Below are 72,089 nucleotides of genomic sequence, written 5' to 3' on the forward strand. Positions count from 1 at the left end.
CAGTGCCTGGCTATACTGAGCATGTACTGGATTTTTTTTAAATCAATGTATCTTATTTTGTTCTTCCAGCCCCCGAGTACCGTTTACACATATCCATGGTCCAACGTCTTTCCTTTGAGGAAAAAACTAACGATTTGTCTATCACAATTTGTTTGGCAAAACGCGTTTCCACGGTCGGGTTGGCGCGCGGTTCAACGCGGAAATGCGCTTTAAATAAAATTTTTAAAAATTGACCTGGTCAAAACAACAACGATTTCGAAACGGACGTCGACTATAATAATTATAAATAGACAAAATAAATGGCAAGCGTGCAACGCGCTCGCCCAACTCTGCATGTACCAGATATGTACGATAACAATTATTGTCGGACGCAATACTATAGTTAATGTGCATACAGACAGGCGTAATCGATATCCGACTCCCATAAACAATTTACGATTTCGCATACCGATGCCAATTATACACACGCACAATCATAATGCGTGTACATAAGAATTGGTAACCGCCTATTAAACAGAACCGCGGTAGCTATGGCCCAGACTCGCTGTTGCAGCAACAGTGATAATCGTAACGACTGTTTGTTGAAATCATAAGCTTTTTGACGTTTTGGAAACAATCAGTGTTATTCATTGCTTATTCAAACGTGCCACTTCTCCAGGCTCTTCGAAAATATCAGAACCCAATTGGCATAGTCCCAAAAGATATTTGTTTTACCTAAAGAGTTTTGGAGTGTCTGAACTGCCTCTAGCCACTCTCTGAATCCACGCTCGATCCCAACATTGGCGTTACAATATGATATCAAAATGGTCGTCGTGGAAAAATAAAAGACTTAGAGCGAGAAAATGCTGTTCACGTACACATAAGTAGTGCCACCATTTACCAATTACCTTTTTAATAATGGGTTTTATATAAAGTGGCTGCGCAGCAAAAAGATGTCATTCTTTGTGTCAATATTTTGACGGAATGGCTCATCTATAGTACGCTACGATAAGAACGGCAAATTGATAAGAGATAAGATACAGATGTCGATGGTGATTGGTAGACACTTGCAGATAAAAATAATAGTGATAAGATGATGGTTATTAAAAATGCCATGATTTTCGAAACTTAAGGGTAGTCGCATATCAACTTTTACAACAATCGTTCAAAATGCCAAAATATGTATTCTGTATATTAAAATTTCATATATTAAGTGAGTATAATTGCTGAGACTTGATTTAATTTTCTGTGCAATGACTATTCTAAACTTAGGTTGAAGCTAATAATGGAGAAACCATCGATATATGAGAGGATTAACCGATAATGAAAGATTTATTAATAAGGAAGGTTTACCTATTAATGAAGCATGGATATATGACGGGAAATTAGCTGAAGTATGCTTAGAACATTAGTTTACAAAACTGTGAAAAATGAAGCTGAGTACTATTGCTTCGATTAATTATTATGAGCCAATCAAAATTAATATGATGTATGGTATCACATTATCACTTTACAATTATGTGCTATCATTGTCGTATAAGCGCTGTAGTCCTAAAACAACTTTTGACACTTTTATAACAAATTATGGTAAATAATAATAACACATCGACTATCCAGTTGAAGACTGCAACACAAAACAATTGAAAAATGAGTTATTTACAAATCATAATTTTCCTTTTTTCAAAACTATTTCAATTCAAAAACGCAATAAAAATGGGTTTTTTTTTTTTTAATTGTTGCAGTCTTGATCTTGGATGGTCGATATAACATCTTACGCTATTTTAATTTAACTTATAAGCCTAGGTGCAGCATGCAAGTAACTACAATACTGTATTTTGTCTCAGCTATACCTGCTGTGTTCATTAGTTCACTATATTGTTTGTACAAAGAAAAAACTGTACGGCCAAAAAGTCCCACTAATGAATGCAAAAAAAACAGGAGTAATCTCTCTTATTTTTCATAATACAAATAATACACTATTGATACAACCTAAAGTCTCGGTGTAGGTACACCACGCATCGTTTCTCTCACATTTGTATTAAGTAGTCGTGTTTATTAAAGCTTCCTTGTTTTTATTTTTGCCAATGCCTCTATTATTTTTATTTTTTTCGCTAGGCTTTTCATATCACGTTTTCAGCATGAAATCGTGAGTTCTACGCCGTGTGGGTGTAGCACTCTTAGTTTCCCGTTGAACTAGGTTTCTTTTTATTAACAACTATTATGCTATCCGCTAGACGGACGACCGGTGCTCGAGACGATTCAACGGTTGTAAGCATTCGATTTACATAAGCCGCAAGTATAAGCAGCCACATGAAACGGCTTTCGGTGGGCAAAAATGCCGCGTTGAGAAATAAGAATACGAAATTGGCCGACTTCTGTCACGTTATAATAATAATAATAACAAGTACTAGACTAGTCAAGTATATAATAAATACGAGTCATGGTCCATAATAATTCGCAACAGCCGTGCACAGCCAACCTACTCGCCCACGCTTGTATACACGTATACAACACAAATTATAATATTTATACTCAACGAATTCAACGATTTTATAGCCCTCCGATGCCGAGTGTTTCAGATTTGCAACATGTTTGTTTTTTATTATTGTATTATTACCGTCGTTGACCAGTTAAAAAAATTACGTTGCATATTTGCAACGTGTCTTGATACAGTCACGTTGTTCTTATAAAATTATAGGCACTGATAACTGTGTTAAATCGATAGAAATAAAAGATACCTTATTGATTAGGAAGACTCTCATCGGGAACTCCAGAGGAATACTTTTTTTTTTTTTTTTAATTTCATTTCAAATGTTACAACATATCAATGTTTCTTTTACAAGTATTTTATCTTAGAATTAAATTAAATTTAGTAGTTTCTTAACATTTTTTTATGAGTATGGTACAAGTTTTTACTGTCACAAGTGTTCTCGTTTGAGGAGGATGCTTAGGCGGCGAAGATGTAAAAGAGGCAAGGATTCAAGTGTCAATTTGACGTTTTATTTCCTTGGTGGAAGGAAGAGTATCCACTATCATTGTAGAGTTCGGAAATTGTAGAAGTTCAATATTGTCGTTTTGATAAATCTACTGTCCTCACATACTTGTTTCGCACAAAGCAGTTTGTGATGGGATAAATTTGTAATCTATCTTATAGAAATGACTGTGATAGTCTGGCAAAAAAAATTGGGTAAACAATAAAATGTCCTCATTACTGTATTGATAAGTACCTATACATTATAGTTTAAACGCTAAATTAAGATTTTTTGAAAAATCGCCTATATTTTACTCTTTATAAATGGCCCGAGTGGCGTCCTCTTAACTGCTCATTTACGCAGTGCCTCAGCCCCCCCCCTCCCCAAAAAAAATAAAATGTCTAAGTACGCCCCTGGTAGGAAGTACTTGCTTGCCGTCGGGGAGTTTGTTTTTTCGATACACTCGATGGACCGACGTCGAATATAGGTAACGGTAATTTCCGGCGTAAGCGTAGGAGTATTTTTGGAGTGTATATTTTTTTAATGTGTGCTATAGCCTTGTAAAAAAAAAAAAAAATCAGCTTGCATTAGACCGTGCAATACACAGACAAGGCGACGACCGGTGAGATATTTGGATTTTTATCGCGAAACCGACGGCCGAATGTAGCATTTATACAAACAGTAATACATAACACGAGTCGGTATAATATTATATTTTAATGTATAAATATTGTTTTTTTTTTTTTATATCGTATAAAATACTGTATAACGACCAAGGACGTTGGCCATCAAAACATATGTATATGTACATGGTTTTTTTTTACGGCGGCTCATCTCGAGAGGGAAATTGGAAAGCGAAAGACAAATAAAAAATGTATACCTATATTTATATACAGTGCACAGTAGTGTATGCGTATACATATTATTATTATACATATTTTCTTCCGTTCCGATTCTGACAATCGTCTTACGGTCATAATATCATATTATTACTACTCTCATTGTGCCACCTGTGTGCAAGTAGACAATAATGGATAGGCACTATACAGCGGCTGCAATTGTCATATGTCTATGCGACAGACCGCATACAGAGCGAACGTTTCGTCACGTTACGTTTATTCCGTGTTACAGAATCGAACGATCGATGGTTAGATGTGTACGAGGAATTTTAATTTCCACTATTGGCAGCCTCTAGGATTTAGATATATATGTATATATATCTAACAACAATAATAATACGCCACCCTAGATAATATAATATATTTTATTATTATATCTTTATATAACGACCGACAGGAGGACAGTTGTATGTACCCGCTTAGGAAATACTCTAACCGGATCAGAATAATATTTTATTATTATTTCAAACGTTTAGGTACAATCGAATGAAAGCGCTCAGGTATTTTTACCCATTCGAATTCGGTGTTTAACAGCCGAGATGGTATTGTTATTATTGTAATTTCGGATCAGACATATATCATAATGATAATATAGTTGCAGTCGATCAATAAAAACACAAATTTTTATGACAAAGAACCCGGCAGTCCGATGATAAAATCACATATAGAAAGTACATTATGATATACTTACAGCTTGGAGGTCTACCGGCAACGGCGGAGTGCCTTTTTCGGGTTTTAAAAATTAGTTAACCTTTTATTCAATTGACAGTGAACGTCAGGTTTTCCTTTGACCGTACAGCTTAATTTATGAGCATTTGCAATTATCTAAAAGATCATTTAAACAACTTTTTGTTGGTACAACAATTTGTTTTAAACACCTTAAACAATGTCAAAATAAATCAAGAGCATCTTGAAGCTAATTGATACTTAATTGAACTTAAATGAAAATTAGCTTAACTGGGATATTGCCGAATAGCCAGAATAAAAAATAATTTTCAAAATAAACTAGGTGCTTTATATATTTAAGTAATACTTTTTTTAATAGACTTAAGAACACAATTAAACAAAATTATTCTTATTAATATTTTTTAAATTCCTATTGCCTCCCTAACGTATTAAGTTCTCTGGAATTATTTTAATTTAAGAAACCTTTTTTCTGTGTCTATACTGTGTATCCTACTCGAAAACAAAGCTACCACGTTGAAGAATATCCGCATGTTGTTCGGATAGATCTTGAAATCAATTAGCTCGATGTTGTTCTAAACGGAAAAGCTTTCAAATTTATCTTAAAAGATAAACAAATTTCAACTAAAAGTTAAGATTAATTATAAGTTAAAGAATTCATGTTTTTTACAATAAGTCTCATACTGTTTTTTTGTTTCAAGAAATAAAATTATTATTTATTTTAAAAGTGCAATCATTTTTCAATAATCAAAAAGTCTGTCAAACATAATTTTAAAATTGTTCAAAAACTTAAAATTTGTCTTAGGCAAAAACCATAATAATAACATGATATATTTATAAAGGTATATTAGTATATAAATGAAATAGTGCTAAGCATATGAATATGATATTTTAGTAGTTTAGTATTAAGTATTTCTTTTAACAATTTATTAATACCTTAGATTTCCCAAGGTCTTACAATATCGACTACAGCAATACAACAACCATTTATTTTATTATGTTTGTTAGTAAAATATAACTTTAATTTATACTTTCCATAAAAAAATATTTTCGGAAAATTTCCTTTTTCATAATTCTTTGTATCATACAAAACATTGTAAATACCCTAGAAAATATATTAAAATTCAATCATTAATTTTTCTAAACATTAAAATATTGTTTAAAAAAATGTTTATCTCAGTAAATACTAAGAATGCAAATAAGTAAACTGACATGCATATATTTTGTTGATTATATAATATTATTTTACCGATCAGTGATGATAACGTACCTTTCCAACAGGACACTCTACATGTTCGAGACCTAAGAAAGTGCTAAATGTTACGCCGTAAAATCCCTTAATAGAAGTGCATCCCTTCTTTGAAGTATAAACGTAAGCATTATCTTTCCATCCTCCAATTTTGTCCATTACAGCCATATTAACGTTAATCTATAATATGTAACAAACCATCGAATAAATCGCACCCTATTAATCCTGTAGGCCATAATAATGTATAAATAGTAATTTAACTTTGTTGGATACTCACATCAAATTCGTCGGTGAGCGGTTCTAATAACGTTATATTTCCCACGTACGATGTATCGTGCTCCGAAGTCTTGGTAATATGTAAGTTAAGTTGAATTGTCTCATTAAGATTGGTAGTACTGCACTTATATACTGCTCTAAAGATAAGTTTGTACTGGCCCTAAATTAATACACAACGTGTTCATGTATAAAATACAGAAATTACTAATATAAATTTATATATTTTGATAACTAACATATTGTTTTAAATAGGTACAAAAATTGTATTATTATTGACTTCTGCTATAGAACAAATTTTGAAGCCAATAAGAACAAGAACATAATATGTTAGTTAACAAAATGGTACATACCGATGGAAGATTAGGTCGGAAGACTGGTTTAATATTCAGGTCTCCAAAAGTAAATGCTATTAACATACTGAATATAAAATAAAACATAATTTTATAATTAAAACTGTGTTTAGGTATATATTTGTTTGTAAAATTGATAGATTGTAAACTAGTAGTCAGCGTTAAAAAACAAATTGTACCTGGTCTAATTTAAAATATAAATAAAAATTACAATACTATTGATTTAAAAAGAAAATATTACACAAATAAAAGTTTTAACCTAATTCACATCGACTAACAGTGCGCTTCAATGTAAATATACTACAAAATGTAACCTTCTATTTATACAACTCTATAATAGATAAATCGTATTTTTATCAAATATTTTTTGTTTTAAAATCTAATATGGACATATAAATTAAGGTTCATTGTCCTTGTTGGAAAATAACATTATTATTACAATTACTAGCATGCTAAGGATAATTGCACGAAAAAAAACATTCTGGTTCATATTTGAAAATAAAATAACAATACCTAAAATGTAGATATATCTTTTATCTGCATGCAGTACTCAGCCGTATTTCACGCCCCTTTATTTTATTTAATAATTTGATTGTAATAAAAATTAATTTAATGAATAAAAATTGTTTTATATGGTTGTTGATGGTTGATAGTTGTTATTGGTAATATACTGATTTCACTGAATCACTTTTAACTCTCTATTCGATCGCATCCAAGTTTTTGCCAGTGATTTAATCTGTTGGAAATGTAATGATCACCTTGACCATAGTTTACTCAATTATTTTACTTCGTGCAATTAAAATGTGCAGGTTTATTGTTATTTGATTTTACACTTTAGTGTCTGTTTTATGGAAATTGTAAGCACACAATCGTCAAAGCAATTGCTTCGTCTGTTTTTAATTTTCAGCTAAATCGCACTATGGCACGTCGGCACCATTTAATATGATATAGGACAATTTCTACTCTTTCAAGTGCTGGCGGCCCGTACTCGATATCAGACACGAGCGGAGTGGAATTAAAACACATTGCTTGGTACATTTAAGATAAGACCATAAGTCGCTCTGTTATCAGTCGTGCCATCTAGAAAACGCAGTTCCGTATATTCGGTAGACCAAAACTCTGGTACATTCCGTCGACATATCAGGTAAGTATGTGTTACGAATACGAAAATAATTATTGTATTCTATATATATATATTATTATGCATCGTCATAGTTATTATCTGATCAGGTCGCCGAAATACTGGCCACGAGCGCGTTTCGTTTTGTTTTTGTGTTTTTTTAAGACGCTAAAATAGTACCATCACTATTTTGGACATATCGTTTTGAAAAACGAAAGTCGAAAAGTAGGACATGACAAATTTTGGTCGTGTTTTTACGGATACACCGACGGTTACATCTCACGCAGAAAACCAATGTACACCAATAATAATAATAATTATTAACAATGCCTATCCGCCAACGCTTTAATAATTATTGGTTACCATAGGTCGTGTGTCGTACCTTGGTACCTAATAACATAACACCTAATGGCTTATTGTTCGATTCGCATCGCACTGTAAATCGTCATCAAGATTGTGCGCATTTCGAATATGTATAGTGCGCTATTGTGCAATTTGAATATTATCACAATATACCGACAGTCTTAATTAACGGGTAAACCACTTGCCCGCAGTAAGAGCACAATGGTCGTTTAAGTACCCGGCAACGTGTTGTGCAACACAAGTTAGGTGTAGCTATAATTAAACTATATGTAGAGGTATTAAAATGAAGACACAACAACACATAATTAACAGTTTCTATATGGTGAGTATTAACATTGATATGAATTCACATAATTTTAATTTTTAGTTGTTTATAAATTACCGATAGAATAATAATCGGAAAAAATAAAAGACGATGAGTTAAGAGAAGATAGAACTCCAACTTATAACTATTAACGGATGATAATTTGTAATAGAAACGTTGATATTGATTGACGTTGCATTGATAAAGGATACAATTAGCTGATAAAGAATGGCCCAACAATATAGAAAAATCAACCGATAAGGAATACTTTATTGATAAAAGAGGACACGTTGATATGAGATTATATTTTGAATTGAACAGAGAAAATAATGTAAGAGAGAAAAAGAGAGCGAAGGAGAACCTATGTCTTAAACTGGACCAAAAATGCTGTGAAGATTCAATAAAACTAAATGCATAAGATTGTATTACAAAACACAGGTAAGTAATTAGTTATTTATAAACTTTTGTACTTTCATAATAGTAAAACACAAATTTAAATTTGTTTAATAAAGTCTAGAAAAAAAAATGTTAACAATAAAATTTGTCTTGACACGGTTTCGCCATTGAAAACGCTAATGCATATTATGTTTAAAAAAATTTAAAGGATGTTTTTTATCTCTTTTAGACAATTTTACTTATCCTAATTCGTTCAAAATCGTTATAAGATTATTTTACATATTTTTCTTTTGACAATGAAGAACTGCTATGACATCACAAGTAGTTTTTTTCTGAAGTGCCGACTCACTTAATGTAATTGGCCACAGATAATCTTTAAGTATTATTTATACTTATGATTGTAGAAATGTTATTGCAGGTATGTCCCGTGCCGTTTCATAATCCGTTTTGGAAGGTATACCGTGCATTGCATAAAACCATAATGATAACTGCCTACTAGGTACATAGTAGCTAAAATATATGCCATCAATTCAGTTGAACTATTATTCAATTTAATAATGAGGGCGTACTTTAAGTGTGCCACGCATTACACAATCTTGTTATTACATTTTTTTTATTCATTTCATTGTTAAAATGTCGTACTTTAAAAAAATCCATCAATTGGGCTGTTCGTTAAAACTAAATAATACATTTATTTTAATTTTATGATACAATTTGGTAAATGGGCTTAATATTAATAATACATATTATAAGTTACACAAGTTATAATGCGTAATCCGAACGTGTTTTAAATACAATGTGTCGATAATGTATGAAAATAAACCATTCCTCGAGTATAAATTTAGAATTTTAATCCAAAAACATCGCTAAAATAATACATTTACAATACACAATAAAAAAATGTACTCCTATTCTTAAGAAATTTTTTGGTTTTTTAATTTACAGTGTTATATCCAAAGAATTCCCCACAAAAATTTTTAAAGTTATAATAAACAATAAAAGTTAATAAAAAATATTAAATTTTTTGAAAAAGTATAAGACTTAAAAAATAAGTTTTGTAAAAATTTTTTTTAATTTCAAGGTATTTATTTATACAAGATGTTAAAGTTTTTCAAATTAAGAGTTTTGACCTAATATATTACCTTCGGTGTACGACTTTTGAGAATAGGCAGAACATATTATATCATACATTAATCACCCAATGGTTATAGATAAATAAGATACAAATAAACAAAACAATTACTATTTAATAGTTTAAAGTTTGGATACAAGATTGTTAATTTATACAGTAAAATTCAATAAAAAGCTGAGTTGTTGTTTATTCAAAAAAACGTTGAATTACTTGAGTTTTTATTGTATAACTTTTTGATTAATTAACTAAAAAAAATACTTGCTAAGTTATATTGCTTTCTTTAAAACAACATTTTAGGGAATTATTTTACAAAAAAAAAACTCGGTTTCCTAAAATTTTTAATAAAAAATTGTAAAAATTGATTGAGTTTTACGAGACACAAAAAAAATCGTTGCCTTCGTTGCAAATAAAATATCAATCATAGTGTTGGCTTAAAACTATGGACATGGATACATCTGAAACTCATCCGCATGATAATACAATCCATGAAAGCTTCAACACATTCATATTTTATAGTACTTATATTATATATCGAAAAATACTATTGAAACTTTTTGTTTACAGTTACAAGATACTGTATATAAGTATCAATGTCATAACAACTTTTATACATGAATCTTGATACATGTATCAAAACATTAACATTCGTTTGGAAATAAACGGTTCGACTGTATTCATTATTCATTGATACTTGAAACTTGTTAAACACTATTGTACTAAAGTATCATATTTAGTAGTCCTAAGTATTCGTAAATAACACAGTACAATATGATTTTGAAACAAAAGGACCAAAACGCATCCGTTTTAAATAATATAATATTTTCTTTGTGTCCGAATCTAACTGCAGATTGTTAGCTTTTAATTTGTAAAAATACAGTTTTTCAAACTATTTTCAACGTGATGTACCGTGTGTAGGCTTAAGAAAAAAAATGTTAAAATAATAATTTAGATTTGATGTCAGAGTGGTTTTTAACGTTCAGATTTTCATATTATGCTGAATAATATTAAGAGCCGGCCTGAGAGTTCCGTTTCCAGTCGTTGTCTGATTTCCTATATCTCTACAGGTTAGATAGATCCAAACGATAAGCGTTATTGGTATATGCAAAATGTATTCAATCGGCTGAATAAGATGTTAAAATATTACGTTCAATATTAGTATGTTGCAAATCGCTAATGCGTTTCATCGAGCCTCGTTAATAATCATTTCTCCATCTAATATAATATTTAAAACGTCATAAGGTTATGTTAGTCTTTTTTTTTTTTATTTTACTTTCTTTTACCGAGTCTGATTAAATTTTACGGGATTTAATGTATTCACGAAAATCGTTTCTGGGCAAAACAAAACGAGCAATACAAAAACGCGAGTACTTAGAGTACAAGCACCCCGAGGCGAGACCGGTCGCACGCCAAATTTGTAAAACATGACCCACGGCTCTCTACAACGCCAATCGATTTGTAGCCATATGCAAATGACCAACGTGACACTTTTAAAAATACCACCAATCGGCTTGATGAATTATCAACGTTTTTTTTTTTTTAATTCCCCAAAGAAACATTTTTTCCTATTATATTAACTAGAAAACACTGCTTGAACCGCAATAATCAATAATCGTATTTGTTAAATAAACTTTATAACAATACAAACGCGCCAATGTCTTATTTGCAACAATTTAAACAACTTAAAAAATTAGTAACTAGTAATAACAAAGTTGTAATTCTCAAGTTCCTTTTTCCCCATTAGCAGCTTATAACTTACCAAAATTACTATTTAATCGATACTAATTTAATTGCGAATATAATTAAAATGTTAATTAAAAATTGGCGAAAAATGTTACCCTAAGCAAATACAGCCTTATAAAACAAGTTTATATGAAAAGAATGGTATAGATCACCAATTGTGTAAGCCACAAACTGACAAGTTTTAATGGAAATGTTTGCTAGTTTAAACCGACTAAACTTTAGTGACTACTTTTATTCACAAAGTTACAAATGTAGTTTTTACGAAGTAGTTATTCAATAACTTCCACGATACTATTTTCCAATGAGTGACTTATCGAGTTACTTTTTCACCGATGCTTTAACTTACAAATATAATTAAAAAACTGATTGTCATATTTCAGAGCATAACTAATAACTGACCGTTTTCTAAGTTAGGTACATGTGTAGGTTTTTTTTAAAATTATTTTTATCATTTACCATAATAATAGACATTTAACAATTTATGTCATCGCAAAAGAGTAACTAAGCTAGTTTATATTTTCTGTTTTTCAGTTAACATTTAGGCAGTTATGATATGATGTATTTTTTTTTTTTGCCAGTTATTTTCATAGTATTTTTCTTCTATGGTCGACAAGTTTTTTATTTTTTTGTAATATAAAAACCCAATCGTTACGTCCTCGTCGGTCTTATTTAGACCGTACAACATCTATATATAACAACTGCAATGCAAAACTATGATAAAAATAATATAGTCGCACGTTGTTACATAAGTCATACCGTTGGCATTCGTATTTCCGGATTAACGAATAATTTACAACGATTCCGTTGACTTGTCGCCAAATGTACATATAATATTCTATCATTGTTGTTATTATAAACCCTAAACAGGCTGACCCATATTTTACACCTTTCTAAATAAAAATAATACTATTGTTAGTATACGATTATTAGCTAACGGTTTTCGAAGATACCGCGTGGACGGTTAGGTTAGGTTAGAGTTTTTATTTTGTATTTGTGTGTAACATGTAAGAACCGCACGACGTTCTTACATGGGCCTCAATAAACGATCATATTATATCTTCGGAGAAGAAGAACGACGACCATAAAGACAGTGGACGTCGACGAATTATTAAATTTCACCAAAATCAATGCGAGAAGTCTGCTCTCAGCACATGACACAATACGAGTACATATTATTATTATGATGACTGATCGGTCTAGACAGAAATAATTGTCTCGAGTAAAATCGTATTAGTGTGTCCGATGCTCTTAAATACAGATGAAAATGAGTGTATTACTACATTGTTAATAGCGGTCGATGCTAATACGTTTACACGACATTTGAAAAGCCAAACATCTTGTCAATATACATCCGAGCCGTGTCTTTCAAAAATTAATAATACTAATAATTGAGATGTGAATGAACCACCGAAAGATGTAAGTCGACTTACTACTTTGAATAAAGAAAAATATAAAATATATTTGTTTAATTAACGATAATTGTGTACAATACTAATGTATGGCAATTATGGCTAAATACAAATTTTAAACGGTACAGCAATTTTACAGAATAATGGGTTTCGCATACTGAAAAAGGTTGGCCCGCATAATAATGGAAGTTTTATCCTTTTTCACGACTTGGTATTTCTAAATTCCATTTTATACACTACCATTATACAATTATTGCAGCGCATAACATTTTTAATTACTCTGAAAATCGAGACCGGACAACAACTACACGTTTCCCTTACAATGAAGTACATCACTTTTCCATTGTTTTTATGTGCATTAACCGTTTCGCTGTTGGCACGTTGTGTTAAAATAAAAAAAGACCGTATCAAAACACTAACTGTTGTAAATTGTTATTATGCAGCTTTACATATTTAAATAATACATTATTGTCCCTGTTACTGGCCACCGAATACTATATGTACATATATAATTTTTTTTTTTTATTCCGAATGGAGTAATTTAAAACTACAATTTGTGTTAAATACAAAGAAAAAAAAACAGAAAATCATCATACTTTTTTTTCGTATTATACTTACGCAGCATTATATAATATAATAGTACACTTGTATGTATTATGGGCAGTCGGTGATAACCCATTTGCTTACTAGTGAAACCGTGGAGTTAAAAACTATATAATATTATGATAAGTACTAGCCATAAAGAAGAAGCTATATATACCTAATGACCGATGGGAAACGAAAAGCGAGAGCGAACAGGGTCGTTGTGATTCCATGAGAACATAATCTAACATAGTTTTCTCCAAGTTCACCGTTTTAAACGGACTGTTAGCCAATGCGGCGCTGTTATCGTTATAATAAATTACTATAAAATATAATAATATAATAACGGTTTCGCTTTTATTGCAGTAATAATAATTGTGATCGTTATTGCTATTAATATAATTACAATACAACTAACTACAAAAAAAAAAAAATTAGTTTAGCACAAACTATACAAGCGCATGCGGATAAAAATGTATTAATTTTGTTTTTGATTTATTGACTCGCTTTTTTTTATGAACTAAAACATTTAAAAATATGTGTTTAATGAGAATTTGTCGAGTTGAAGATATTTCCTACGAGCTAACACGTTGTCCAGTACACAAACTTTTGTATATTCAAGCGAAAATATTTTTATTGATTTTACTAATAGTTTTTATGCTTTGGAATTTATTCGAGTTCAATTGTTTATCCGACAACATTGATTTTTACAACTCAGGTAGGTCTTACTCAATACCAATCGAACGTATACGGTATTCCATCTGATGGTTGTTAATTAATTTGGCCAACCTATTATAAAACATACTTATTGTTATACGCAGCGGCTGGCGAAGACTTGACAAAAAAAAAAAAAAATTGTATTTTCTAATTGAACGTAATGAGACAACGACCAAAAAAAGTATTCAATTATTCTTCTCGATTATACAACACGATTCTTCGACGATTGAATGCGGTAGTGTTTATAGTATGCATTTTCTACTGTTGGTTTGTCACACCGACACAACAAATAACCTACAGATACCCAAAACCGAACCTCGGGCAGAGCGACGAGAAATGTGCAACAGTAGCTGCTAAATAACAGTATTATAATAGCTAGACGGTGGCGATCAATAACACTTTGGCTACAGCTGTTAACGACATAATGAGACCGCGTGGCTGATCAATACCCTTGATGACTTTGCCGGCACTCCGGGCCCTATAGTGTTTTTTTTTTTGTTATTTATTTATTCTTTTAATTTTGTTCGCGGGTAGGTACGTGGTATAATAATAATAATAATATTATTATTAATATACGGTATTGTATAAAACGCCGCCGCGGCACGTACAATGGACCAAGTTAAACCGCTGAGTAATCGACAAACTTGAGGAGGTCAATCGGCTATAATGTGTTCTTTACAATGTTAAAAGACGTTATAATTCTACTGCGGTTTGCTCTGGGGCACCATTACTGCCGCTGTTTTCGCTAAAAACATTGCGGTTTTTTTTCGCCAACTCCCGCGGTCGAAGTAGATACAAAAGTACATTAGTACATGTGATCCTATTATTGTAAAAATATGGATTTATATGTATGTGTTCCGACTGCCATCTTTTGCAAATGCATTTAAACAGGTCTGTTTTATGCGACACGGTTCAGAACAAAATGTTGATAAGTGTCAGTCCGTGTCTTCTAGCGGAGCTATTTCTAGAACTAATTTCCGGTATAGTATTCACAGAGTTGGCTTGACAAAAATGTCTCGGGTATAATTTATACGAGCATTAGGGTGGTTCTTATTTGCACGATTTCCGAATTTCAATTGTGCCGCTCCACCATTCGATTAGAAAAAAAAACCAAATAAGAAATTTGGAACTAATATTTTTTATTACAAGTTTTTATTGTTTTTGAAAAAGTTATAGGGCATCGTCATTTTAAGTTGAAAAATATTGCATTTTTTTTTGGGGGTATTTTTCTCGATTTTATTAATTTTTGGCCCAATTAAGTACCTTTCTGGTACGATGTCCGATGTACAGAGTTGCTACACGAAGAAATCGGCTTAGTGGCTTAGAAGACGATATCGGGAAGGGGGTTCAGAAACATAAAGAAGATATCCACTCGCTTCGAAGGTAATAATATGATTTGTATGTTTTTCATTTAGCCACAGCTGCAGCTGTTGTTCTCGTGCACTTTCTACAGGTTAATGTAGGCAGAGATGTGAATTTTCTCAGACGACGCGACAAAAACCATTGTATGGCGCCACGTTCGGAAACGTCCGCAGAGAGGAACCGATTTTGTTTCCGCCCGACATCATAGCCAAGACGTTGCGTCACGTCGACGGTCTGTATTTGTAATTGTTTTAATTTCGTTTTGTTCTGTTTTACTACATTATGCGCACGCGAAGGTTGTGCGGGTTTCAACGCGATCGTTATCGTAAGTAAAAAAAACCAAACCCAAATTTGCAATAAAAAAAGATACCTGAAAGAAATTGTTGCTCCTTTAGGTAGCGAGGCAGGGGAACTCGCTGAATTCTGAAATATAACGCAAAAACTGCCACTGCGACTATAGCCACCTACGATTTCTTGTATCCAGCCCAATAACATGTCCGTGTTAATTATTTTTTCAACTTTTTACTCGTCGTGTGCGATTTTGTGATCGACAAGATATGCCACTCGAGTCATTCGATTTCGCTTAAACATTTCCTTTGTTTTTGGCCGAGCGAGTTATTGGCACAGATATGTAAATACAACAAACTAAATTGCTAAGTGTACATGCCGTCAATAAAGATAATTGAAGTTGCCATTTTTCGCCATCTCTGTGAGAATTAAATCCTTGTCACGTGAAAATATGTTTATAACAATTATAAGTCGATAGCACAGAATAACATTAAATACATCATGTATTATTTTATACACACATAAATCGCACAAAAACGGCGGACGTCGACTTCGGTTTGTTATCACTAGTTAGCAATCTAGTTAATTATATGTATATATGTGTGGCTGGCTGTCTGTTTTCCATACAGTCTGTGATAGTGGTGGTATCCCGGTAATTGTTGCACAACAATAATAACAGAACCAGTATCGCGGCAATTACACATTTTATGATTATGAGGTATTATTATTGTTGTTGTTGTGTTGTAAACGAGCAATGAGCATGATGCGACTTTGTCGAAGCTAATGACCGGCTTCTTTTTTTTCTAAACGGTCAGGTGTTATAATATAATAATAATAATGATAGTTGTGACCGAAAAAAAAATATATATAAATTATAAACATTACGACCGCCGATAAAAACCGGTAACTAGTAGGTAGGTATATACAGAGTGTTACGCAACAGCGACTGGGTCATTTCAAGTCGGTAGTCGGTGCACGTGCGCGCAATGTCTGCACTAATAAGGTCGATTCCTGCAAGTCTTATGCCGCGCTTAGGTCATCGCTTGTACACTACCTGTACACGCAGCGTACAGGGTGATTCACTAACCACGAACCGAGTCAATACCTCAAAATTCTGAATTTCGCACTTTAATTTTCAAAATCGCCGAGTACCAACACTCAACCAGTTAGCAAATTCTCTATACTCAAATTTCCATTTAAATCCGAGTTCCCACTCTAATCCTCTAATAAAGAAACTCTCCTCGATCTCCCTTCCTGAAAACGCTCCCAGAAGACTTGAAATAAGATGGCCCAGAGACCTTCTAAAATAACTTCCTATTCAATTAATCAAATCAAATTAATAAATTCCTAGCTGGGTGATACTGCCGAGTGTCTTCCTTTAACGATAATTGTTTAATGACATGTATATAACGTTTACCGCATCTACTTATTGTACTCACTGTATAGATTGTAAATATATTTTCTGATAATAAAACAATATTTTTAACTATTTCGTACTAAATTTCAAGTATAAATTATTAAAAAATAGCAATTCGCAGGCCTGTAAAACATAGAAAATGTTTTGCGGCTAGTAACTATCAAATATCAATCACAATTTAAATCACTTGAATCACTCAACTTACACCTTTCATCACATTCATTTGGTTTTTGACTTAAAATAAATTGTGGGTTATTCTTTTGACCAATGTCAATCATAATTTTTATATTATGGGTGAAGTCAAATTATGCTTTTTTTTAGGCAATTTGAGTGCACACATATACATTTTTTTGGCAATGTTATATGTCCAAGTATTTAAACATCGAATGGATGTACAAGAGAAGCCCATACCGGGCAGAATTAAATTTTTGACGAACAATACCGTTTTGTATGATAATAATAATTATTTGTCGTCTCTTCGTATCGTTTGTCATTACGAAATCACAGGATATGTTTGAGTAAAACGCTTAAAAAAATTATGTAATAATATGTCGAGAAAAAAAAAGAAATTTAATTATTATATTACAGTCGCTGCCCGTTGGACGAACGAGACGGTATAGCTATCACCGTCGGATTTAGATAGTGTGATAAAATGTAATACGGATTTTCCATGTTATATTATTATTGCGCCATTGATTTTATACAGTCCAATATAATGTGAAAACGTTGTCATCAAATGTGTTTTCTCGACCAGTGGCAGAATACTAAGAATCAAGCAATTAGCTTAAGAATTTAGCAGTAACTAATACCACAAAGTCACAAAAAAAAAAGTCACTAAGGCTTAGTACGTTAGGTTGTACGTTACTTTGTACGTTTACCTTTTTGCCATTTCGCAATGTAATTTCTCATGTCGATAAAGTAATGAAAAAAGTCTCTAATGCATTTCGATAGATTTTTTGACCCTGGGTCTTTTACTTCAAATACTTTTTAAGTTGTTTTTATTTCAAATTAATAAAACTATTAGTTTATAAAATATTACCTCATAGATTTTGTCGATCACATGGTAAATCTTGTGATTTGTAACCTTAACAATGTTATTAATTTGTTAATTTTACACAGAGCTGAGCACAAGTTCAAAAGGCATAGTATCTACTGTTTACATGTTTAAAGGACTTACTTTATTTGAGGGACTTAAACGCTAGACTAAAAAAGTAACAAAATATGTTGTTAGCAAAAATGAAGAACTTACGTTTCACTCACTCGAGAAACATATTATTACTCTTTGATTAGTTCGTTGTACATTTCGATACATTATAATGTAATAGGAAAAAATAATAAAATGCAAGTCACACAGTGGTTGCACATAAAATACATATTATTATGGCATATTTCTAGTAATAATATTAAATAATAACTACCTAAAATAGTATATTTACTTAATACCTACAATTGGTTTTAATTCACGTCTTGTCTCGTGCACTTCCTCCGTGTACTACCACGTCCATTGGGACTATTTCAAATACAAAATATAAAACATACAAAATAATATAGGCATATAGTCAATTTTTTAATAACTACTCTACAGCATGTCGAACAACAATTAAATCGAAAGTCCTTTCCGATTCATTCGAGTAAATTACATACATCCTAGTTAAATTGTTAATACAACGGTCTTCGACGTTAAGCCATACATGTACAAATGAAACGACCAGAAAGATTTAATAAGATAATCATCGGTGTCTGAAGAACAAAATTAAACATCTATCCAATGTACACTTGGATGATCACAAAAACAACTTTTGAATTTGTTTATTTTTATGTGTGTAAGTACTTAAGTCGTAAAATATACCATAACATATTAATTTGGTGTGCGCAGTTAAAATATTTTAAATGTATATTTTGAAATTTAAAAATATATATGTATTTTCCGCTTGGATTTACATTACAATCAGACTATAACATCATTATTATTATAAGAAACCCCTTAATAATATTAAAATACACATATATTTATATTTTTTTTTTAGAATAAATTAATATAATTATTGTTGTAATAATAAAAATGCGATGACCCTCAACTTTCAAAAAACTTGACCCTGATCGACAACAAGCTACATTTTGTTGCATAATATTATTTTGAATAATATCCAAACACAGATCGGATCTCTTATTGTATTTTTTTATATTCAACACTAAACGTTTCTAGATCAGCTGTTTATCAGTCATCCTTTCACATGGCAGCAAATTATATCACTCTGTTAATTTACTATAAAAAGAACCCCTGTGGCGAACTAGGAAGTATTAAAGACAAATACAACAATATATAATAAACATAATACTATACTATAATGCATTTATTCGTTTAAAAATAGTATGTATTATCATAAAACTATAATTCAAGCTTATTATTGTTCATCGTTAGAATTTTAAATATTCATGTCACTCTATAATATTATCTTGCCATCATCAGAATTACAAAATTATACTAAAAAGCAACAGGTTCGACGAATTTTCATTGTATTTTCTAAAGATTTCTATTTTAACAAAATGTATGTTTTTTCTCAGTGCGGCGAAAACATAATAATTTCTAACGTTTTCATATGCACAAAATCCTGTGAAATACACAAAATTAAGACCATTGTTTTTCGTAAGTATAGTATAGGTAAGTTATAAACGTTCACTTTCCAATGACACAAAATAACACATTAAGATTTATTTTAAGGCCTCAACAGTTCAGTAATTTGCCAATGATAATTATATAAATATAACCGTCGTTTTGTTTGTAAAATCTACTTTTTAAGGTGGTTTGCTCAACAGTCAACGCCTTTCAACTATTTGTTGAAGTCTACGCTCTGAAAACACACTTTTCAACACTAATTACTTAGACGGGTAAAACTATTGTAGTGGGTAAATTTAAGACAACCATGGCCAAGCTTCAGTTACCCAAAACAAGCCGTAAAGAGTGCTTACATAACCGCTATTATATAGCACCAAATCGGTGTCCGAGTGTAGGTATACTGTTAAATTATAATGCTATTAAGTACTTATAGTAGTATTAATATTACCGGTATCCAAAGGACAAGTGTGTCACCGAACCTTTACACGTTATAGTCTGTATTGCGAAATCTCAAGACGTTGCCGGCACCTAACCTGTCCGTAAAATGATACCATCGGTTATTACACAAACAAGGATTATTGAGAATGACGTCATTGAAGGAATTTCAGGGTGCAGCATTGTCCCACAAGCGGTTCTGGCATATTATTATAAACAAAAAAAAAACGACCATGTTATAATATTTGTAAACGTTTACGTTCTTCCTATTACGTGTGCGGTAAACCTGACCGAAGACGGGACCGGTGGCGTTTGCCCGTAGCCCAGAGGCGCGCACAAACTTCCTGGCATACTTACTTACTTGCTTACCTGAGGTTTCGTGCACACGATCTGAGCGTGGGGTTGTATAATAATCCAGTCGGGAAGGCCGCGCGTGGTCGTAAACAAGACGGAAAGATCACAACAACAACAAACGGTCACGTAATACCTATACAAGGTGATCCATTTAACGTAAGACATTTCTCTTAAGGCGGCGCTTGAACTTTTGCAGTGTGTTTCTTTAAAAAAAAAAAAAAACAATTTCAATCGTGTTACTCTTTGCAATATACTACTACAGGTTAGATGAAAACCAGATGGTGCGCTCCCTTTTAAAGCAATATTACATTGCTGAAAATGTAAACAAACCGAAACCCTCCTCTACTCGGAGTAACGACTGGTAGAAAAAAAACACAACTGGAAACTTATTTTTTCAACTGAGCATCACTGTTTATATTAATTATCAAAAAAACAGTAATGAAACCGAAAAAAAATCTTGATAAACCAAATGTAATTATTATATTTGACCGAAATTATTATTTTAATACAGATTTATAACAACTGAACTAAATTTTAATTCCATCGACTTGATTGGTGCATACTTCATGTATTGGCTATGACCGAAGTTCAGTAATTTTAGTTTTTATAATGCACATTGGATGTACCTATGATGACTTTTACAACATATCAACTGTTTTGGCGTCACTAGTATGGCCATTGAACTTAAAGCTACAAAAAAAATGTACTTTTATTTATGAAAATTATGTCAGTAGAAATAACATAGTTTATTTAAAATTTAAAAAGAAACAGGATACTAAAATGTTTGAATAAAATCTCACATTAAACTGACTTTCCAATTAATTAATTAGATGAGTGTTATTTAATATGTTTTTAGAGTTATAGAATATAACCATTTGGCATATTAGATCATTATATCTGGAATTTGTATACTAATGTTTATTTAATTATTATTTTAATAACCTGGAGTTGGCTGAGACCAAAATCTAGTTACGTTGTGAATTTTTATGCTGCTTTTGGCCTATATTCGAATTTTACATCACACATAATAATTATCTAATTATTAATTTAAACAAAATCCCATGTTTTTATTATTATATACATTATATATATATATATATATATGTAATGTCAATTAATACAATTTTATTTTTATTTTATTTTGGTATAATATATTATATTTTGCCAGTACAACATGACATACTGTAGTACGAAATTTATATTTATTATAGTAATCATATTCGGTCTAAATCCTAATAGATTTTTTGTTGTTTTTACCTAGAAAGTAACCAAATTTGTGCTCATTCAGGCTGAGACTTGGGTAAAGTTTGCTCTTTTGGACTTTTTCCCTGGGCAAAATTACCTAGTCAAAGTGGGTTCGACCCAGAGTGCGCATCGTTCGAATAAAACGTTATCTAAACAATCATTTGGATAACGCATAATTCGAATAAAACCAAATTGGAGTATTTTTTTTTTTTAATTTCGGAAATAATTATTCTAAGAAATTGTGGAAAAAAAATCCTAGTCATTTTCTTCGCTCCACGAAAAAAACATTGGACATGTCATCTCTTGTCACTTATCGATTTTTTCTTATCTCTAATCTCTTAAATTTTTTTCAATATTTAAAACAACTAGAAAAACATAAAAATGCGCAGAAAATAGCTAGGTTTTCAAGACATTTGAAATCGTTTTGAATATTTCGCGTGTCCAGCCCGATAACATATCCATGTTGAAATTATTCGAATAACCTTTCGTTGGGCCGAATTGTAAAACGCTAATAATATTCGAATGAGAATTTGCACAACTCCACTTGTAAATAGCAGTTCAGCGGTACGGTCAACGTTATGTGGCGGTGCGTTACGGCCGACAGTATAGGTAAGACCTACTCCGGAGAAAGGGAAAGCGTTTTTTGTTTCTTGTGGTCGGTGGTCGTTTTAGTGATGCACTCAAGTTTCGGTCCGCGTTTTCAGGCACACGTCAACGTCGCGTCGTCGGTGCGCGTTTGCACAGTCACTGTTGTACTTGTCCGTCCGAACATTATCCTGGTCGTTTTAAATCAAAAAAAAAAAAATATATATATATTAATAATAATTACCGAAAAACTCGGTTCGTTAACGTCCGACGTGTTCACGTTTTTTTTTTGTAGTTTGTTAAAAAAATGCAACTACCACTCCGACGTTATTTGGAGTGAAAAGTTTTTTTTATTTTTTGGTTTCGTTTTTGTGTGTGTGTGCGTTTGTGCGCGTTTGTTTGTTTTTTTTTTTTTGGATTTGTTGCCTGATAAAAGAAAAAAAACCTGTAAGTATCCTAAGTTCCCGTCCGCGGTATCCCGCGTTAGATAAATAGATTTTGTAAAAATCGAAAAAAAAAATGAAATTTACATATTATTAGTGTTCTAAGACGACGCGCCGTGCAACAGGCCAAACGCGTTTGGCGCCATTCAGAACACGGTTAATAGGCACTATAAAAATAAACACTCAAGTCCACAGAATTGTACGGATTAAAATAACGTCTTACATATTATATGTTTTTATTTTATTTTTTAACACAATGTTCATCGCCGGTATTGTCGACATATATTGTATTTTTAAGTATACGGAGATTAAAATCGTTTCGTAAACAAACTTCGGCTGTACTTATTTCCTTTCATAAATAAATAGCCTGGAATGAGTTGTTTGACGATTGATGGACATTTCCCTATACACATTATACATCCACAACAATACAATGACATTGGGATTTCATGTTTAACAATTATTGATGTACGTCTTAATAATGGTACGGTTTATTTTGTCATTTATTTATCATCAGTTTTCTTTCGACATTCATCTTTGTATTATAATATTCTAGTAATCGGTAATGGCGTACTACATTTCAGTTTCGCACGAACACAATAGTACTTCATAAATTACAAATAAATTTAAATAGAAAACCAGCGGAGAAACTCCTAATTTTTAATTAGTAACAATTATAGTTTTTCGCTTTGGCATTGAAGTATTATTTAGTTTTTATGTTAATTACATATCATCTCATCATTATTACCACTTAAATAAGTAAAATGTAACGGGAATAATTTTTTTTTCAAATATTATGTACACTAAAATACTTATTAACCGTTCTCCCTAATCAACCTTACAAATCAAGTATAGCTCACTGCTCAGTAACACTAAAAGTATAGACTGAACTGTGTTTAAATGTTAAGCCAAACCAATGAGAACAACCATGCGAATTATTTGTTTTGTTTTTTTTTTATTTGAAACAATGTACTCAAACAGGACATTAAATGTAGGTACATGTTTTAAATATGAAAACATATGATGAAAAAAAACTTCTATTCAAATTTCAAAATTTCAAACATAACTATGTTTTTTTAAATATTATGCAATTCAAGATCGATCATTAACGTGTTACTAGTGTTAAAAAGTTAAGTTGATTTCAATTTTTTATCCACGTCTCAACTAACTGAACTAGTTACTGAATTAAATTAAAATGAAAACTGTACTTAACTAATTTATCGACTTGGCTTTAGTCAAGTGTACATAATAGTTTTATAATCCAATCAAGTCGGCTGAATATTTTAAACGTTTAACTTAATTTATATTAATATCTCAACTATGATAGCTACTGACTAAATATATTACAAATCGTTACTATTAATAATAGTTTTTGTTCAAACGCTCAAGCCTATCAAAATCATCTGATTTGCATTGATACATTTTTTTAAATTATTATTTTGTGCTCCAAAATTGTAAATTAACACTGGTGTTTGTTGAAATTCTCAAAACGACGGAATCCGAGCCTTTGTAGAATAATCAAATTTTTTATAAAATCCAAAAAAGTGAGTTCTGATAGTTTCGGTTGATCGTGTCTTTTCTTAATATTACTATGATGTTTTTTGCCCCCCCCTCCCCCCTCCAAATGACTATCATTTTTTATTTTTTTGGAATTTTGCGAATGCTGACCATTGTTTTCCGCGTGCACCATACGTTTCCCTACACGAATTCGATTCAAGGAAATAGAAGTTCTTTTCCTGTGATCTTGGATGCGAGTCAAATGATGCGTATAGAGATGTTCCGGTATTATGGCCGGATTTCTCTGTGTGTTTCCAAACGGATCATAATATACATTTTTATTATTCAACGTTATTCCGATACGGCGACCGGAGTGGCGCAACAAACGGAAAAAAAATATTAAAGATACCAAAATAAAATGTAATCTATAACCAAATTTTACTTCGGTCATCTACAACGTTCGTGGCGACGGACGCGTAGGCATGCGACCTTAGGTTTTAACGTCCGTTTGCTTCCAGACCACTAATCGTTGGTCTCTGTTGGACTTAACACAGTATAACACACAACGCTTGTACATAGCATGCAATCATCTCGCCCCGTGAATTCAATACTAAAGCCAAAACCGTAAAAAAACATTTTTTTTTCGAAACATCTCAAGTATAGCGTACAACCGCTTTTCTCTGGGCACAGGTAAATACAATAATGCGTGTACCTACTCGGCAACCATCGTTGAACGTTAATTATCATAATCATTACTCTAGGATGTCTAATGTAATATGTCCAATGAGCGCGTTTTGTTGTTATTTTTTAACTCGGTGCTAAGTGGAGCGCGGTAGAATAAAATTAAAAATTTCCGTTTTGGCTACAAGAGTAATGATCACGTTGCACTCAAGATTCTCGTTAATAAGGTTACTCGACAATTTTAAAATTAAAAAAAAAATTGTCCAAGACAAGATACAAAAAAAAAAATAGCTAATACCGTTAAATACACACTTATTGTGGATTTCTTTTTTTTTGTTTAAACAGGACAAGCCCAACCACAAATAGCAAAACATAATGAATGACGAACCATATTAAAATTGAATATTTTGAATATTTTTTTTATTTTATACTACCCTCTCTGCTATGACCAAATAGAGACATATCACAAGAGGAGGTGTAGTAACTCGAATTGCATTTTTCTTAATAGATTTAAGTGTTAAATAAGTATTCGTTGTAAATTAATTAAAAATGCAAATAACAGCTATGCCATTTTTTTGTTTACCTGTTTTTGGATTGTTGTTCATTATGTTATTTGGTATCAGTGCCGCGTAAATGAAGGTTATTAGGTTAGGTTAAGTAAGGTTAGGAGATTTCATTCGATTTGATACTTGCTACTATTGAGCAGAATATTAGATCCGCATCTGTTTGCTAGATACTTAGTATCGGGAATAGATTGCATGACAAGTTAAAATAATAACTATGTAAAATAATAACCGTCGATTTGTTTAAATGCTTTCACCGTTGTAATGGTCACGTCCCAGTCACTTGCACTTGTACCTACACGTGCAGAAGTAACAAAACATAATGAAACTTGTTTTGATTTGTTTGGATTGCATGATTTATAAAAACCATGATAAATCTTGGACGTTCAACCGCAAAAATAATATACAATTTAAAGCCAATAATTAGTTACACTTGAGAAATGAGTTGAAAATAAATCGTTTCATAAAAAACCCTTGCCAAAACGATTATCGATTAATTACTCTATTTAGTAACATTATGAATTATCTATCATTTTTTTAGAGAAGTTATTGATTGTACAATAATGTTTTAGTTTTCTTGTCTAGATCTACGAACTTAAACCAAAATCTAAAATAACTAATTTATAAACATAATGTCAAATTGCAAAAATGTTTCAACTTGTTTAAGGAATATTATTTGAACATATTTTTGGCCCAAAATAATCTATAAAATATACTGTGTTTAATAGTTCCGTATTTAGGACGTAAGAACTGGAATTTATATTAGAGGTAGATCTATCTTGTTTTTTTTTTGTGATTATCATTGTTTATAGTTTTACATAACCGTTTCGAAAGACGGGCGCGAACAAATTCGACTAAAACATAATAAACACAAACATAAGTGGTTTGTTCGGGTATGACAAAAGACATCATTAGTTTAACCAGCGTGGCGTGGGCGGCTAATGAACGGTATTATGCACAAGGTGGACACGTATCGAATGCGGTTTTATCCCATAAGCACACAAACATGCGTGTACAGTGAGCTTGTAAAGTTTTCTATTGATTTTGCTGCCTAAACGGTTCGTTCTACAAAGTACAAATTACAAAAAAAAGTGTGATTTTATAAAATATACATTTTGTGTACTTTAATTTATTCCAAACGAAAGCAAAATTATATATTTTATATTTGTTATAAGTATAACTTTTTAGAAATTTCCCGGTGTCCCCATATTCTTATAACGTGACCCGTTTTTAGTAATTCTAAATTTAACTAACTGAAAGAGCAAACAAAATTACCAATTATTGTTATTCGGTTATTTATTTTAATGAAATTCATATTTTTTAACAAATGTTAGTTTTTTAAATGTGGGCTTGTAAAAATATGTCGTTTATGTTTTTTTATTGGTTTAACGTTTTTGCTTATTGTTATGTACCTCTACTTTTTCTTTTGGTTTTAAAAACTTTTCTTATCGACAGTTTTTGGCGGAAATTCTTATCGTTGGAAGACTATGTCTATTGGCTTGTTTTTTTCTACATTAATTTATGCAAATATCTTTACGTTTGATCTCTCTCGGCACACAATAGTATTATATTGAGTAAAATTCACATTTATTATTACCATTATTCCTTATGATGTTCGCACGCACAGAGACGGTCCCGTCTTAGATCTCACTCACGATCCTCGCCAAAGACGTTAGTAGGGACTTTTGGAATCGATATTACCTATTGATTATTATTATTATTATTATTAAAAAAGAAAAATACCCACACGGTATTCCGTGATTTCGGTGAACTCCGACCTCGTCGCCCGGGTCAAGTGTGTCTTACAGAAAGTAGGAAACGACGCATTCGGCGAGCATTGTATTTTGTACACTATACAGTCTATGCGATAGAGTATAGGATATCAAATATATACATACACAACAGTATAGTGTACGGTTATGCAACGATTGGGTACACACACTTATTAGCTCACACACACGCTTAAACGGAGAGACCGACGGGCAGACGATGCGACCGGTTACCTATGTCGAGAATAGGTACACAGCCCGCAGGGGTCATTTGGACTGTCGGCCAAGTGAAAGTGTATAATAAAATTATCCTTGGATTATATCATATCGATAATGTTATGCGTGTGCAGTTGCCTTTTTTCCCCTCGAATCGACTTGTACTTGTGGTTACATTATGGCTGTCAACGTTCATCCAATAACACAACTGAGTTTGGATCCAGGTATGAAATGTCCAGAAAAAATATGTCCAAAGGGCAAAAAAACGACTAATTTATAAATTTAAAATAACTTTTTGAGTTAGTATGAAAACGAATAGTACAACAATTTCAAATATCCAAACCGCACATATTTTATGTTTTTATTAGGTTATAAAACAGAAATCAAAAGTAATATAATCAGTTTTATACTTGGATATTTTTCTTACCAAACACCGCCCATTGTACAAATATTATTAACAGATAATCTATTTGATACTTGGGTTTTTTTGAATGTGAAGTATCTTCTATGTAGGATTTCTGATTTATAGACTACATGAAAATATTGGTTCGACAGTTTAAGAAATATCACAAAAAAATGTAGAAAAATATCAAAAATACATTAATGTAAAAACAATACCTTCTCAGTTGCCCAATGAAGCTAAAATTAATGAAAACATTGATATTTTTCGATTACATAAATTGGCATATTAGACGTACACATATAATATCAATTAAAAAACGTGGGATTTACTTAACATGTAACAGTAGTAACAACAGCAAAAATAACGGTAAATAGTAGTAGTGGACACGACGAGGAGAATTATTACATATATAATTATTATTGCGAAAACGAACGCAACGTGTACGGTATGAAATATTATAACACCGCCTGTTGTATGTATGTTTTTTAGGTGTGACGTGTGTTTTGTTTCGGTGCTGTTGCAGGAATCCAGACCACAAGACGGCGTTCGGTCATTATGTAAAAGCGAACCACCGCAGTTACTGCAGTGAGAGGTCAGTTTGGACAATGTGTATCGAAGGACAAGCCGGGGATTCGTGTGCTTTAACTACCAGACATTCAGGTACACCTGCACTTGAAAATTAAGTAAAAAAAACATAAATAAAAAAGGTTCCCGCGGAAGAACGTTGAAAATTTGTGACATGAAATTTATTTGTATCCAGCCCAATAACATATCCCCGTTAAAACGTAACATGATGCGACGTGGCTGCAGCCACCCCTTCTGAAATAACGTGTTATTGTGGTTTTTTGCAGAACTAGTATCGACCAGTAATTATGGCGTTATAGTCAACGGCACCGGGGGATATGATATTCGCCTTAATAGCGGCCGGATCAGCTCTGAAAGCTGGCCTGACAATAGTTGGGACGAGCGTATGGCTGATACCGGTGATGATAGCCGCAATGGCCTACTACCGGTATGACCTGTACGACCCGGAATCGCGGACTTTCAACCAAAAAATACTCCGCCGAGAGTATGACTTTATCATAGTGGGTGGCGGTTCCGCCGGCGCCGTGGTCGCCAGTCGGCTGTCGGAAGTAAGTTTTCGAAACGCATTTTTATTTTGTTTTCGAAACGCATTTTTCATCCAAATCTGAACGTGATGTTTTGTTTTTTTTCCTATTCAGATTGGTCATTGGAGTGTTTTGCTGTTGGAAGCCGGTCAGGACGAAAACGAACTGTCGGACGTTCCGTCGCTCGCGGGCTATCTTCAGCTGTCACGACTCGACTGGCAATACAAGACCGAACCCACGGGTAAGTCGTGAAAAACGTTACCATCCAGTCTTTGTCTGAATTCAGTACTGGATAATTGTTTAGAGTATAGTTTGCGTTCGAAGATTATTATGTATTTAAAAATTGAATTCATTTTCAGGTAAAGCATGTCTGGGCATGAAAAATCTGCGGTGCAATTGGCCAAGAGGCAAAGTGTTGGGCGGTTCCAGTGTGCTGAACTATATGTTGTACGTGAGGGGTAATCGTTACGACTACGACGGGTGGCGGGACATGGGCAATGAAGGTTGGGGATACAGCGAAATCCTTAAGTACTTTACAAAATCAGAGGACAACCGCAACCCGTACTTGGCCAGGCCTGGATCGCCGTATCACAGGTCTGGCGGACTCCTAACGGTACAAGAAGCCCCATGGAAAACTCCACTCGTTCTGTCATTCGTAGAAGCTGGTCAAGAAGTAACGGGATACCCAAACAGAGACATCAACGGAAAATATCAGACCGGATTCATGGTAGCACAGGTAATATGGGACATATAGACCACGTACCGGTTAAACGCAACTTTCTGCTAGTGAAATAATAAAAAATAAAATTGTGTTAGTTCAAGTTTCCTTTGATAAAAGTTTCTACAAATTTTTATTATTGTAATTTTTAACTCGATGGCATGTTCATTTATATATTTTTGTTGGCTCCAGGACTTCTTTTAAGTTTCTCCGTCCATTCCAGTCACAGCTCTGACATCATTCTTTACTCAGTTTAACCACTTCGGACCAATGCTCCGTCGAGCCGCCGCCGAACATTGCCTAATAATACATAAAAAATGGACTGTTTTTGTTTTTCCCATGTACTATTATACCTACACTATTGTGTAAGTGTTAAATAATGAAAAATCACATCCCTCATAGTTAAAAAACAGCAAGCCGTATATAAATCAAGAAAGCAAAACAAATGTGTATAGTCTATCGATAATATAATAATTCAACGCGGTTGTATACGTTTATTTACGACTCGGCAACGATGACAAATCATATTTGGTAAACGTCGATAGTCGTTCTTACCGTTCAAACAATTATCGTGTAGACAATCGTAAAAAACAAAATAAATAGCTAACGTTGCGTGCGGCAGTGCTTAGTCACGCGATTGAAAAAATAAAATAAAATAATACCGCACTTGCTATAATAACAATAATAATAATAATAGCCGTTAACGTGTGTCTTCTGAAATTGACTCACGCAACCGCCTTAATCGCAGGGCACGATCCGGAGGGGCACTCGCTGTAGCTCGGCAAAAGCGTTCCTACGACCAGCCAGGCTCAGGGCCAATTTGCACGTCGCCATGCAAGCGCACGTCACCAAAATCGTTATAAACCCAATAACCAAACGGGCTACCGGAGTGCAGTTCCTGAGGGACGGTCACGTGCATCTGGTGCACGCCAAACGCGAAGTGATCCTATCGGCCGGCGCCGTCGGCAGTCCCCAGATAATGATGCTGTCCGGAATCGGACCCAAGGAGCACCTACACCGGTTGAACATACCGTTAGTGCAGGACTTGCGGGTCGGAGACAACCTGCAAGACCACGTCGGACTGGCCGGACTCACGTTCATCGTCGACAAGCCCGTAGCCATTGTGCAGAATCGATTGAGGGTAAGCGTGCAAAACAACACTCGAAACTCGCCATTTGAGCATATTTTTTTAATGGAAATAATCGAAAGTAAACACAAAGTACGCGTATTAATACAATGTAGGTCTCCGAATAAACAAAACATGTGTTCACTTACAAGCAAAATGAGTCAGTGTACAAGGTTTTCCTCAGAGTCGTTGATATTATTTAAATAAGATCAACGAATATGATGTGACTACATAAAGACGACATGATACGCTCGTAAATTCGATTAGTTATTATTATTTTTTTTTTTTTTTGACTAAGATTTCGCCAGTTTTAAATAAGGGTTGCAAGGGATGTAAAGGTACTAAACTCAAGTGACTAAGTTAATTGAGGATAGGTGGAGGATGGTAATCACTGTATGTATGATTAACATACGGTATGTGATTAACTAAATAATTTATTTTTAGTGATTTAAGTAAATTATTTGATTTAATAATATGTAAAAATTAATATTTAATCAATCAATTAAATTTTTAATTATCACACGATTATTTTCCATTTTTAATTAGCATTTTAGTTGATTGTAATTTTACCCGGTTCCGCTTGTTCACCCACCGTATGCAACGTGAATTTTACTGTGAAACTTTTACTTTTAGCCGATTCCCGTAACGATGGAGTTCATTGCTCGAGAAAGAGGACCGATGACTACACTGGGCGGTGTCGAAGGACTCGGATTTATACCCACGGTCTACGCCAACGACACGGACTATCCAGATATTCAATTTCACATGGCGCCTGCCAGCATATCCTCGGACGACGGAATCAAAGTCCGCAAAATATTAGGCATCCAAGATTCTCTGTATGACAGAGTGTATCGTCCGATAGCCGACAAAGACGCTTGGACTATCATCCCTTTGTTGCTGAGACCGCGGTCTCGGGGCAAAATCAGACTGCGATCTAAAGACCCGATGGTTTACCCGTACATACATGCCAATTATTTCGACGATCCCTTGGACATTGCGACACTAGTGGAAGGCGTCAAGACTGCCGTAAAAGTAAGAGTTTTCCTATGCTGTCCAAAACCGTCTTGCTTATCTCGTACACCAATAATAAAAAACTACTAGAGTTTATATTATTTAACGAGAAAATGTTTGAAAATGAAGGTTGATATTCGTCTTAAACTGTAAAATTTAATATCTAGTTAAAATGTTTAAAGGTATAACGTAATATTAAAATGATTAGTCAAATTTTAGCAAGAGTATGCAAAATCCAGGTACTCGGATACTTAACGAGTCACAACGCATGGCCCATTTCTTTATAATCTTGATATTATTTTATAATTTACATATAATATAATGACGGCGAATACGATAAAATCTTTATAGTTTTACCATCACAAAAGTCGATGAGATAAGATCCACGAGTCCCACTACACGTGATGGATTTATTCGGTTTGACGGCTTATGTATGGCATTTGCTGTTGTTCACCCGGCCACCGGTGATATCCTCCTATCACTTTCAACTATCCGTGCGTTTCGCTGTACTTCTCTGCGTCCTCGCTTGTCACTCTCCTGACACCGAACGACAGCTGTTGTTAGCAATTAGTCGGTTAATCATCTCTATTATCTGTGGAAAAAGGTATTATATAGCTTGCGTATGAGTCCGCAACACCACGGGATACTTTTTTATGTATCTAAGGTGGCTAGTAAACATATCAAGTTTCTGGCTAATATTTTAATGTTTTCATAATATCTGGCCCAAAACCAATCATAGAGAATTTGGCCACTTAAATTATCGAATTTATTATTCATTTCTATTTTGAACGTTGTGAACACAACATATATGCCCCCCCATCCCCAACCCTCATCTCTTACCCCCTATCTCTCATCCCCTTACTCTCACCTCTAACTCTCACTCACTCTCACCCATATCTCTCACTCCCTAACTCTCACCCCTTCCCTTATCGCTTATCTCTCTTATCTTATCAGATAAATCAGCTGTTATTTTTCGGTGTCGATTTTCCGTGTGCGTGCGCCACAGCGAAGATATAAAAATGTAAAAAAAAAACCCGTATTAACGCCTATTGTCGGCGATTGTCTTGTCCGCAGATAGGTCAGAGCAGACCGTTCCGGCAGTATCGTTCGCGGCTCCACAGAACTCCCATACCGGGCTGTGTGCGATTCGAGTTCAACACGGACCCGTACTGGGAGTGCGCCATCCGTCACCTGAGCATGACCATTTACCATCCGGTAGGAACGTGCAAGATGGGACCGCCGGACGACCCGGCCGCCGTGGTGGACCCGAGACTGAGAGTGCACGGAGTGCAAGGACTGCGCGTGGTGGACGCGTCGGTGATGCCGACCATAGTCAGCGGCAACACCAACGCGCCGGTGATCATGATCGGCGAAAAGGCGTCGGACATGATCAAACAGGACTGGTTGTCGGACAACCGGTACTCGGGTTGAGATCGAAACGTGTGTCCTGAAATTATAATAGGATTTCCCGCCCCTCCGATCCTATTTATAGAAACGATTACGACTGTGCCATTTGCAGTGTACCCACTACGGGTTATTTCTCAAATCGTATGTTATATTTAAATAACTGTTACCATTTTTTTTTTTTTTTTTGTAACTTCTATGTAAATATAGTTTATAATAATAATAATAATACGATAACGTGCCTGTTTGTTTGCATTCGTATCGTCCGCGATCCGAACATTAGTGTAATTCCGGCGACTTTGTTCTAATCGACAAAGTCGATGAGAGCAAAACGTTTAACAGAGACTGTCTGTCAACCCTTTGAGTCGTACGTTACAATTTTATTTTGTCAAGCAACGCAATTGCTGGAAATGCGAGCGAACCAAAACCTCTTTTGACTCAAAGTAACCACCGACAGGAAAAAAATTCTTTATGAGAAATTATTTATAGAAATGATTTGATATTATAGTAAAACGTGTCGTACGATATTTTCATTTCTAGAACGTAGTCACACTGAGTTGAGGAGGGTTTCACTTAACAGTAAATGACAAAGAGCACAATCTGGTTTTTATCCAATCTGTGGTCTTATCGTTTTCTTGAGTTACACAAATCGATAATACTATTAGCTATATCCATCGTAACAGCAATTTTTTAAGGACTGATCAGTTTTATCAAAAGCGATCAAAATTATGAAGTTTACATAATCCGTTGGTTATGACTCTAAGGTAACCGATAAACGGCAATTTTAATAAAATTGGAAAGTCAAATTACAGATCTGCCAGGGCGAATGTACTAGTACAGCTATATAGATTACAAATGTAATACCACACCGACGGCATTCTCCTGTTGTATACAAGATGGCCTAAAAAATCATCGGTTCATTAAGCACGAACATCATCCGTGAACGCTTCTGCTTCTCTTCCACGGCAATTATATTATTATGCACGATTATCGAGTAAGCCGACCGATTTTGAAACAAAAACCGGAACACCGCAAATATCATAGAATTAACTAATTATAAATTTCGCGATAAATGACTACATCACAATATTATATGTTTTATTTAAACCGAGAGAAACTATAGTTAAAATTGTATTTTACATTCCATATTGTCGTGGTGCTTATACAGGGTGTCCAAATTCCAACTTGAATCAGGCAAATAAAGATTTTTTTTAATTCAATGCAAAAAACAAAATAAATTTTAAAATGTAAAACTATAACGCCAAGTTACGAGAAAACTTAATTGAATAATGTGTATTCAATATACCTGTATAGGTATATTATCAGGTATGTATGATATTGCAATAATATTGGTAAATCCTAGTTCCCACTTGTGTACATTTCAATGGCCAATTACATATGATGTACAGATAAAACTATCAATAACTAAAGTATATACTATTATAACCAATCGAATTATCTTGGTAATATTCAAATAGGGTTATCCATTCACTCAATACACATTTTCAACTACTACTGTAGTTATTTAATGCAAGCAAAAAATAATAAAAATGTTAATGGTTTAGTTATTTTTATTGTGAAAATTGTCATACGCTTTTGCCCTGCAGACTTTGACTCAACAGTAATTAATAATAATTTTTTGGAATAATCCATGATGTTTTAAGTATAACACATTATGTACTTCAGCTGTTAATTAATTTAAAAAAAGTTAATAACAAAAATCTAAATAATACATTATTCTTGGAATTTTTCGTACAGTTATTATTATATAAAATGTATAAAAACAATGAAATTAAATAACAATAAACATCCTTAATTTATTATACACCGACCTATCTGTTTTGCTATATTATTTAATTTGCTATCCAATATGAAAGGGGACTCATTGATATAACATTAATTTGCCAACGACAATTGCAAGGGCAAACACATTACATTAGTACTATTTGCCTAATGATGTTTAACATGGAATTTAATTGATATTCGTCCACTCCAAGGAGAAATGTGTCATGGGAATATTAGTATTGCATTTTTTAAACATTTATTTGCCAAATTAACTGATGAAAGTATAGTATCAGTAAGATTATCAACAACTGATATTTTTTTTTAAATACGACTTGAATGAGTTTTGTTCAGTTATTATATATTAATTTATTCTACATTTATGTTTCAAAAATGACATTCATTTGTTATTGTTATAATATACTATCAGATTAAGGCGTAGACAGTATATTAATAATGTATTGATTTTTCTATGATGATTAAATCTCGGAGAAAAAAAAGAAACTTTTCTTATGTCATAATAGTGAGTGTAATTCAATGAGAATTTAGTTTGGCTATACAATTTAATTTATTGCTATGACTTGAAAAGATGCATAAACGTTAAAAACTGCTAAAACTTTGTTGGTTATTGTGTTTCAAATGTCTAGTTTGAAAACTAATATAATATAATCAGAAAAACATATTATATCAATAATATTTATATACTTTTTACTATTAACATGTTTTAATTTAATTAAAATACTTTGTTTTTTAATTTTAGAAATACGTTTAAATGTATTTAGCCAGGAACAAACAAAATACACAAACGGCCTTTAGTGTTTTGGAAATTGAATATTGTTAAAACACTTAATCAAAAACACAACAAAAATGGAATATATTAACACAAAAAAAAATATTAATAATGAATTATTTACATTAAGTGTGGTACACCGTGTGTAATACATTGTAACTGACAACTGTAGTGAATTCGATACTGAGTTTCTGAAAGGCGCAGTAGCCGGTCTATCGCCGGTGTTTCTAAAATTGTCTACACTATGCCCCTTTCCTGTATATAAGGTAATATTATATAAATATCGAATGTATAATAGTCGAATCTGTAGTAAAAATTGATTTTTATTAAAAAAAAAATGTAATATAATGTATGTAATGTAATAAAAATATGTCCACAGTGAGACGACGTACAAAACGTACATAGTATATTGTATGTACATACGCTATGACTCATTTTTTTCATGTTTCAAATAGGCGTTTGGATTCTACGAATTTGTTTTAAATCTTGTGTTTACACATAAACTAACGGCACATTTATTATTGCACTGGAACACAATAATAAAATAACGTGTTTACTAGAAAACAAGATATGCGTAGGTAATAAACATTTTTTTTAAATACCATTATTGTTTTTTGTACAAAATTTGTATTTGCTATAATATTTGTAACAATATGGTACTATCGTGCGAGCAAAATCAAACGACCAGAAACAAAAATAATAGAATAAGATTTGGCCAAAAACCAACTTTTATGATAATTTATACAATAATAGTTCTAAAATTATAAGCTTTTAAATTGATTACTAATTCTTATGATAATCCTTCTGACCATGCAGCAATAACATTGTACATTTAAATGTATAGATACGTACATACGAAAACGAAAAAGAACAAAATAACTAAAGTAGATTAAAAAATTAATCTAAAAATAACGTTTTTATGCGCCTTTAAAAGTATAAAATAGCCCTCTGGAGGTCTTGATAACCAAATAGGACAGATGAACTAGAAAAACGTGGGGCGCATCTTTACTACTTCACGCGTCTGAGTATATAATAACATTCTCTTCTCATTAATAACTACCTTAACTCATAATTCATGCACAATCATCTTTTCTCTTCTAAATAAAACAATACTTAATGACATGTCATGTAAAATTGAGCACCACATTACTTTATATGTTAAGCAAGTAGGTAGTTAACAAAAAAAATTGAAGCAACCTACATAAAACAAACTTTGGAGAGAATAGCAATTAAGTCTTTTCAATTTGCAATGAAATTTAAGGCAAGTGGCACGGAAATCCATTAAATTTCATTCCCAAAAAAAAGTCATACTATCACTTTCTGATCCGTTCGGTTAGAGAGACAGCATTATGAGAGACAACTTAACGCCTTAGCATGAAAACTTAAGTTTTAATATCTAAGTAGAAAGATGCGCCCCACGTTTTTCTAGTTCACCTATCAATTTGGCTATCAAGTCCCCCGGAGGGCTATTTTATACTTTTAAAGGCGCATAAAAACGTTATTTTTAGATTAATTTTTTAATCTACTTTAGTTATTTTTATTTTTATACACCAAATGTATCAAAAATAAAATGAAAATTCATATTACCTATACAAATTTGAACCTGGTATATAAAAATTTATACTTATCTAACGACGATAAATATATAACAATTATTGAGTACCCAGTAGATAGAAGCAGGTAACTTTCATTTAGATAACTAAATTGCTTCAAGTACTTCAAGTACTACTTAATAATGTTTGCCTATTGAAAAGTTGTACAAAATGTAAGAAAGCAGTGTTTATTTGAAAAGCAATAGTGATTTTAGAGTCGTACAAAACATTTAGAAATATTGTACTTTAAAATTTTTTTTTAAAACATTTTAAGAGATTTTTAACATTATTAAAAACATATTAACATATTATTATATTAATCGGATAAAAAGTCTTCTTTGTCATCGGCGGTCCCATATTAAAATGTATTGAAGAAATGTGTAGAAAGATGGTAGTGGCCTTATTATCGCTGTTTTATTACCTAAATTAAAAAATAAAAATAATTATAAATATCATTTAATTGAAAACTATAATATAACACGAATACACTTAACGTAAAATTATTATAAGGTAGTAACTAAATTATAAATTATTGTTTTTATATTATTTACGATTTTAACTTTAATTTATAAAAACAATATCAAAACATTTTTTTAACAAACAATATAACAAACTTAGCTACGTCATCTGACTCCTTTTTCAGTTGTTCTTCAGTTTTCTGTTCTGCTGGAGCTAAATCAGAAGATGAAGATGAAATAGGAGCGTTATTCCTGTTACAATCACTTTCACATTTTTTCAAAAGCGGCTTGATACTTGCGAATACGTTGAAACCTTTAGGCTAAAATAATAATAGTTAAAATGGCATTTTAGGAAATCTTTAACATTTATATTATAAATAATTCGGAAAAATATTGACATAAACCTAATAGTTTTAAAATAATGGTATAAATTACCACAGGTCTATCTTCAGTTGTGTCACTAAGTATTTGTAAAATATGTTTCTGGTTTTTCATAACCTAAAAAAATAATAGTTTCTTAGATAAGAATGGATATTTAGGAAAACTCTACCCTTTAAATTATAAACAATTCAGCAAAATATTGACAAAAACATAATAGCTTTAAAATAATAGTATAAATTAGCTACGTAGTCCGACTCCTTTTTCAGTTGTTCTTCAGTTTTCTGTTCTGCTGGGGCTAAATCAGAATCTTCAATCTGTGTGTTGATAGGTAGTAATTGCCTTGTTTTTGCCGACGTTATCCTATCTTCAACCATATTTTCTACGGGTACTCTTTTTATCTTGCAAATGTATTCAAAAAGTTGCCCAAATCGTGTCAGATTTAAAAACGCTTAAACAAAATAATAAAAATTTTAATTTTATATATATATATATGTTATGTTATTATATGGACATGTGGTGCAGTGGTTAACATAGTTGAAGAAACAATTTATTTCATCTGAGGATGTATATTTCTTTACAATGATGTATTTTTATTTGTTTAAATTCGTGGCCAGACTACTGAGTGGACATTTTTTTCCTCCATTTGAGGTTTTTACTCCTTTCGGACGTTAATTGTTAAACACTTTTGAAACTCATACACTGTTTGATAACATCAAAAGCTTAATAATTTGTGTTAAAAAAAAAAAAACTACAAAAGAAACTTAAATATTTTAATTTATTTAAATGCGAACGAGAATACTTCTTTTAAACCAACCAATTTACAGTTTTGCTTTAAAGATAAAAAAGTATGATGTAATAATATATAACGTATATTATAGTTAATGTTTACCGTAATACTTAATGTCGTTTTCTGGATGAGCTTTGAAGAAATTTTTAAAAATAGGTTCCAAATCCTTTGGTTCGCCCATATATTTAAGAAAATATTCCTTTTTAATGCCTTCAGCTTCTTCGGCATTGGCACGTTTGATCCACTCATAACAATCATCGAACGAACTTTGTAAATATGAATATAACTCAGTATAAGTTACCTCAGCTTCAGTATTTTTTTCAGTTGGAGTTGAAACAGGTGCTTCATTTGTTTTTTTTTTTTGGTAATGAACAAATAAAAACAATTATTACTAATTATTATTATTATAAGTCTACCCCACTTTTTAAAGGGTTTTACTCATTAATAAGTGAACAGTATTTTCGAAACAGATATACTTTGTTAAGATTCGATGTGTTAATATAGTTTTATTTCTACTGTGCTAAATACTTTGATTTTTCATATAACAAAAAATATTAAACTTATCATAGTTATATACAGAAAAAGACTTTCATGTAATGTGAACCCGTTGTCTTTTTTAGAATAAAGTATGGCATGCCCATATCCGGAAATTTAGTTCAAATGCCAGTTTTTCTATTTTAATTATTTTGTAAATACTTTTTGCGTTGACAACGACACACTGACATTTTTTTGAGCACAGAAAATACACGAATTCCAAAATATAAAATATTCATCTCAAAGTAAAAATGCATTTATGTCTAATATTTTAACAAAATAGATTTTTAGTTATCTGCTTAATCAAATAAAATGGTATTTTAACCAAAACCCAGATCTGTTTTAGGTAACAAATTTGTTGATTATTTTGTAATTTGTAACATAATTAAATAAAATTTATTTTAAATATTTTTTTGACGGAATCAATTAATTGTTTTTTTCTAACCATCAACTAAATTATATTTAATTACCTTCGTTTGAATTTGTTTGGGGGATGCAACAACTGAAAGGTAAACGTTCAAATTTCAATATATATATTTTACACAAAAAATCTCTAGGATTGATTACATTTTTTATATAAATTTTTAACCAGAAATAATGTTTAAAAAATTACTTACCAAAATGAACGAACTAAACCTTTTTGGGGCTAAAAAAATATTTAAGTAAAACATTTATTATATTCAATGAATTTACCTTAAATCATTAAGTAACGATTCTAACTTTATTCTAGAATATAAAAACATTTTTTTAACAAACAATTTTAAAATTTTTTTTTGATTATTAAGATTTATGACAAGAATTTTATTTGCTTGTATTTAAGCTAAAATAATAATAATAATAGTTTTCCATATGACAATGGCTATTTCAACACATTTTAAATTTTATATTATAAATAATTCAGAAAAATATTGACAAAAACCTAATAGTTTTAAATTAACAGTATAAATTACCTTAGCATTGGACTCAGAGTTCTTATTTTTTTGGACATTATTCTTCTGGTTTTTTGGTTCTGGTCATCAACAAATAAAAATAACTACTAAATATTGTTATTATAAGTCAAAATAATATTTTTTGAGTTTTTAACTGATTAATACCTGGTTGTAATTTTGCCAATTCCCTCGCCAAGTAAATAATTTAAATTTACTTATACATTACTTCGGAGAAAAAAATTGCTAGTTTTACAACGTTTAACTTTAACTTTAACTTGCTACAATTTAGCGAAAAATGGTCGGATCGAGTATTAATTAGGCATTCCTTTGTTCGCAAATTTAGTTAAAACACTAGTTAAAATTTGTTTTTTTTTTTAATTGCACCGACAACGACACATTGACTTTACTATTTTTTTAGCATAGAAAATACACGAAATCCAAAAAATAAAACATTAATCTCGTAGTAAAACTGCATTTAAGTCTAATATTTTAATAAAATATTTTTTATTTATTTCCATAATCTAATAAAATGTTACTACAATCATATACAAACATATTTAAATTTAATTTATTTTAAATTTTTTGTAATATTTAATGAAAAATTCCTCTTCTTATTTAGTTTATTGCTATATTTATATAATTGTATATTCACCGTAATTTTATCGGTTTTAATATTAGGTATTTGGCCTATATTAATCATGCTTTATTTATCAGCATTAATATTATTATTTTTATATGTTGGGCCTATGTGTGTTACCTTTTCTTTTATATATTCAGCCTTTATTTTATAGGTTTATATTTTTTTTATTTTATAATCTATGTATATTTTTATTATTATAAGAATGAACTATGTTAAAACAATATTATTTTTGTATTATACATTTTTGTTATTATTGATGCAGTGATTATGATGTTGAAATAATACTGCAAGCTAAACCAGTGATCCGATAAGTAATCTGAAAACAGATTTGAATTTGTCATGAAGTTTACTTGAGATCGGTCAGCGTACTTTTTTGATATCATATTCCTACTTTGCATAAAACACGTTTGAACATTTTATACAATTTCAAATTTTAAAATAAAATTTAGAAATGGTTAAAATTAAAAATTGAAAAAAATACTCTGACCGATCTCAAGTAAACAGATATGACAAATTCATATCTGTTTTTAAATTGCTTATCGGATCACTGGTTCGGCCTGTGCGATGGCTAGAAAATGATGCGTTTTGGCTGAAAAAAAACGGTCGGTATCTAGGGGCCTTAAAATAATTATTTTTTATAAGTTGTTATATTTATATAAACATTTTTCGTGGAGGTCGCTACATAGCCAAAGGTTTTATTTGTAATGAAAGAAATAAAATATTGTATTGGAATTTTATAAGTTAAAATATTGTGAAAAAATGTTCGAGGAGCTTCGCAATGGCAGAGCCAATTATGATTTTTGTTTTTAATACATTTTAAATACTAGCTATACGATGAGAGGTTTTACAATGAGAAATCAATTTTTTATGACGTTTGGATACTTATTTGACAGACAAATAGCGGCAATGCAACTGTTTCAAGGGCTGCGACGATTATAGGACTTTGAAATTCTATTGTTGTGATATGATTTGACCACTACAATTTTCGAAAAGTTGCGGATTGATCTCTGTGGCAATGTGACTGATCGAAGGTCACGACAGAGTTACGAATTTTGGCTACGGCAATGTGGCTGACTGGCTGGCTTTAAGAAAAAATGTTTGAGCACTAAATCTGGTTGAAGTTCTTTTGGTTTTCTATTGCGACGATGTGGTTTCGAAGACCACGGCAGTATTGATAATGTTTTGGGTACAATAGATAATAGCAGTACAGTTGAATTTATTAAATTTATAAAATTTATAATGAAAAAATTTTAAATAAGAATTTTGTATTATTTTTGTATGGCTCCTTTTTTTATAAGTAAAAATTAGATAATGATTTTTGCTAAGTTTTGTTTGTTAAATTTTTGAAAATAATAAAAAATTGTAAGTGTTAATAAATTTAAACAATTTTACTAGGTAAGAGCTTGGTTGGGCACTATTTGTAATAATATAATTTTAAAAAGAAAAAGATATTATTATTTTTGTATGACTTTCGTTTTTGAAAAAAATAGACAATATCGGCAGTGTTTTTCGTTTATTATTTTATTAATTTTAAAATTTAAATATTATGTTACTTGAATATAGAAATTTTTTTTTTATTTGCTGATATTAATCTATTACAGTTTTTTTCCGAAAAAAATTCATTAACGTTAAAAATTGTTTAACCATTAACCAAATTATATTTAATTACCATCGTCCGGTGATCCAGTACCGCCAGTACACCTGAAAAGTAAACGTTCATTTTACAATGTATAGCTACACAAAAATAAGTCTATGTTAGATTACATTTTTTTTTTACAAATTTTAAACCAGAAATAATATTTTAAAAAATACTTACGAAGCATACGCTACTAGACTAAGTAAAAGAATAATCTTGATGTTCAACATATTTAATATCGTACAGGTAAAATATTCAACTGTTATAAGATACCGCTTAACTCGACTGTAATATCATACTGAGCGGAACTACCGAATTCACAAGACAAACTGTAGTTATTGTTCTACAATTTATTGACTTAGTCAATTCTAGTTGTTTTGTAGGTTTGTTTACATAAATGTGTTATGTTTTTATTTCTACTGCGCTATATCTTTGATTATTTACAAAACGAATTATTTCAAACCTTTTTAAATTGAATTTTTGTTTTATCGATTTATATCCTATGGAGTTCTACGTGACGAAAGCGATTTAGCTGCTTGGCTGATAATTATAAAATAAAATAAATTGTAAAAACAATAATCGCCAAGAATCTCCTCTGATTTTCCCTGTAACGGACCTACTCGTCTAGATGGCTAGACTAGGCAAAGTGGCCGTCGATAAGGCTAAAATAGACGGATTCCCATGGGAAAACGGTTGGCTAGGCCACTGTCTACGTCTAATTGGCCTTAAAGTCTCCCTAATTAACTTAATATATCGCCCGAGGAGCTAGAACGGGGGCGGTCACACTGTTAAATAATCTAACTCTCAGCTGCAAGGCTACAAGATGTTTTATTCTAAACTAAGGTCGCTAAATAAAATACAAAATAACAATATATATATATATATATACACTCTGACCGAGGTTGGACGATGAAATGGTTGGTCAAAGCGGAGTTGAAACGGACGCACACGAAAGATAGTCGGATGGGCGACTTGTAGTAAAAACGGCAACAATATAGGGCGCTAGGTCGAGGTCATTGGCGGTCCGCGATGGTAAAGTCAACTGGTTAATTAGGTGATACGCGGCGTGCATTGTCCTGTGTGTGCGACCGTTCCCCTACCTATAGTCGGGGGTGCTGTGTGAAATATGATAGTTACATCCCTTTATCCTCGATATGACGGAGTTGGAGAATATTTTAGATTTCCATACATACCGACTAACAAATAGATAGCGTTTAGATTGGTGATCAGAAACCTCCGTCACACAGCTTCATCCGAAGAAATTAAAAAATAATATTACTGGCCCTTGGTCATACTTCAAGAAAAATAACTCATGTTATCCAACATACTTCTAAGCTTTCGCTACCAATTTTCTTTGTCGATTTGGAGCCTGCCCCCAATAATAAGGTTATCTTTAAAACTGAGTTTTTGCATTACACAAATATTAAATCGTAGAGCCATATTTAAACCATCCAACAATTCAATGTCTCCGCTGCCAAGGTATTGGTCATACCAAATCATGTTCTAATCTACCTCCACAATGTGGAGACAATCATCTCTCAACCACCAGCCAAAGATCATCAAGTCTTGCTGCCAAATTTGCCCATTGTGAGTGGGGGACCGTCCTGCGAACTACAGAGGATGTATAATCCACAAGGAACACCGATCCAATCAACATCTCAAAAAAAACTACCAAGGTCGTAATGAGCATTACTTCAAACCAAATCACCGCCTCTTCTCTAAAACATATTTCACACGGCCAATAAAAATAATAACAGCCACACAGCGGAGAACAGCAAATTATTTAAGGAAGAAGTCCTGGTTTTAATGTGGAAATAAAGTTAGACACGGGTGCACAGTTGAATGTAATGCCTTTAGAAATTTATAAGAAAATTAAATCAATAAAATTAGAAAAAAGTTTGAAAAGTGTATTATTAAAAAATTTGGAAAATTTACAATGATAAATCACAAGGTAAAATTAAGATAGAAAATAAAAAATGTAAGGAAAGTATTAATTTTGATGTTGTTAATTATAAAGCAATGCCAATACCTACTATTGGCATTAGCCCTACTCTAAGAGATTGTACAATTTTGAAGTATAAATTAAATAAAATTAGTAAAATACAAACAATTATGTTAATTATTTGTAAATTTATAAGGTCACAATGGTTGAATTGTAAGTTGAAAACGGAGATTTTGTATTATTCCTTATTATATATAATATTTTTATGTGTTATCCAATTAGTTATTATCTTTTATCAGAAAATGTAAAGTCCAGTCTTGTGATTTCACTTGTGTAATTCTTTTAATTAAATTATTAAACTAAATAAAAATAATAAGGAGTAGCTCAGCTTTTTTACTTTTAAAAGTTCATTCATTTAGAAAAAAAAAATTAGGAATAATTATAAATATCAAAATTGTAACAAATGTAATTTTAACGTGTTTTGGAAATGAGTAGATAATTTTTCAAAAAAATTAAGGCAGAGCTATAGTGGGAGAAATTCAAACTTTTAGCTGGTCAAAAACGGTATAGTAATGTAACCAATAAAGTCATGATAATTAGTTTACACTTATCTAACGATGATAAATATATCACAATATATTATAACAATTACTGAGTAGATGGAAACAGGTAACGTTCATTTAGATTACTAAATTGCTTCAAGTACGTGTTTGTACCTAATATTGCTTGCTTATTAAAAAGATGCTCAAATTTGTCCCTTTTTAAATTAAAAATACAATTTTTATTTTTTCTTAAAAATAAAAACAAAATGTAAGAAATCTGTGTTTATTTAAAAAACAAAAGTGATTTTGGAGTCATACAAAACGTTCAGAAGTATTATTGCATTTTGAAAAAATTTTAAGAAATGTTTAACATTATTAAAAACATATTAACATATTATTATTATATCAATCGGATAAAAGGTTTTCATTGGCATGACAGGTCCCATATTAAAATGCATTGAAGAAATGTGTAGAAAGATGGTAATGGCCTTGTTATCGCCGTTTTATTACCTAAACTAAAAAATAAAAATAATTTTAAATATCATTTTATTGGAAACTATAATATAACAAAAATATACTTTAGCCGTTGATAAAAACAAATATTATTAGCATTTAACATTTAGTATTGATTATTATATGATTTTAGCTATAATTTATTATCACAATATCAAAACAAATTTTTAACAAACAATATTAAAAACTTTTCTTAATACCGTTTTGATTATAAATATTTATAACAAGATCTTTATTTGTAAGTCTTTAACCTAAAATAATAATAGTTTCCTTGTTAGGAATGGCTATTTAAGATCGCTTTCTTCACGTAGTAATCTATAGGTTTTAGATCGATAAGACAAAAAAGAAATTAAAAAATAATAATAATAATGTGTCGAAATGGCTATGTAACGTTTTCCGTTTAATTTACACTGTTTTTAATAAAAGTTTGAAGTATTTCATTTTGTACATAATTAAATGATACAGCGCAGGAGAAATAAAAACATAAAACACTTGTGTACACAAACCTAATAAAAAAATTAAAATGACTTAGTCGATAAATTGTAGAAGAATACCAACATTTAGTCTTATAAATTCTGTAGTGGCACTCAGTATGATATTACGGTCGAGTTGAGCAGTATATTATAACCATTAAGTATTTTACCTGTATGATATTAAATATGATGAATATCAAGATTGTTATTTTACTTAGTCTAGTAGCGTATGCATCGTAAGTACATTTTAAAACATTATTTAAAAAAAAAAAATGTAATCACACCTAGAGTTTTTTTTTGTGTAAACTATACATTGTAAAATGAACGTTTACTTTGCAGGTGTGACGGTAATGGATCATCGGACGATGGTAATTGAATGAAATTTGTTTAATGGTTAAAACAATATTAACATTAATTAATTTTTTCGAAAACACATTTAAAATAAATTAAGTTTAAATATGTTACAAAATAATCAACAAATTTGTTACCTAAAACAGACCTGGGTTTTGATTGAAATAACATTTTATTTGATTATAAATATAAATAAAATTATATTTTGTTAAATTATTAGACATAAATGCAATTTTACTTCAAGATGAATTTTTTTTTTTTGGAATTTGACGCTAAATAGGTGGTGAAGTCAGTGCAAAAAGTATGTACGCGAATTTAAAAAAAAAAATGTATTATTTATCTGGTATTTAAACCTAATTTGGCGAAAACTTGATCCGACTTTTTTTGCTGGTTTCGTGGGTGAAGAAGCCGACTTTTTCGATTTTGGACCTATCAAATGACCATTCGCATACTATTTAGGATCTATAGAGCTGCTACTCGTGTAAATCGTCCAGAGGTCATGTTAAAACACACATCATTTTAAACCCACTACCCTCTCAGCTCTGCATCGAAGCTAAATAGTAACTGTTATGTATACATTATTTATTTTGTGTCCGTTTGGCCAATTCAAAATTACCTAATAAAGAGTGAAAATAAGTAGGTTAAACAGCCGGTAATGCAAGTTTTAATTTAGTTTAAACTATTTATTTGGCGTCAGAATCGGCGAATATACAATCACTTTTTAATGAGTAAAAAACTCTAAATAGTTGTTTTATTATTAACAATAATTACTAGTTATTGCTTCTATTTGTTGATGATCAGAACCAAATAAACAGAACCTAAGATACCACAAGCTAAAGAATTCTGAGTCCAATGCTAAGGTAATTTATACTGTTAATTTAAAACTAATAGGTTTTTGTCAATATTTTTCTGAATTATTTATAATATAAAGTTTAAAATGTGTTGAAATAGCCATTGTCATATGGGAAACTATTATTATTATTATTTTAGCTTAAATACAAGCAAATAAAATTCTTGTCATAAATATTAATAATCAAAACAAGTTTTTAATATTGTACGGTAAAAAACTGTTTATATAATATTATAATAGACTAAAGTTAGAATCGTTACTTAATGATTTAAGGTAAATTCATTGAATATAATAAATGTTTTACTTAAATATTTTTTTAGCCCCAAAAAGGTTTAGTTCGTTCATTTTGGTAAGTAATTTTTTAAACATTATTTCTGGTTCAAAATGTATATAAAAAATGTAATCAATCCTAGAGATTTTTTGTGTACAATATATATATTGAAATTTGAACGTTTACCTTTCAGTTGTTGCATCCCCCAAACAAACTCAAACGAAGGTAATTAAATATAATTTAGTTGATGGTTAGAAAAAAACAATTAATTGATTCCGTCAAAAAAATATTTAAAATAAATTTTATTTAATTATGTTACAAATTACAAAATAATCAACAAATTTGTTACCTAAAACAGATCTGGGTTTTGGTTAAAATACCATTTTATTTGATTAAGCAGATAACTAAAAATCTATTTTGTTAAAATATTAGACATAAATGCATTTTTACTTTGAGATGAATATTTTATATTTTGGAATTCGTGTATTTTCTGTGCTCAAAAAAATGTCAGTGTGTCGTTGACAACGCAAAAAGTATTTACAAAATAATTAAAATAGAAAAACTGGCATTTGAACTAAATTTCCGGATATGGGCATGCCATACTTTATTCTAAAAAAGACAACGGGTTCACATTACATGAAAGTCTTTTTCTGTGTATAACTATGATAAGTTTAATATTTTTTGTTATATGAAAAATCAAAGTATTTAGCACAGTAGAAATAAAACTATATTAACACATCGAATCTTAACAAAGTATATCTGTTTCGAAAATACTGTTCACTTATTAATGAGTAAAACCCTTTAAAAAGTGGGGTAGACTTATAATAATAATAATTAGTAATAATTGTTTTTATTTGTTCATTACCAAAAAAAAAAAACAAATGAAGCACCTGTTTCAACTCCAACTGAAAAAAATACTGAAGCTGAGGTAACTTATACTGAGTTATATTCATATTTACAAAGTTCGTTCGATGATTGTTATGAGTGGATCAAACGTGCCAATGCCGAAGAAGCTGAAGGCATTAAAAAGGAGTATTTTCTTAAATATATGGGGGAACCAAAGGATTTGGAACCTATTTTTAAAAATTTCTTCAAAGCTCATCCAGAAAACGACATTGAGTATTACGGTAAACATTAACTATAATATACGTTATATATTATTACATCATACTTTTTTATCTTTAAAGCGAAACTGTAAATTAGTTGGTTTAAAGGAAGTATTCTCGTTCGCATTTAAATAAATTAAAATATCTAAGTTTCTTTTGTAGTTTTTTTTTTTAATACAAATTATTAAGCTTTTGATGTTATCAAACAGTGTATGAGTTTCAAAAGTGTTTAACAATTAACGTCCGAAAGGAGTAAAAAACTCAAATGGAGGAAAAAAATGTTCACTCAGTAGTCTGGCCACGAATTTAAACAAATAAAAATACATCATTGTAAAGAAATATACATCCTCAGATGAAATAAACTGTTTCTTCAACTGTGTTAACCACTGCACCACATGTCCATATAATAACATAACATATACATATATAAAATGAAAATTTTTATTATTTTGTTTAAGCGTTTTTAAATCTGACACGATTTGGACAACTTTTTGAATACATTTGCAAGATAAAAAACGTACCCGTTGAAAATATGGTTGAAGATAGGATAACGTCGGCAAAAACAAGGCAATTACTACCTATCAACACACAGATTGAAGATTCTGATTTAGCTCCAGCAGCACAGAAAACTGAAGAACAACTGAAAAAGGAGTCGGACGACGTAGCTAATTTATACTAATGTTTTAAAGCTATTATGTTTTTGTCAATATTTTGCTGAATTATTTATAATTTAAAGGGTAGAGTTTTCCTAAATAGCCATTCTTATCTAGGAAACTATTATTTTTTTAGCTTATCGAAAACGACAATAATAGGATACCATCGGCGATAACAAGACAATTACCAATTATCGACATACAGATTGACGAATCTTATTCTGATTTAGCTCAAGCAGAACAGAATACTGAAGAACAACGGCAAATTGAGGCTGGATCTCAGGTAATTTATACTAGTATTTTATAATTATTTAGTTTTTGTCAATATTTTTCTGAATTATTAATAATGTTAAGATTAAAGTTTACCTAAATAGCCATTAATAACTAGGAAACTATTATTATTTTAGCCTACGAACTCAGATCCTCTAGAAACATACTCAATGGTCCAGAATATTATACGTACTCGTTTACCTTCGAAAATTGACGATGAAGCTCTGGTGATTCATACTATTATTTTAAAAACCATTAGGTTTTTGTTAATATTTTGCTGAATTATTTATAATATAAAAGTTTAAGTTTTCCTAAATAGCCATTCTTATCTAGGAAACTGTAATTTGTTTAGCGTAAAGACTTAGACCATGTGGATCAAATAGTTAGTCATTATCGTTCAGCATCAACTGGACAGAAAAGTGACGACGAAATGGAAATTGACGATGAACCTCAGGTAATTTATACCATTATTTTGAAACTATTAGGTTTTTGTCAATATTTTGCTGAATTATTTATAATATTAGGTCTTAAGTTTACCTAAACAGCCATTCTCATCTAGGAATTACTATTTTATGTTAAATACTTACAAATAAAGTTCTTGACATAAATATTTATTATCAAAACAATATTAAGAAAAGTTTTTAATATTATTTGTTAAAAATGTGTTTTCATATTGTTATAATAAATTTAAGTTAAAATTGCTTGTTAATTAGCACGTAGGTTATCCGTATATTTAAATTTGTATTTTATAATTGGAGTTTTATGTAATTTATCTATGTGTTAAATAAACAAATTTCAGAGTCTAGAAGATTTTAAAATACAAGAGTCATTCAATGATTGTGCTCAGTGGATCGATCGTGCCAATGTCAAAGTATCTAAAAACATTAAATTGGAATATTTTCTCATATATATGGGTAAAATGAAGGAAACTAAGAAGATTTGTGTAGATTTTTTCAGAGCTTACCCAGAAAAAAAATTTAGTGATTATGGTAAATATGAACTATAACGATTATACATATGTTATATATTAATTCATAATATTTTCTTATGTCTAAAGCGAATTTGTTGAGTAGTTGGTTTTAAAGAAATATTCTCATTCGCAGTTAAATTAATTAAAATACCTACCTAAGTATCATTTGTACTTTTTTTAACAACAGAAATTATTAAGCTTCTGATGTTATCAAACATGTATATACGTTTTAAGAGTGTTTAACAATTTACGTCCGGAAGAATTTAAACAAATAATAAAAACACATAATTGTAAAAGATATATACAGGGTGATCCAACTAACGTAAGACACTCATTTTCTCAAAAAATATGAATATTTTGAGAATTTTTTTTTCCTAAACTTTTGGCTACATATTTTACTAAGTTTTTCTAATAATATGAATTATAAGCGCTACCGGTTTTGGAAAACCGAAGAAATATGATATATATTAGAGGAAATGTAGTATCTTTATAAAGTCATAGCTGATGAACAGATAAATGGAAATAAAAAATTCAAACAACAACATATTTTTTTATTTTTTGTCTACAAATTTATGTAATTAAAAACAAATGTTGCCAATTAAAAAAACTAAAAATCCCCCTTGTTGGCTTATAAGGTTTGGTGATAAAATTTTCAAATATTTTCAGAGAAAATGAGTGTCTTACGTTATGTTAACTTGTATGTATTCAGTTAAAATAAATTGTTTCATCGACCACTGAGGTGACCACTGCACTACACCATGCCCCAATAATAACATATATTTGATATATTTAAGTTCAAAATTTGTATTTTTTTTGTTTTAGAGTCTTTAAATCGAAAACGATATAGGGACCTCTTTGAATACTTTTGCGAACAAAAAAAAGTATCCATAGAAAATATGGTTGAAGATAGGAAAACGTCGGGGATAATAAGGGAATTACCATCTATCTACGCACAATATGACCCGAAATGACAAAGAAGACTTTTATCTAATTAATATAATAATAATATGTTAACATTTTTTGTAGTAATGTTAAAAATCTCTTAAAATATGTTTAAAATACTATACTTCTAAACGACTTGTATGATTCCATACATTAAATTTTCTTTTCAAATAAACACCGATTTTTCATGTTTTGTGTAATATTTTTCTATTTTTTTTATAAGAAATACGACAAAATGACGATAATTTTATTTTTAATTTAAAAAGGAACAACTTTGAGCAAATTTTCAATAGGCAAGCGTTATTAAGTACAACACGTACTTGAAGCAATTTAGTTATCTAAATGAACGTTACCTGCTTCCTATCTACTCAGTAATTGTTATAATATATTGTGATATATTTATCATCGTCAGATAAGTGTCTAGAACTAGTAATCATGGTATTATTGGTTCATTATTATACCGATTTTTTTTTTTTTTTAATCAGTTAAAAGTTGGATTCCTCACACTGTTCTGACCCAATATTTATGGAAAGTAATCTACTCGTTTCCAAATCACGATATGATTACAACTGTTACAATTTTTTTTTTTATTCCTAAATTATTTTCTGAAATGCTTTTTTTTTATTGTTTTTTTTTTTTTTTTTTTATTATTTATTAAAGAGTATTTACAATCTATGCTGCAAGGCATAATAAGCAAATAGTTACATTGTTATATATACAGAGAGAGGGAAAAAAAATAAACAAATAGAAACGGTGATTTGATATGAGGAGGGAGGCTATCCAGTAATAGAACCCAACGTGATTTTATTCTGAAATGCTAGTGCATTTTATAGGGAAACTTCTTAGATATCTTTAAAAATAAAAATAAATAATTACAAACATTTTAATAACAAAAAAAAAATGGGTTAATTACCACGTCAAAACGTAACAACTCGTAATAATGATAGTCTTTTTATAATATTACAATATTATAAACAAACATCCTTTTAAAAAGACATTAAATAAAACCCAATTTTCACCAAAACTTACCACTATTGAACATTAGCGGACTATAGTTAAGATCTAGTCAGTGATCTATTGAATATACTAAGAGATAAACTCTTTAAGTTCAAAACAATTAAGATAATTATATATTCAATGGTGAAATGACCAAACCTACTCCGTGAGTCCACCACCAGACTCGCACGGGTCAAAAACAGGGTGATATCGTTTCATTAGCTAGAAGAGAGCCATAAAAGAAATATTTATTTAAATAAAGAGGTATGTTAATTAATTAGAGACAAATAGATAGAAGTGAGACCAGATATGTTCGATATGAAAGAATACTATGTAGAAAATGAATCATCTGCCAAAATCTAAGAAAGATAAACAGCTCGTGTGTGAGTTCACTCCATCGTTAGTCCTGAAACAAGAGAATCATTATTGATTGCAGTCAATAAAATACTTTTTTTTTAAACTTAAAGTTGCCTACATTCACAAAAGACAAGACTAAATTATTAAAGAAAGACGCGATTTGTGCTTCGACACAAATAAAAAAAATTAATTGATTTCTTTGGATCAGTCCTAATACCCAAAATAAACAAAGATAAAATATTACATTAAGTTAATAAAGCTGACTATGTGTAGACTGAACCCATATCAAGTCATATACGAGTCGCCAAACGAGATATCTAATAAAATAATAATTAACGCATCCTAACAATTGTTTAAAGACGAAAGGACTTAGCTTGTCGTACAGACTGACCTATCAAAGATAAGTGAGGGTAAAAAAAAAATCCTGTAATGGAAACACGAACGAAGTCTCCTTTTCCTAAAATTTCCCTTTCCTTAAATTCAGCTTAGTGAATCTAACAAGGGCTTGCTCTGTGGCTGACCTAGGACTTTTTCGTTGAGAATTTCATTTATTCTCTTTGTGAATATAAAATACTAAATATTATTGAAAAATAATATAATTATTGATTTAATTAAAAATATAAAAGGGGAGTAAAGGGAGTGCTATAGAATCTTTAAGCCCCCCTAGACTTTGCGTCAGGTAAGTGGCTTTAGATTTTGTCAGAGGGAGTATGTATTTCATAGAAAATAGAGAGAGAGAGTCGGAGCAACCACTTCTTTGATAACTATTGCTATCTAAGTAAAATATAATATTACACGTTTTGGCTTTGATAAAAAATATGTAAATATTTGTTTGCCAACTCGCTCGCGCTTGTATAATGTGAACATGGACAATTATGATCTAGAAGGACCGGACACATATGAATGTGGCGAGAGCCAATCCGATGAACACCTACTACAATGCGCCTTTACTCCACCAGAATGCACAATTGACGACTTGGCGCTTGCCAACGAAAATACTATAACAGTAGCCACCTATTGGCTCGGGCAAAACATTTAAAATCCTTAATTATTTTTTAAACACTGTTTAAATTTTACTTATTTTTTTCATATATTTTAACTATAATTAATATCGATAAAGTCCAGCCCCGGCCACGACAAGAAGAATAAGACTTCTATAATAAAGTCCCTCGATTTGGCCGCAAAATGTCCGCTTAAAACTTTACACATAAAAAAACATACAGACGATACCATTTGAATTTTTTTTTTTAATAATATTATTTTACGAAAATAAAGTTTCGGCGGAGCATACATAATAGATACTAATCGAAATCCGTTTATGTTAATAGCTGATGTATCATTTTTAATTTTTATTACAGAATTTAGAAACAAGAATTTAGTGGCCTTGTCCGCCCCTGAGTAGAGATATTTTTAAGTTTATACTATAGTAGCACTGTGCTGACCGGATGATCTTATCAAGTTGGTTATTGTTCCAAATGTGTTGTTGTCATGCCGATTATATCTTATCAATATCGCAAAGAAATAACATTACTGACTTTTTTTCTATGGTTTAACCGCATAAAGTAAAATATTCTTGATATTAATTATATATTTATTGGATAGTATTGTTTCAATTCCTATAAGTAAATTGCAATAATAATAACATGCATTCGTGTGATTACGATATATAAGAAAAAACTTTGTATGGGGCAAGTTGCTACATTAAAAGGTGTGAAAATTGAGTTTAATTTAATGTATTTTTAAAAGGATGTTTGTTTATAACACTGTAATATTATAAAAAGGCTGTCACTATTATAATACTTTACTTAAAAATAATACTTAATATTTCTTTATTTTTCAAATACCAAATGTACAAAAAAAAAATACATATTTGTGTTATAAAAATGTTCACCCGGTATGTTAAAAATTAAAAAAATCGTAATGATTTATATTAACCATGATTATTAGTTGACACTTATCTGATGATGATAAATATATCACAAAACATTATAACAATTACTAAGTACTGAGTAGATAGGAGCAGGTAACGTTAATTTAGAAAACTGAATTCCTTCAAGTACGTTGAGTAGTTGTACTTAATCATGCTTACCTATTAAAAAGTTGCTCAGAGTTGTTCCTTTTTAAATTAAAAATAAAAGTATAGTCATTTTGTCGTCTTTCTTATAAATGAACAAAAATATTGCATAAAATGTGAGAAATCGGTGTTTATTTGAAAAGATAAAGTGATTATGGAGTCATACAAGTGTTGTATTTTAAAACATTTTTATTTTTAAAAATGGTTAAACATTTAAAAAAAAAAAGTTAAACCTATTATTATATTAATTAGATAAAATGTCTTCTTTGTCTTAATAAGAGACTGGTGTCTTATTATTTATTCTGTTTTTTTTGTGTTTGGCTTTTTCTTGCTTGCCTTTCATTTCGCTTTTGTTCTGCGCATACTTGTATGGGTATTTTTTGTTTTTCGCAAAGGTACATAAAAACTTCCCCAAATTGTATTGTATTTAACTCAGCTAAACCAAAAAAACCGAACATTTTAAATAAATTATACATTACGTTATCTTAGGGGCATGGTGTGATGCAGTGGTCACTTCAGTTATAGATAAAACAATTTTATTTGAAATTGTATTATTTTACAAAGGTGTTTTTATATTTTTTTTAATTCGTGGCCGGACTGCTGGGCAGAATTAATTTTTTTAAACTTTTTTTGAGTGTTTTATTTGACCATTTTATATTATGATACATAGTATTATGTAATATTATACATTATATGCTACTATTGTTTGGTCACTTTTTACATCTTCCGGACGTAAATTGTTCAACATTCTTAAAACACATACACTGTTTGATGGTATCGAAAGCTTAATAATTTGTGTTGTTAAAAAAACTACAAAATATTGAGTATAGGTTTTTTTTAATTTATATAAATGCGAATGAGAATATTTCCTTAAAACAACTACTTAACACATTCGCTTCAGACATAAGAACATAATATTATAAAATGATACATAAAGTATATTATAGTTAATATTTACCATAATCTTTAACTTTAATTTTTGGGTGGTCAACGAAGAAATGATCAATGAATTTTGACATTTCACCCATATATTCAGCAACTAAAGACCTTGGAATACTAAATCTAATTGGGGCATTTAGGTCGGTCTTGGCATAATGTAAACAATCAATGTACGCATCAAATACAGCCTGAAAATGTTTTAATTTATTATAAATAAAAGTATAAATTTTTTATTATAAATATAGATTTTATCTTTGTATTATTATATGTTTTTTGGGGGGAAATTAAAATTTAAAATTTTTTGCTAAAAATTAGATGTTTATTACTCGATTGTAAACCTAAAAAACAGTAGATATTTTTTTTAATTAATTTAGTATCTATTTTAATTGTAGTAGCATGTAGACATTATTTTGAATATTATTTTATTGTTTGCTATAATATTACACAAATATATTTTAGTTGTTGAAAACATATTATTATCACAAGCTTTAATATGTAAGCAACAAAATTAGTAAATTATATAAAAATGTATCTAGACATTATTTCATTTATTTTCTGTATAATACAGGTATACTTTAGTTCAATTTCAAACACTTAAACAAAGCTTTTACAAATTTATTCCTAATTTATTTTTTAAAAAATTAACATTTTATTTAGAATTCATTATTTATTACGTTCGGATTCACAGATACCAATAAATTATTATTAAATCAAAGATTGCTAAAACTTAATATTTAATCATTTACAAAGTATTAAAATTAATACATTCTTTGGCTAAAATAAGTATTAAGAAAAACTTATGTTATATTGAATAAATTAAACTCAAATGTTTAAGTTATGATACTAACTTTATTCTACTATAACAATATCAAAACAATTTTTTGACAAATAATATTAAAAAATGGTTTTGATTATAAATATTTATAACAAGAATTTTATTTGCAAGTCTTTAAGCTAAAATATTAATAGTTTCCTAGATGAGAATGGCTATTTAAATAATTTTTAAACTTTATGTTATAAATAATTCAGCAAAATATTGACAAAAACCTAATAGATTGAAAATAATAGTACAAATTACCTGAGCGTCAGCCTTAATTTTCAGTTTGTCTACAATATCCTGTTCAGTTTCAACTTTATAACTTTCTTTTAAAATTTCTAAGACTTTAAGCTAAAATAATAATAGTTTTCTAGATAAGAATGGCTATTTAGGAAAACGTAACCTTTATATTATAAACAATTCAGCAAAATATTGACAAAAATCTAGTAGTTTTAAAATAATAGTATAAATTAGCTACCTTATAATCCGGTTGATATTCAGCTGGAGTTAAAGACGAAGCTTCAGCTGAAAAACAACCTTCAATTTTTCGTATTTTAGCTATGGGTTCTTCTGGTTATTAACAAATAAAAACAATAATTACTAATTATTATTATGAGTCAAACGACCTTTTTCGGGTTTTTTACTCGTTATTAGGTGATTGCATATTTGACAACCAGACGCCAAACAAATAATGTATACATAACAGTTAAATTTTAGCTTTGATTCGGAACTGAGAAGGTACTGAATTTATATTGATGTGTTTTTTTTTGTTTGTCTGTTAACATAATTACCATGGTACCTCTGGACCGATTTACATGAGTAGCAGGTCTATAGATTCAATGCGAATGGTGGATCATAAGTCGAATAAGTCAACTTCTTCGCCCCCAAAACCGAAAAAACAGCAAAACAATTTGCAGTTTTTTCAACTTTCAACTTTAACTCATTAGAACATGCAACGTACGGTCGGGATAAGTAAAAATTGCCAGATACATGTTTAATTTTTTTTTTTTTTTTAATTTGTGTACGTGCCTTTTGCGCCGACAACGACACACTGACTTCACTACCTTTTTTAGCGCAGAATGTACACAAATTCCCAAAAAAAATTATCTGGAAATAAAACTGCATTTGTGTCTAATATTTTAATAAAATACATTATTATTTGCCTGTCTAATCAAATAACATATTATTAAAAAAAAGCCCAGGTATGTTTCAGGTAATAATATTTTGTAAAATATTTTAATTACATTTCTTTTAAATGTTTTTTCGAAGAAATTAATTAATCAATTTTTCCTAACTATCAACTAAATTATATTTAATTACCTTCGTCCGATGTTGATAAATAACCACCGGTACACCTAAAAAGTAAACGTTCATTTTTCAATGTATTTTTTACACACAAAAACTCTAGGTTTGATTACAATCTTTATAAAAATGTTAAACCAGAAATAATGTTTAAAAAAATACTTACGAAGCATAAGTTGCTAGACTAAGTAAAAGAATAACCTTGATGTTCATCATATTTAATATCAAATGTTTATTATAAAATATTCAACTGTTATAATATACTGCTTAACTCGACTAAATTATCATACTGTGTGATGCTACAGTTTTATAGGACAAAACGTATTTATTATTCTACAATTTATTAACAAAGTCAGTCCAAGTTTGTTTTAGGATGTGTATGCACAGATGTGTTTTTATTTCTACTGTGCTACATCATATTTTGATTTTTTTGCAAAAAAAAAAGTATACCTAACTTTTCAATTTAGTTACATAGTCGTTTGTAATCTGAATATCATCAACTGTTAATATTTAAAACATTTGGGATTAAACTTAAATCATAACTATGTTATTTTACAGCATGATAAAAAAAAAAGGCGCATTGAAAATAAACTAATAACGCCTGGCCAAGCTACAATAATTGAATCGCTTTTTGCAAGCAAGGCCCAAGTCGACACGGTACCGCTGACTTGTCAACGGCCGTGTCGTTTTAATCACGTCACCCTACGCTTCCCCATGCGATAACCGATGGACGAACATCGCCCCAACTGTGCGACCAGTGTAAAAGTCCGTCTTGCCCGGTCTGTTCGGTTTTCGCCTCGCCCCCTTGTGCCATTTCACAACAATATATGCTTAAAACTGAAATCCCTAATACTGAAAAAATGTCCATCTCTTCTAGGGGAAAGGGTTTGATAAATAATATTCCGTACAAATTTGCAAGTAATACGACTGCTTTCTGAAAAAAGTTATAGAGCAACGTAATTTGAGGTTAAAAAATATGTACATTAATTAAAAGAGTGTAATGAACTCTGTAATTCCCAAAACATTTGTATCTCATGGGTTTAGTCAGGTTAAACGTTTGTTTGATGTTTTTTCAATTTTTCGTATATTTTTTGTACAATAAAAGTACCGTTTTAGTTTTGTACCTACGTATTTAAATAAATTAGTATTTATTATTTATGCCGTACACGTGTGCTCGTTTTGGGCGTTATTGAAATAAAAAATGTTTAAAAAAAAAAGTGTAAAAGGATCGTACAAATTGGAGCAATTACGCTTGATCGTGCCAATTAAGAAAGAGCTTTTTTTTATTTCTAGACTATGAAGATTAAACAAAAGTTTGGAATCGAAGGTCACTTTACAATCCTTGACTTGGGTGGAGCAAAATGAATTTTGGTCAGACAATTTATATAGATAAGTTTGTAATTATGTTTGTTTCCCTTATTTTTCTTACTCATTTTTTAAAATGCAGTTGACGTGTTCATTGATCATATTTATAACAAATATCAGTCTTAAATTTATCTTTATTCTTCACTGTGCACATTTATTCCGTCACATTTAATATCAGATTAAATATGATATTAAATAATTATGCTTGATATATATTTTTATAAATAGATATTCGCCAGGATTTATGTAACATCATATGTAACACCTTAGTTACTACTAACTAATATTCTAATAGCTAAATCAAATCTTAGCCTTTTAGCCCTCATAGGAAAAATATTAAAGGTCATATATATATAAAAAAAATTTAATAGAAAACCGTCCAATAAATACGCCAGAAAATGACTTATACGAGAAAGATAACTTTAAAATTTGTATAACTAGAAAAACTTATATATTTTTTCTCCTTATAGTATTATTCGGCTTATTTAAAAAGCAAATAGATCAATTATTATCAAAAATTGCCTATCATTTGCCTCTTAATAAATATATAGCCCATTATAAGCGTTTTGAATTATTTTTCATAGTTGATAATAATTATTCGAGTTCGAATATCGAAAAAAAATTTCAGCTGGTAAAATTTTTTCAAAACGATAAGGGTATTATGTTTTAAATTATTTTTGTGTTTTTCGGCGCAATTTCACTATACAAACGAACAGGCATATATCTTTGTACTAGTATAAGAAAAGCTGTTTTTTTTTTAAGGTATTCCGTTTGGTTGTTATCTCTTTCTATGTTTGAACAATTTTGTTTGCACGGTAGTACTGTATATTTACATAAGCCATGGCGAATACCTATTTAGTACATTCGTATTTTACCATCGTTGAAGTGTTTATTTAGAATGATTTTATTTGTTATTTCATCCCTGAGAACATGTAAATGTAACTATATAAAGTTAGCGTTTAACGCATAATTATAATTATACAACTAACTAGCGTTTTTAGCTTTTAGTTAAAATCCCTTTGTCGTACAGAAGCCAACAATATTTAGATATTATTTTCTTACACATTATATTATTATGCAGGATTTTTCACCATGACTGTTCAATGTTGCCTTGCAAACAAAATATGAAAAACATCTGTTGGTTACACACGACCTTCTTAGTTATGACGTTATAAGAACAGTCGTATTTTACAATAACAAATATTTTACTAGTTTTACCTAAGTTATATTATTTAATATGATGAGAGCAGAACAGGGGTTAAGAATGTTGGAAGATAGAGTAGGACAATAAGAAAAAGAATGGGGAAAATCACGTTTAGTAAGTGCTCCGTGTAAAGTGCAGTACGGCAAGGAATTAAGATAAATCGAGAATGACTGACAAATCTTAGACGGGCTAAAAAAGTAATAATATACTGTGGTATAAAGCCGTGTAACCAAGGCAAAGGGTACTGGTCTGATATTAGGACTGTTAAGACGAGGGCATATTGGAATGGTCGGAATGACCATTTGCCTCACTTGTAAACTATTTATTTTCTGGTAGAGCTGAACAATGTTCTAACTAGGGATGAGAAGTCCATGTAGATTAGGGAAAGATACATTTGAACTAGCAATGGAATTAACCCGTTTTAACTGATCTGAAAAAATTAGAACAGCTGTCTAGAGTAAAAATTCTAGAAAGATTTGATTGCAAAACCAACATAATACTTCTGAAAGACCTTAAGAATATTTAAGAATTTTTCAAGTTTTTGTAAAAAAAAAAAATAGATCCTGTAAGTGTTAAAGTAGTTTAAGAAAACAATTAAATATCAAAATAGATCCTTCTCTTTTTGTTAGTATAAATTATATTTACAAATTTTAGCTTCATATCGACGTTCGCTGACAAATTACCTATAGAATATGCCTTGAAAAATGCTCACTTCTAGCGAATATGTTATGATTGCAAGTTCAAAAATAAAATTCCAGAGGAAACATATTAATATTGTCTAAGATGTTATTCACTACATACTAGACGACAAAAGATTTGTTTTATAACAAAAAATGAGGTTTTTTTTTTGTATGTTATATCACACGATTTGTATGATCCGTTTTTTAATCGACACATTTATTATACTTTACAAAGTATAAGAGATGGGATGTTTTCTAGAAGTCTTAAAATGTATTTTTTTGTATAATTATAAAACTAAATTCGTAATACCGACAATTGTCCAATTTTTTTAATTGCTCAAGTAAAAAACAAATGGCTTCAAAATACGTATAATATTAATTAAAACCGTTTTAACAATTATTGAGACTTTAAATAATATAACTAGGTCGAATTTAAGAGACGTTCTTTTTGTTTTATGATACATTTCTTATTTAGTGCATTGGTGTTAGAACAAGCATGGAAAACATCACATCAAAATATGTTTTCTATAAGTTTCCGGGTAATTAAAAAATAAACAAGTATTCAGAAAAGCAATAACAATGATAAAACCATATAATATTTCAAATGGTTTTAAATGATTATAATATTAAAACAGTAAAATTATTCATGACCGGATGTAGACATTTTTAGGTGCCCTAAGACGACCAACTGTAGCATTATGGATAAACACAGTAAGGTAGAGCCCCCGGGTTCTGTGGTAACGGGGAGAGGGGGGGGGGTAAAACTAGTTTGTTTTTTTTTTTTTTATGGGTGCATATCGCCACAGAGTAGATCGTCTGTCTTTCCTAATAGTTCGTTCAATTGACAAATTAATGAAATTATATTTTGGTTACCAGTTGACTGTTGATTCACACACACACATAGTAACATGGAAATTTACTACGGTCAAAGTGTAAAATATTGTTTCCTTAATGAAAATATATTTGTTAGACAATTCGGTATGAAGTTATATATTTATAATATTATAAATATAATGTTATCGTGTACACAAATAGGATACTCTTTAAAAATGATAATACAATGTCTTAATGCTCGCACTTGCTTGTACTAGTAAAAGTACAATTAATTAATACTAAGTAGTTATTTATACATGTCACTTATTGTGTTGTGATAAATTGCACTTAATAATTTAAAGTAGACAATAACAGCTTCACATACAGTTTATTGGCTGATAATGGCTGTATTTCTGAACATGCGAGGAAACTTTTAAACCCGTGTAACGTCAGGAATCATGAGAAAGCATGTGAAAGGATATCAAGTATAGGAGTTCAGAATTATAAATTTCATTATTTAGTAATTTATTCCAAAAATAAAGGTCATCAATAAACAGTAAAAATATTATTAATATAGTAGTTTTTTTAAAAGTTTTCATTTTTCATACACTGATAAGTTTATTAAAAATGTATAGCTTAATAGTTATTAATTTGTAAAATTTAACCTTGACAAATTGTTCAAAAAGACGAAATTATAGTATTTATTTGAATTTGTTCGATTTGTAAGAATACGACATTCGCTCAAAAACAAATAAATCTACTGAAAGTAAGTCTTGGCATTAAAATAAAAAAATCTTAAGCAAAAATCGAATTTTTCATAAAAATGTTCGGTTTTTGTACATTAAGAAAAATAGTACTAAATATGCCCAAAACGGGTGAATTCATAAAGATCTTATGGCAAAAAAAACTATTAGCTTGTGTAATTAATATACAAAAGTAGTGTAGATTTGGTGTAGAATAAAAAATAACTATGATAGTACATGATTTATTGAGTACATGAGTTTATTTGAAAGTGATTTATGACATTCGGTTATAATAATATTCTGGAAGATTTGTGATCTTCCCCACCCTAATATGCTCCGACCTCACTAATCACCTAGCTCTTTAAAATATATATTACATATATATTATAAATTTAATTTTGATAATCAAGCGATGATATTAATTATATTAAATTAAGCATGTTTGTTTTGAAAATAGTGGAATTTATTTATCTTTTTTTCCTAAAAGTGGCGGAAAAATGTTCTTTGTTAGTTTTTTTTTTTATAGTTTTTGGAATTAAAATTAGACTTAAAGTAGATGTAACTAAAGCATACTGTATAGTGTAAATATATTACATGTAAAATTGTTTTTATATATATTCTAACAGAAAAATCATTTTCGGGACAAAAAAATAATATGAAAACTTGAAAACGACAATTTGCACAATGTCAACAAAATAAATGGTAGTAAATCAACCCTGATCGAACAAAAACTCAATTTTTTTTTTTTTTTTTATTATTCAAAAGCCTCGACTGCAGGGTCATTGTACATTGGCGTACAATTTTGGTATACATATGTTAATAGGGAGAATTACAAATAAATTAAGTATAAAATTGTTTAGATAAGAGAGAGAAGATTTGATTTTTAAAAAAAAACTCAATTGGTTTTCAGTGAAATATTTTCGTATTCGAAACATTTGTACAAATAAGAAAAATTACAAAAACTGCAAAAAACACAAAAACAATTTCGTTTTAAGACCCCTAGATACCAACCGTTTTTTTTTTCAGCTAAAACACATCAATATTATAAACAATATTATTATTATTATAATTCATGGTATTATTATTAAAATAATACCATGAAGCTTATACAAAATATTAACCGGTAAATTAATTGACATGGTCGAAATTTATTAAAACTACGTTTTTCTTAAATATTGCCTATATAAAACTCCTTAAAAATGGTCGGTATCCAGGGGCCTTAAAGGAAAATGAATTGATTTTCAATTTAAACCTACGCGTCGATAAAATATCTGTTTGTACTTCATATTGGAAATTGAGAAAAATTTACTAAAATATTGGCTATAGTAAACGGTTTTGATAGTAAAAACATTTTTCCAAACTCAACAATGGGTTATTGTATATAAATAATTATGTTCACTACTGCTCTTGATCTGCTGAGCTTTTATAGCAAGCCAAAGTGTGATTTATTTTAAGCTGATGTACCACATATTTTTTAATAATTATTATTTCGATTCCGTGGGACTAATGCGATAGTTGGAATTATTATCATATTTGCAAGAATTGGGGGAATAACATACTATGCAAAAGTCTTCTTACTATACTCGCATTCATATAATAAGTGTTTTTTATGCTGAAGATTAATATTGACACATTTCCTAGCGTGGCAAAATAATATACCGTAGATATAATACACAGTGTAGTTTAAGACATATTTCAAAACGGTAAACGTCGTGTTGACTTTGTCAAGCATTGAAAACACCCTAACCTAACCTAGGGCCTCTGATACATCTTAAGACGTGGTAAATAAATAGAAAAACAATGTGCACGTGTGTTCTTTAAATAATTCGAAAAAATATGTTTTTATACTTAACGCAAAAAATATCAAGATTACTCATGTAGCAAATTTATCGGTTTGAAAAAAGAAAGCAACAAATATTATAATCCTTACAAATATTATACAAGCCATACCAATTTATCTGATTTAAATATTCGGGTGCAAAATATTTAAAACTACATGGTACATATGATGCATGTCTTAGGGGCGGCAAAATATTTAAGCAAAGTTAATTTAAAAATGTATGGAAAAAAATAATAAACTAGTTATACGCTGGTAGCCTAAATGCACTGGCAATTCTAAAAATTTAATCACAAATAACTCTTAAAATTATTAATTATAGTAAATTATATAATTGAAGATTTCGCTAATAATCAAGCAAGAAAAGAATTACATAAAAAAAAAAATGTTCAATTATTTAATATTGTATTTTATTATGTCAATTTGTTATAATATAAAAAAGCTTTTGATTATTGAACGGTATTCATATATTAATTTTTAGATTTTTAATATTGAACTACATATTACGAACATAAAATGTGTAGGAAAAAAAATAGTAAAAAGTGAACTAAAAAGTAAAAAATAATTTTATTACAAGAACAATTTACCAATCAATTGTAGCATATTTTATTTAAAATGTCAATTACTTTGAAAACAACCGAAAATTAACTACAATTTTAAATAATGTTAAACATCATTAATTTTTGACTAAAAAATAAATCGTGGGACCTATTCAACCAAGTCCAATTTCATTGAGTTGAGTATTATGAAATGTATGTGTCACACACAAATATCAAACTAAATTTAAATTAAAAAAGAACTTACAATATAAAACATTGTCTGATAAATTTATTAGGGACTTTGTTGAATAGGGCCCACGCTTTTCTTTTAGTCAAAAATTAAAGATGTTTAACATTATTTAAAATTGTAGTTAATTTTCGGTTGTTTACAAGTTTTTGACATTTTAAATAAAATATGCTACAATTGATTGGTAAATTGTTCTTGTAATAAAATTATTTTTTACTTTTTAGTTCACTTTTTACATTTTTTTTTTTTTTAGAAAAGCATGTTTTTAAAAAAGTTGTTTTCTTTTTTTTCTTTTTAGACCTATTAAAGGCATTGAATAATTGCTGAATAGATTACTAAATTAATTTTGGAAGATTTGGAAATTAAATTTTAGTGAAATGACCCCTACATTTGACCCTGTTGTAGGGCGATCTGGATGTCCGAGTCCCAATATGATTTCAGGATATTGTATTGTCATCTAAGATGAGTGTCTGTGCCAAGTTTCAGCCCTATACAACATCGGGAAGTGGGTTAAATTAATTTTGCAAGATTTGAAAAATACCCGTACGTGTTAGCGAGCTAAAGAAAAGCATGTAATATTGAAGAATCTCGACAATGGATGAAAAAACAGTAGTTAAGTATGAAATCTATTATGAAAATTCAAATTCGGCGTATGGATGAAATTCGTTTGGGGTGAATTGAATTTAAAAATTCCGAGGGACAGAGGCTACTCGGCCAATGTAGTATCTAAGTTGTATTACATAAGCAGACAAATATTGGGCACGTGTATTTTTCAAATAATACCATGTTTTTGTATAAAGCTAAAATAAATATGAAGGTTACCTATGTAATAATTTATAAAAAATTGTTTTCTATAGAATATAAACAGGTGTGAGAGGCGTTTTACCAATGTCAAGGTGGATTTTGTTAAACACGGTATATGTATCAATTCTAATAGCATAAGAACTCGAAGTAAATTTAAAATGAATTTAAAAGTACAAATCAAAAAGCGTATACCGTTTTTCCCTTGAAGGAAACACATTGGAACATAATTATGTATTGTGGCCTTTCCCTATGGTCGTCCAAATTGTTTGTTAGTTATTCGTATGGGTTTTTTCCCAAACAAATTAATTTTAAAATATATTAAAATAGCCTTTTTGTAAAGATTCTTATTTTCGTGAATGAGGAGAAAATATATTTTTTTAATTGGTTTAATATTCACAAAATAACAGCCGTTTAAATGATGAAAAATAGCTATAATTTTGTGAGTGAAATTAAAACAAAGTATGGTCTTGGTAATTCTATCTCTCCGAAATTAGTCCATAAGACAATTTACTAATTTATAAATGAAAGAGTTATCCAATTATTTGAGCCTATGGTCTAGACCATCAAGACTTAGATGGTATCTTAATGGGCAAATAATAGACTCGTTAAGTTATTTATTTGGGCTATATAATTAAGTGACAATTTGACTCTGCAAATATGAAGAGGTGATTACGATTAATAGTCAATCTCTTTGCGATGACGGGATAATGATAATCATCATGTGTGTGATATCAGATAATCGCAGCGACTTTCACGTGTGACTTGCTACACCCAAAACGTCATAGGTGAATCCTTTTGGCGTCGCTCTTCGCGGTATAGGTAATCGATCATGGATCACCAGTTGTAGATCAAACGACGATATTCCAATCTACAACCGGTGTTGCCCATCGACGAGTCCGATTAGATTAAACCGATAACAAAGTATTAGCTATCTCCAAGCCCCGGGAACAGATGTCTTTGTTGCGTCATTTAAGCACTCTACATGGAACACGAGTACCGATTTTCGATTACGAAACCGAAATTCCAAAACGAGTTTACAGACTGAAAGAGCGTTCATGATTTAACAGATATAAATTCGGATAAAATAATCTCCAGCATAATTTATTTTTAAAAACGCTTTCCGACAACTTGATTATAATACATATCGTGGAAATAAATTTCTGTTAATTAATACTCTAATAAAAAAACAACACTCTGTCATTAACAGAGACATTGACAAATATGGAATAGATAGGGAAATGTAGAGAGAATGAACATTCTGGCCGGTCTCGTTTGTATAGGATAAGGCGCGGAAATAAAAAAGAAAAATTATAATCATAAAACGATAACGTTTTCTTTTTATGTAAACTTAACATTTCTAAAATCCTTATAAGGAATATTTTTGAAACGAGATAAAAATCCAAATGCCCATAAGAGAATATACATTTTTATGGAATTGCTTGTTGAGTAAGTGCCAAGCGTGACTTCAGCATTTTCTGTGCGAAAATAAATGCATTGAACGCAAAAAAAAGATGTATACTACATAATACAAAATGTATTATTTAAAATAATAATAATAATTTTAAGGTACCTCTGAAAATTAAGTTTTTAAGGAGCAATACCTAGGCAATATATCAATCACATGATTGTTATTTTTGTCTTCAACCTGGATCCCAGCAATGAATTTCTAAATCGGCAAAGAAAAATACTTTGTTGAGATTTCTATTTGAATCCTTCGTCTTCTTGTTCAGCCAAAAGTTTTTTCAGCTTATTAAAATTGTATATAATTATTTATTGTCAGTTCAAATCAATTTTACTGAGATATTTTAGGCATGATAACTTATTTATGATAATTTTAGAATTAGATTTCATCACATTTTAATTTTATTTTTAATTGAATTGCGATTTTATAAACAACTACAAAATTAATTTTGTCCGACTATATCTAACCTTATTATCGTTTTGAGACAAAGATCATCCTTAAACTCTTTAGTGTTCCTAATTAAAAAGCCAATATTTCTTAAGGCTTTAGCACAAGTTTGTTCAATACCTATGTGAGGAAAACATGAGATTAGGTTGAAATATGACCCCTAGAGATCTTTGACCTCGTTAACTTTAATGAGGCGATCGCCAGAAATAAAAATGTGTAAACGTAATTTTATTTTAGAACGGTAAAACGACATTTTAACACATTTAGATGTGTTTAACTTTAAACCATTGTTATGACACCTGACACTAAGCCTATTCTTGAATACTACGAGAGTTATCAATTTAGCAGACATTAGCATAAAGCTTTAGATCATCCGCAAAGAGTTGATGATTACAAAAATTAAAACATGAACTTGTTCTCTAAAATCTATGTTCAATTCCATGGAATTTAATAATGTATTATAGAAACAAATTAAAAACTTGTTTCTACTGATCGACCTTAGGAGGACAACTTTAATTAGGTCTATAATTAGGAATGTTGGTTTTTATACCAGTTTTGTAAAACGGTATGACAAAACTATTTTTTCAAAATTGTTTTTCATGATCAGGGAAAATACCTTGGCTTAACGAGCGGTTGTAGATAATGTGCAATGGAATAGCAAGGGAATATTTATAGGATAGTAATAATGTATTTGGCATTCCATCTGGTCCAGGGCATGGGTTGAGATCTAAAGAACTAAGGCATCCAATGATTTCTTTGAGTGTGAATACGGCGAATGTGCGTGATATCGGTGCCGCGAGAGAACATTATTTATTATTACCAGACCCGTAGGATTTAGTCTAAGGAGATTTCGTGGTCATGACTCTATACGGGATAGTAGTAGATCACGGTAAGACACTGATACTTCAATTCAAAACGTTGATGGTTACTAAGACTTCACATAGTATGACATAAGAGCAAGCCACTGTGCCCATAAGATGAAAAAACTTTCTCGCTTGTAAAACCAATACATTTTTTTGTCTTTACATTTATTAAGAATGAGTCAAAACCAAATAATTTCAACACCAAATGCTATTACAAACGAACAAACTTGACTTTCAAATAGCTTGAACGGGTCAACGCATTTTTGTAATAGTTAAACTGACTAAACGGTGTACTAACATAAACTTGTTAGTCGACATTATAGATTTTTATAGTCTTTAAAAAAATACTGTAATAAATTATGTATTAACTAATATTTGTGAAGACAATTCATTAAAATCATAAAAAAACTATTATCGTAGGTACAACCGTAAAAATGCACTCAACTGGTTTAATTTTATTTTACAACATTTATTAAATATTAATATTATACATAAAGGAGTTATTTTACTAACCTAACTTGTTTAAAATGTCAAAAGACTGCCCCCCCCCCCCCCAAGAACACACATTAGTACAAAATATTTAAGACATCTAGATCTAACATTTGTCATCATACTAGTAGTTGTGATGAATTGCCAATAAGGCAAAAATACAAATGTTCGATTTTGTATACAATCTTATATATTACCATTATGGCGGGTATATCTAATTGCGTATTAAATTATCCAAAAAAGGAAAATTCAAAATTAATTATTTATTTTACAGTTGATTTAAAAATATAATAAAAGACACAAATTTTTCGTACAATGAATCCATTGAGTACAACCTTTTTTGTGGAACAAAATATCAAAATATAGTTTTAACCAACTAACAAAACGAAAATCAGCATATTTTTTTTTTTTTACTGATATCAGTTTAGAATTTACCAAAGAAAATGAACAAAGAATTTTGTTTCAATAAAAAAATATCCAATTTTAGTTGTACGGTGCTGATTTTTTGTATTAATAAATTACACGTTTTAATATTTCTTAAAAGCTAAATTGTTAACAAATACTTCCATGCCGTTTTTAATTTTTTCCTTAAAGGGTACTTATATGTTTTTATATAATAGTTTAGTGGAGGGGGTGGGTTTTGGTGGAGATTGTTTAGAGGTTGAGTGGGAAAATTAATTTGAAAAAAAGCCTAAAACTGTCATATTTAAATAGGATTTAACAGATAGATAGTAAAAAAATAATAATTTAACGTGAACATTAATATTTATCAAAAACTGCGTCAGATTTGTTTGTGGCGGTTTGTGTAATGGTTTTCCAAATGACATGTATCAGATGCAATTCAGCAGGGAATCATTTAATCATTTAATCATTTTAAGAACTTACAAAATGTACTGTGCAAAAAAGGATAAAATTGAAGCCACGTCAGGTTTTTCCGCAAATAACTTTTTAATGTAATTTTACATTATGCCGAAGGAGAATAGCAATTTATAATATAATAGAATAACAGATAGTATATTGGATGACCTCGTCATTTAATATGTAGGAATCTAAAAAAAAAAAAACCAATCGTTAAACAAGTCTGACCGTCTGCGGTTTAAGTGAATTTTGTATTATTATCACTCACATTGTATATAAAAAAACAGGGAATATGCAGGTATGCAAATAAACATAGTTTAATAACAATTCTTATTGGTACTATTTATAATTTTAGCAGATACATTGGCAGTTCCCGTAGACGTTTTAGCAACCATTTATTTTATAGATTTCAAGTTTAAACTGATAAAACAACTACCATAATTTATTGCCAAATATTGAAGACCAAACGGATACTATTTTCCTAAGTCTTTTGCCAAGGCAATCTCCTAAAGCAATGAACAGACGAGATGAAAAATATTTATCTGTTACATATAATTATAATGTATCATAGTCCGGTCATTGCCTTAGCAGATCACCTTGGCAAACACTCTCAGGAATGTATCCATTTGCTTTGTACTCTACAGTTCGCCATAGTATCTAGATCTACTTGTATGTCCACAAAATAGTCCATCGTTTGCAGCAATATAAGGAAAATCTCGGTGGTGAATAAAATGACAATAGAAAAAAAAGACAAAAAAAAAGCGAATGCTTTCTCGCAATGGCGTAAAGGCTAAAAAAATTTGATTCAAGCCGTTTTATAGGTACTAAAATTTAACGGAGGATGCGAAAATTTCATGTAATTCATATAATATACTAATATGTACTCTGCTCACAAAAATTGTATCCTGTCTCCGTTATTTCACAATAGTCCTTGAAGTATGAACGGTAAGAGTGTCGTTGCGCACCTGCACAATGACCCTAACATTGTGCCCTATACACTGAAACACACCTACACAACATTATGTGTTGTGAGACTTGTAAATGTAGTATAATATATTTTTTTATGGAATGGACTTGTGTAGTAGAATCTTACAAATTTATATACCTATACAAAGTGATTTTTTTATCGTGGGCCACTCAATATCCCGCTGAGTTTAATTAATAACTTAATTTTCTTTTTTATAGAGTTTTTATAATAATGTGATCTCAATTTTCCAAAAATCTTTATTTTTCTACCCACCTCACAAATTAGTTTTTTTTTGATAGCAACTTTTGAAACTTAAATGGTAACGTATATGTTTTATAAACTTTTTTAAATTGAGAATATTTTACTATTTTGACTGGTTAACTAGTTTTGAACCACTATTTTTAAGTTAATGAAATGTATGCGTTACCGTTTACAGTTTAAGTATCAAAAGTTGATTTA

The 72,089-nt window shown here is 30.3% G+C and overlaps 4 protein-coding genes and 1 long non-coding RNA gene across 8 annotated transcripts; 2 read left to right on the forward strand and 3 right to left on the reverse strand.

The window, feature by feature from the left end:
• Positions 1-5,093: 5,093 nt before the first annotated feature.
• Positions 5,094-18,292, reverse strand: LOC126840519 (uncharacterized). Its single transcript, XM_050576328.1, has 6 exons — positions 18,279-18,292; positions 6,410-6,476; positions 6,061-6,219; positions 5,805-5,963; positions 5,566-5,639; positions 5,094-5,109 (listed from the first exon to the last, which is right to left on the reverse strand). The coding sequence occupies exons 1-6, from the start codon at positions 18,281-18,283 to the stop codon at positions 5,094-5,096; spliced, it is 480 nt and encodes a 159-aa protein (XP_050432285.1). The 5' UTR covers positions 18,284-18,292.
• A 4,271-nt stretch (positions 18,293-22,563) lies between these two features.
• Positions 22,564-33,617, forward strand: LOC126847211 (glucose dehydrogenase [FAD, quinone]-like). 2 transcript variants are annotated; one of them, XM_050587353.1, is made up of 8 exons: positions 22,564-22,922; positions 28,537-28,707; positions 28,899-29,180; positions 29,271-29,397; positions 29,516-29,892; positions 30,623-31,015; positions 31,634-32,032; positions 33,086-33,617. In XM_050587353.1, the coding sequence occupies exons 3-8, from the start codon at positions 28,950-28,952 to the stop codon at positions 33,440-33,442; spliced, it is 1,884 nt and encodes a 627-aa protein (XP_050443310.1). In that variant the 5' UTR covers positions 22,564-22,922; positions 28,537-28,707; positions 28,899-28,949; the 3' UTR covers positions 33,443-33,617. The 2 variants fall into 2 exon arrangements, with proteins under 2 accessions (XP_050443310.1, XP_050443319.1); XM_050587362.1 differs by having other exon boundaries at positions 28,571-28,707.
• A 4,253-nt stretch (positions 33,618-37,870) lies between these two features.
• Positions 37,871-58,602, reverse strand: LOC126847243 (uncharacterized). 2 transcript variants are annotated; one of them, XM_050587427.1, is made up of 10 exons: positions 58,479-58,602; positions 42,978-43,009; positions 40,690-40,748; positions 40,357-40,385; positions 40,210-40,241; positions 39,308-39,547; positions 38,664-38,866; positions 38,473-38,535; positions 38,194-38,357; positions 37,871-38,000 (listed from the first exon to the last, which is right to left on the reverse strand). In XM_050587427.1, the coding sequence occupies exons 1-10, from the start codon at positions 58,526-58,528 to the stop codon at positions 37,997-37,999; spliced, it is 876 nt and encodes a 291-aa protein (XP_050443384.1). In that variant the 5' UTR covers positions 58,529-58,602; the 3' UTR covers positions 37,871-37,996. The 2 variants fall into 2 exon arrangements, with proteins under 2 accessions (XP_050443384.1, XP_050443375.1); XM_050587418.1 differs by lacking the exon at positions 58,479-58,602 and adding an exon at positions 43,125-43,236 and having other exon boundaries at positions 38,202-38,357.
• On the forward strand, positions 46,528-51,960 carry LOC126847235 (uncharacterized). 2 transcript variants are annotated; one of them, XM_050587394.1, is made up of 13 exons: positions 46,528-46,650; positions 46,754-46,782; positions 47,046-47,066; positions 47,567-47,625; positions 47,936-47,964; positions 48,080-48,111; positions 48,774-49,013; positions 49,451-49,653; positions 49,782-49,928; positions 50,053-50,142; positions 50,268-50,369; positions 50,715-50,904; positions 51,708-51,960. In XM_050587394.1, exons 1-13 carry the CDS (start codon positions 46,589-46,591, stop codon positions 51,854-51,856), a joined length of 1,353 nt encoding a protein of 450 aa, XP_050443351.1. In that variant the 5' UTR covers positions 46,528-46,588; the 3' UTR covers positions 51,857-51,960. The 2 variants fall into 2 exon arrangements, with proteins under 2 accessions (XP_050443351.1, XP_050443361.1); XM_050587404.1 differs by lacking the exon at positions 47,046-47,066.
• On the reverse strand, positions 55,424-57,363 carry LOC126847258 (uncharacterized). The gene is made up of 3 exons (XR_007687016.1): positions 57,272-57,363; positions 56,213-56,381; positions 55,424-55,690 (listed from the first exon to the last, which is right to left on the reverse strand). It is a non-coding gene; the product is annotated as an uncharacterized LOC126847258 (long non-coding RNA).
• Positions 58,603-72,089: the final 13,487 nt, after the last annotated feature.

This window comes from Adelges cooleyi, unplaced genomic scaffold, assembly GCF_023614345.1.
Source record: "Adelges cooleyi isolate 19-005CV unplaced genomic scaffold, UGA_ACOO_1.1 ACOO_flye_CR_arks_rails_tigmint_CR_PRNA_108, whole genome shotgun sequence".
NCBI lineage: Eukaryota > Metazoa > Arthropoda > Insecta > Hemiptera > Adelgidae > Adelges > Adelges cooleyi.

What these genes read in the sequence shown, in the direction of transcription:
- LOC126840519 (XM_050576328.1), bottom strand. An exon ending in TCCGACCTAATCTTCCATCG is followed by an intron (nt 6,220 to 6,409) that starts GTATGTACCATT and finishes GTATTAATTTAG; the next exon opens with GGCCAGTACAAACTTATCTT. An exon ending in TAGAGTGTCCTGTTGGAAAG is followed by an intron (nt 5,640 to 5,804) that starts GTACGTTATCAT and finishes TATATTTTCTAG; the next exon opens with GGTATTTACAATGTTTTGTA.
- LOC126847211 (XM_050587353.1), top strand. Translation starts at nt 28,950, where the DNA reads ATGATATTCGCCTTAATAGCGGCCGGATCAGCTCTGAAAGCTGGCCTG. An exon ending in ATACAAGACCGAACCCACGG is followed by an intron (nt 29,398 to 29,515) that starts GTAAGTCGTGAA and finishes ATTCATTTTCAG; the next exon opens with GTAAAGCATGTCTGGGCATG. An exon ending in CCGGATTCATGGTAGCACAG is followed by an intron (nt 29,893 to 30,622) that starts GTAATATGGGAC and finishes CCTTAATCGCAG; the next exon opens with GGCACGATCCGGAGGGGCAC.
- LOC126847243 (XM_050587418.1), bottom strand. Translation starts at nt 43,174, where the DNA reads ATGTTGAACATCAAGATTATTCTTTTACTTAGTCTAGTAGCGTATGCT. An exon ending in ACTCTGAGTCCAATGCTAAG is followed by an intron (nt 40,386 to 40,689) that starts GTAATTTATACT and finishes ATATTTTTTTAG; the next exon opens with CCCCAAAAAGGTTTAGTTCG. An exon ending in AAACGACATTAAGTATTACG is followed by an intron (nt 38,867 to 39,307) that starts GTAAACATTAAC and finishes ATTTTGTTTAAG; the next exon opens with CGTTTTTAAATCTGACACGA.
- LOC126847235 (XM_050587394.1), top strand. Translation starts at nt 46,589, where the DNA reads ATGATATTAAATATGATGAATATCAAGATTGTTATTTTACTTAGTCTA. An exon ending in GGTTTAGTTCGTTCATTTTG is followed by an intron (nt 47,965 to 48,079) that starts GTAAGTAATTTT and finishes TTTACCTTTCAG; the next exon opens with TTGTTGCATCCCCCAAACAA. An exon ending in AAACGACATTGAGTATTACG is followed by an intron (nt 49,014 to 49,450) that starts GTAAACATTAAC and finishes ATTTTGTTTAAG; the next exon opens with CGTTTTTAAATCTGACACGA.